The sequence below is a fragment of the Delphinapterus leucas genome, chromosome 14 (assembly GCF_059928025.1).
Source record: "Delphinapterus leucas isolate spDelLeu-1000000601 "Yukka" chromosome 14, BTC_Dleu_Yukka2, whole genome shotgun sequence".
Taxonomy (NCBI): Eukaryota; Metazoa; Chordata; class Mammalia; order Artiodactyla; family Monodontidae; genus Delphinapterus; species Delphinapterus leucas.
The window spans coordinates 46,208,452-46,280,540 of NC_143142.1; the positions used below are offsets into that span (position 1 = coordinate 46,208,452).

The 72,089-nt window shown below is 38.0% G+C and overlaps 1 long non-coding RNA gene across 1 annotated transcript; it reads left to right on the forward strand.

The window, feature by feature from the left end:
* The first annotated feature begins 25,851 nt into the window (after positions 1 to 25,851).
* Positions 25,852 to 47,640, forward strand: LOC149747617 (uncharacterized). Its single transcript, XR_016387612.1, has 3 exons — positions 25,852 to 27,109; positions 27,932 to 27,984; positions 28,907 to 47,640. It is a non-coding gene; the product is annotated as an uncharacterized LOC149747617 (long non-coding RNA).
* Positions 47,641 to 72,089: the final 24,449 nt, after the last annotated feature.

A 72,089-nucleotide genomic window follows, 5' to 3' on the forward strand; every position in this document is an offset into this window, starting at 1 on the left:
GGTCTGGGCAGGAAAAATTCAAGATGAGCAGAGATGTCAATGTCAGATATCAGATCTCAAGATGCTGAAGGTAAGGAAATGTTTAGAAAAGAAAATGGGATGGTGGCAAGTCAAAGCGGCATAGGAGCCAACCTGAAAGAGCTCCCAAAGGCCAACCTTAGAACAGCCCAAGCAACAAAATAATCACATTATTGGACGACAACCCAAAGAATAAAATAAATATTACAAGCCCATACTGATATAAATAACTGGACAAATATATAAATGGGGGTAAATAGACAATTCTTGTTTTACAGATGAACTCCTATTAATAAATGTGGAGGGAAAGAAGGAAATAGAAAATCACTTTTCAATTATTACAATAGTAACTGCCACAGGCAAGATCCACCCATGGATGCTAAAACGTGTGGATGAAAGTTTTTTTAAAAAAGAAAAATTATGACTTTATAATAAAGAATCCTAGCAGAGACCACCTTAATCACACAACAACCAAGATTAACATCATCAATAATATATATCCGCTCCATGTAGCTTCTTTTCTTAAAAAAATTTTATTTATTTATTTATGGCTGTGTTGGGTCTTCATTTCTGTGCGAGGGCTTTCTCTAGTTGCGGCAAGCGGGGGCCACTCTTCATCGCGGTGCACGGGCCTCTCACTATCGCGGCCTCTTTTGTTGCGGAGCACAGGCTCCAGACGCGCAGGCTCAGTAGTTGTAGCGCACGGGCTTAGTTACTCCGCGGCATGTGGGATATTCCCAGACCAGGCCTCAAACCCGTGTCCCCTGCATCGGCAGGCAGACTCTCAACTACAGCGTCACCAGGGAAGCCCCCATGTAGCTTCTTGATACAATATACTGAGAAAGGAATATCACCTCTGTGGCATCCTTCAAAAAATGCAGAACCTCAGTCTAATCATGAGAAAATAGCAGATAAACTTAAATTGAGGAACATTCTAAAATATAGTTGACAGGTATTCCTCAAAATGTTAAGGCAATGAAAGAGGAAGGAAGACTGAGGAACTGTTACAGATTGGAGGAATCAGGTGGTAAGACAACTAAATGAAACATTGTTTCTTAAATTGGATCCTGGAACAGAAAAGGGACACTAGTAAAGAAACTGGTGGAAACCACCCCCATGAATTCTGTAATCTAGTTAATATTATTGTACCAAGATAAAGTTCTTAGTTTTGATAATGGTTCTATAGTTTTGTTAGCTGTTACTGTAAGGGAAAGCTAGGTACAGGATATATGAGAACTCTCTGTATTATCTGCATAACACTTGTAAATACAAAGTGCATAACACTTTATAAATTTGTCTAACAATAAAAGATTTCAAAAATCAACCACCAAGCCAATAAATATAGACAAAAATGTCTTGCATTATTTGAATTGTTAGTACTCAAGTAAAATGGTCAAGACATTTTGATGTCTTTATCAAATATTCATAGATGATCTTAAAAAGTAAGTACATTTCACAGCAAACAGCATCCTGATACACGGTTGCAGTTTCTACTTTTGTTTTCATTTTTTTTACCTCTTCATTTATATGAGAGAGAACATTTTAATAAAAATCATTTGACTTTATTTTACTGAGGATATTAAATATTAAACTTTAGTTTCAGCTTACTGAAACTAAATAGAGTCAACAATATTAATAAATAGAGTCAAACAATATTCTTAGGATATTTATTTAATGTAATCATTCTAATAAAGTAGCTGCTGGATTTGTTGAGAGAATTTCCTTTAAAATGATGCCTCCTAAGCTAGAAGTCTGTTAAAAACAATATAACAATATGTTATAAATCCCCAATTACCCTCCATGCACAACATGGAGTTGTTCTTATTCAAGTTTTGCTTACAATTAATGCCAGTGTGTTTTAAATATTATAAAATTAAGATGACATTTTCTGAACAATAATTTATTCAGGACTTACTGTCACTCCAAACCTGTGTGATGACGATATGGAAGGGAAATGGCAAGAGGCTCTCTGTGTGTCTGTGTTAAGTCAACCAGGAACCATGCAGATCTGGGAGAGAAACAGATCTGGGTGAGGCTGAGAGATCTCAAGTGGAACATTAGATGTGTCCCATGCATTGCATTTATCTCTCCCAGTAGAATTTGGGCTCTCTAAGAGTAAGGAACCATTTGTATGTGTCTTTACATTTCTGGTACTTCATACCTCATAGTGAGGTGTCCAAAACGGTCCTTGAGTAGATTAGTTTTGAACTGAAATAATTTGACTAGAATTACTTTGTGTGACATGAGGAAAACAGAGAACTGTCTGAAACTGTTGAGCAGGGGACAAATAGATTTGCATTTAGAAAGGTACAAGTTTAGAACTGCTTGCACTTGTTCATTCTAATGAAGAGAGATCACAAATAAAGCAGTTAGCAACAGGAGAAGAGAACAGGAGGAAAGGGAAGAGTCAAAGATGATTGTTGCATTGTTTTGGCTTATGTATTACTTACTGAGAGAGTACAGGGACATGAGCTGATTCAGGTGTGGAAGATGTTATAGTCAGTCTATCCAGGTCATATCCTAAGTTGGAAGTCAAAAATTGCATTTGGAATTTAGGACTGAAGGCTTAAGTGGAAAGATAGATGTAGGAACCATTTACATTAAAACTGAAGTAGTTCGAAGACCCTGAAATGGATGAGCTCAATCAGAGGAAGTGTACTGACTGAATGAGAAAAAAAGAAAATACAAAAGGGAACAGAGAACATATAGAGTCAAAAATTTGGACAAAAAATCAAGGAAATGTGAATCTGAGGAGCATTCAGGTAGGAATAAAGGAAAGATGCCTTTCCCAGGGAAGAGAAAGTTTTAAGATTCAGCAGTGGTCACTAAGTTGTCAGGATTCCTGGCTCCAGACAAGAGGAATAAACATGAGTTAACATCACAGACAAGGAGTTTAATGAAGTGATAAGAGATACATCACAGAATCAACACAAAAGCTGATGAACCATGCTCAGAAAAGTGGGAGGCGCCAAGGAGACTTCACCATAAGAAAACACAGTGAAGGCCCTGTCACAGGACGCTTCTACCTAGGATGTCACCTGCAGTGACAGGATACGACATTGCTGCCCTTATAGGGTTAGCCCCTGATACAGCCAGGAATATCTTCTTAGCCTTTGCTTCCCTTGCTCAAATATCAAATCCCTGGGAGAGAGGATCTAATCTCCTAGCTCAGGATGCCAGAAGGCGGGGAGACGGGATCCCTCCCTTTTGCTTTGCCTCCCATTAACACTCTGAACAGATGTATCCGCTACATCAAGAAGAACAACAGCTATTTCCAATAAAACTCTTATAATGTTCTAGGTCCTGTTCTGAGCACTTTATAGACATCAGCTTATCCTCGCAACCACCAAATGTGATAAGTATTATTATTTTCCATTTTAACTGAGGTTAAGCTGAGACATCCAGGAGTCAAATGACTCCCCAGATGTTACACTACTAGAAAGTGGCAGAGCAAAGATCAAAAGCCAGGTAGTCAGTCGGTTACAGAGCTCTTTGGGGGCAGGGTCTCACGTGCTGACCTGCACGTCTAGGTAACAATAGGTTTGTTGATCAATGAAGCAAGGACAAATGTTGAATTCTTAGATTTAGATAATGATGCAGTGTCTTCTGAGATACAAGGAAAGGAGGAGAGAATGGATAAAGATGCCATAGAGAATGGTTTTGAGGTATTCCTTGTCTTGATTTATATTTCTGCTCAGAATAAGCAAAGACATCACTCCAAAAACAGTGAGATAGCAATGGAAGTCAGTGGCAAATGGTAAGCCTTTGTAATAACCACTGTGTAGAAAAATGGTAGAGTTACTCTAGCTAAAGCTTGGGAACATGAATAAGGTATGGGCCCTAATCTTCCTTTCTTGGTAATTATGCTTGAACAGTTCAACTGAGATGAAGAGACCATAAATTCAAGTTTGAAGTTTATTGGTCAGGACCAACAGAAACCCAAGGGTCAAAAGGAAAGAGAGTAAATGAAGTGATGAACTGTAGTACCTGAGCTGGCATCGTTATTATAATTACCATCATAGTCATAACAGCTATCATTTATTGACTGGTTTCTATGTATCAGACACTGTCAAATGCTCTATGTGCATTATCTCAAACCATGCTCATAACAACTATATAAAGTTGGTACTGTTATTATCCCATTTTATAGACAAGAAAACTGAGGCCTGGAGAGTTTAAGGTCAGAGAGCTAGCAAGTGGTGGAGATAGGATTTGAACCTACTTGAAACCAGTAGAGCACTGTGAATGGGACAAAATGTAAGAATCAAAGATTAGGAGTTGGAAAGCTGGTAAAATAAAAGAAAGTGAGAGGGTTGAATTCCAGAAGATTGGTTATGGTCAGAGAAAAGAATGTTTGAGTTTATTATTTTACCCCTCAAGTGGTTCTGAGTGACAAGCTTCAAGGTTCATTATGGGAGTACTAAATACACATGGCACCCCTGTATGCACAAAACGAAGCACAATCTTGAACAATGGGGGATGCAAACCAGTGGATAAGTAATTCTCCCTTTCATTCTCTGGCCAGAAAGTTCTGGGGGATGTTTCATAAGGCTTCTCAGATGTTGACATGGGACTGAGCGCAAGTCACCTACGGTGGTGACCAACTAAGTAATGTACCCGTGTATTGGCTCTTCCCTCCCCCATTTTTCTCTCCCCTGCCCTTTACTCTGTCTCCCTGGAGTTGCTCCCCAAATAAACAACATGCACTCAAGGCTCTATGTTACCTCAGGCTCTGCTTCTGGGACAACCCAAGCCAAGACAATTGGAAGTAGCCTTAGAAGACAAAACTTTAAGATGAATATTCCTTCCTGGGAACAAGCATTCTCTTTCAAAATCTACCCATTCTCTTCTCATTGCCTGCAGACCTATAATCAAAGTTGGGTCTGGTGTTAGAGTTCTTCAGAGAATCTGAACCAACAGAAAAAATATGTACCCAATAATGTGTGTGTGTGTCTGCAGATTGAAAGAGAAAAACAGATTTATTTTAAGGAATTGGCCCAGGTGATTGTGGAGTCTGCCAATTTTGAAATCTATAGGGCAGGCCAGCAAACTGCAAATTTAGGTAAGGGTTCATGTTGTCTTGAGTCCAAATTCTGCAGAAGAACAGTCTAGAAACAGGAGGGGTTTTTTATGTTGCAGTCTTGAGGAGAATTCCTTCCATTTCAGGGAAATTTTGTCTTTGCTCTTAAGGCCTTCAATTGACCAGATGAGGTTAACCCATATTGTGGAGGGTAATGTGCTTTGCTTAAAGTCTACTGACAATTTACAACTAAAATATACCTTCACAACAACATCTAGACTGTTGTTTGTCAGACTGACACCGTAGCCTAGCCAAGTTGACACGTAAGATTAAGTATCACAGGTCTCATGAAGCTTTATGGAGAAATACAATCTCTGCTCTGGAGAGAAATAGTTTATACACCAAAGGAACTGAAAGAGCTTGTCTGTTCGTACTGCCAGGAACTCTGAGAACACAGGTAGGATTTGGTGTTAGGCTTTAGAGGGTAGAATATAAAGCTGGTTAAGGAAGAATTACTTGATATGAGAACATTCTTTGTAACTAAGGATTTAATGTCAGCAAGAAAACTTGGAGCCATTCCTAATATGCTGCTGAAAATATTCCTTGGAATTTGGACATGTAAATGAAGTGGCAATGTTGAAGCTCGGGGGTTAGATGGTTTGGGAGGTGTGAATATTTTAATATTTTAATAAACGTATTATGTGAGATGGTAGAACCCATCTGATTATGTTCTTGAGAAGGCCTAGATGACATTACTTAAATAAGGAAATAAGGAATGCACTGGTGCAGGGATACTGGCATCTTTGAGACGGACAGTGGTTGTCCTCTATTGGCTGGAGTTTACTGTAAAAGATGCTGCCATGGGACCTTCAAGATAGCAGAGGAGTAGGAAGTGGAGATCACCTTCCTCCCCACAGATACATCTGCATGTGGGACTGCTCCTACAGAACACCTACTGAACGCTGGCTGAAGACCTCAGACCTCCCAAAAGGCAAGAAACTCCCCACGTACCTGGGTAGGGCAAAAGAAAAAAGAATAAACAGAGACGAAAGAATAGGGACGGGACCTGCACCAGTGGGAGGAGCCGTGAAGGAGGAAAGGTTTCCACACACTAGAAGCCCCTTCGCGGGTGGAGACTGCGGGTGGCAGAGGGGGGAAAGCTTCGGAGCCGTGGAGGAGAGCGCAGCAAGAGGGGTGGGGAGGGCAAAGCGGAGAGATTCCCGCACAGAGGATCGGTGCCGACCGGCACTCACCAGCCCGAGAGACTTGTCTGCTCACCTGCCGGGGTGGGCGGGGCTGGGAGCTGAGGCTTGGGCTTCAGAGGTCGGATCCCAGGGAGAGGACTGGGGTTGGCTGCGTGAACACAGCCTGCAGGGGGTTAGTGCGCAACGGCTAGCCGGGAGGGAGTCCGGGAAAAAGTCTGGAGCTGCCAAAGAGGCAAGAGACCATTGTTTTGGGGTGCGTGAGGAGAGGGGATTCTTTCCCTGTCTGCCCACAGAAGGCAGAGCACCGCCTAAACGAGTTCCTGAGACTGGCGCAAGTCACGGCTATCAGCTTGGACCCCAGAGATGGGCATGAAACTCTAACGCTGCTGTTGCAGCCACCAAGAATCCTGTGTGCAAGCACAGGTCTCTATCCACAACCCCGCCGGAGCCTGTGCAGCCTGCCACTGCCAGGGTCCCGTGATCCAGGGACAACTTCCCTGGGAGAACACACGGTGTGCCTTAGGCTGTTGCCATGTCATGCCAGACTCTGCCACTGAAGGCTTGCCGCACATTCCAGTTATAACTACCGTCTCCCTCCCTCCCCGCCACAGCACACCGCCCCCCCCCCCCCGCCCCAGCATGAGTGAGCCAGAGCGCCCTAATTGGCTGCTGCTTTAACCCCTTCCTCTCTGGGCAGCAACAGATGCCTGAGGGCAACCTACACGCAGAGGCGGGGCCAAAACCAAAGCTGAACCCCCGGAGCTGTGCGAACAAAGAAGAGAAAGGGAATTTCCTCTGTGCAGCCTCGGGAGAAGTGGGTTAAATCCCCACAATCAAGTTGAGGTATGCTGCATCTGTGGAATACCTGAATAGACAACGAATCAACCCAAAATTGAGGCTGTGGACTTTGGGAGCAATAGTGGACTCGGGGTTTGCTGTCTGAGATTGACTTGTTTCTGATTTTTATGTTTATCTTAGTATAGTTTTTAGCACTTGTTATCATTGGTGGATGTGTTTATTGGTTTGGTTGCTCTTTTTTTTATTATTACTTTTAAAAATTTTAAAAATTTTACTATTTATTTATTTTTTATGTTTCTTATTCGCTCCCTTTTCTTCTGACCTGTGTGGCTGCCAGGGTCTTGGTGCTCCAGCCTGGTGTCAGGCCTGAGCCTCTGAGGTGGGAGAGTCAAGTTCAGGACGTTGGACCACCGGACACATCGTGGCCTCATGTAATATCAATTGGCAAAAGCTCTCCCAGAGATCTCCATCTCAACACTAAGACCCAGCTGCACCCAACGGCCAGCAAGCTCCAGTGCTGGATGCCCCATGCCAAACAACTAGCAAGACAGGAACACACCCCCACCCATTAGCAGAGAAGCTATTTAAAATCATAATACGTTCACAGACACCCCAAAAACACACCACTGGATGCCCACCAGAAAGACAAGATGCAGCCTCATCCACCAGAACACAGGCACCAGTCCCCTCCACCAGGACGCCTACACAAACCACTGAACCAACCATACCCACTAGGGGCAGACACCAAAAACAATGGGAACTACGAACCTGCAGCCTGCGAAAAGGAGACCCAAGACACAGTAAGTTAAGCAAAATGAGAAGACAGAGAAATATGCAGTGGACGAAGGAGCAAGGTAACAACCCACCAGACCAAACAAATGATGAGGAAATAGGCAGTCTACCTGAAAAAGAATTCAGAGTTATGATAGTAAAGATGATCCAAAATCTTAGAAATGAATGGAGAAAATACAAGAAACATTTAACAAGGACCTAGAAGAACTAAAGAGCAAACAAACACTGATGAACAACACAATAAATGAAATTAAAAATTCTCTAGAAAGAATCAATAGCAGAGCACATATATACAATGAATATTACTCAGCCATAAAAAGAAACGAAATTTACTTATTTGTAGTGAGGTGGATGGATGGGCCTAGAGACTGTTAATACAGAGTGAAGTAAGTCAGAAAGAAAAAAATAAATACTGTATGCTAACACATATATATGGAATCCAAAAAAAAAAAAAAAGGTTCTGAAGAACCTAGGGGCAGGACAGGAATAAAGATGCAGACGTAGAGAATGAACTTGAGGACAGGGGGAGGGGGAAGGGTAAGCTGGGATGAAGTAAGAGAGTGGCATGGACATATATACACTACCAAATGTAAAATAGATAGCTATTGGGAAGCAGCCGCATAGCACAGGGAGATCAGCTCGGTGCTTTGTGACCACCTAGAGAGGTGGGATGGGGGTGGTGGGAGGGTGATGAAAGAGGGAGGAGATATGTGGATATATGTATATGTATAGCTGATTTACTTTGTTATAAAGCAGAAACTAACACACCATTGTAAAGTAATTATACTCTAATAAAGATTTAAAAAAAAGAATCAATAGCAGAATAACTGAGGCAGAAGATCAGGTAAGTGACCTGGAAGATAAATTAGTGGAAATTACTACCCCAGAGCAGAATAAAGAAAAGAGAATGAAGTGAATTGAGGACAGTCTCAGAGACCTCTAGGACAACATTAAATGCACCAACATTCACATTCTAGGGGTCCCAGAAGAAAAAGAAAGGGTCTGAGAAAATATTTGAAGAAATTATAGTTGAGAACTACCCTAACATGGGAAAGGAAATAGTCAATCAAGTCCAGGAAGCTCAGAGAGTCCCATACAGGATAAATCGAAGGAGAAACATACCAAGACACATATTAATCAAACTATCAAAAATTAAATACAACAAAAAAATATTAAAAGCAGCAAGGGAAAAGCAACAAATAACATACAAGGGGATCGCCATAAGGTTAACAGCTGACCTTTCAGCAGAAACTCTGCAAGCTGGAAGAGAGTGGCAGGACATATTAAATATGATGAAAGGGAAAATCCTACAACGAAGATTACTTTTCCCAGCAAGGATCTCATTCAGATTCGATGGAGAAATTAAAAACTTTACACACAAGCAAAAGCTAAGAGAATTCAGCACCATCAAACCACCTTCACAACAAATGCTAAAGGAACTTCTCTAGGCAGGAAACACAAGACAAGGAAAAGACCTACAAAAACAAACTCAAAAGAATTAAGAAAGTGGTAAGAGGAACATACATATCGATAATTACCTTAAGTGTAAATGGATAAAATGCTCCAATCAAAAGACATAGACTGGCTAAATGGATACAAAAACAAGTCCCATATATATGCTGTCTACAAGAGACCCACTTCAGGCCTATGGACACATACAGACTGAAAGTGAGGGGATTGAAAAAGATATTCCATGCAAATGGAAATCAAAAGAAAGCTGGAGTAGCAATTCTCATATCAGACAAAATAGACTTTAAAACAAAGACTATTACAAGAGACAAAGAAGGACACTACATAATGATAGAGGGATCAATCCAAGAAGAAGATATAACAATTGTAAATATTTATGCACCCAACACAGGAGCACCTCAGTATATACGGCAAATACTAACAGCCATAAAAGGGGAAATTGACAGTAACACAATCATAGTAGGGGACTTTAACACCCCACTTTCACCAATGGACAGATCATCCAAAATGAAAATAAATAAGGAAACACAAGCTTTAAATGACACATTAAAGAAGATGGACTTAACTGATATTTATAGGACATTCCACTCCAAAACAACAGAATACACATTCTTCTCAAGTGCTGATGGAACATTCTCCAGGATAGATCATATGTTGGATCACAAATCAAGCCTTGGTAAATTTAAGAAAATTGAAATCATATCAACTGATATGATAGCTATGAAACTAGTTATCAACTACAGGAAAAAAACTAAAAAATACAAACACATGGAGGCTAAACAATACACTACTAAATAACCAAGAGATCACTGAAGAGATCAAAGAGGAAATAAAAAATACCTAGAAACAAATGACAATGAAATCATAACAACCCAAAACCTATGGGATGTAGCAAAAGCAGTTCTAAGAGGGAAGTTTATAGCAATACAATCTTACCTCAAGAAACAAGAAATATCCCAAATAAACAACCTAACCTTACACCTAAAGCAATTAGAGAAAGAAGAACAAAAAACCCCCAAAGTTAGCAGAAGGAAAGAAATCGTAAAGATCAGATCAGAAATAAATGAAAAAGAAATGAAGGAACAATAACAAAGATCAATAAAACTAAAATATGGTTCTTTGAGAAGATAAACAAAATTGATAAACCATTAGCCAGACTCATCAAGAAAAAAAGGGAGAACACAAATCAACAGAATTAGAAATGAAAAAGGAGAAGTAACAAAGGACACTGTAGAAATACAAAGGATCATGAGAGATTACTACAAGCAACTACAGGCCAATAAAGTGGATAACCTGGAAGAAATGGACAAATTCTTAGAAAAACACAACTTTCCGAGACTGAACCAGGAAGAAATCGAATATATAAACAGACCAATCACAAGCACTGAAATTGAAACTGTGATTAAAAATCTTCCAACAAACAAAAGCCCAGGACCAGATGGCTTCACTGGCGAATTCTATCAACATTTAGAGAAGACATATCACCTATCTTTCTCAAACTCTTCTGAAATATAGTAGAGGGAGGAAAACTCCCAAACACATTCTGTGAGACCACCATCACCCTGCTATCAAAACCAGGCAAAGATGTCACAAAGAAAGAAAACTACAGGCCAATATCACTGATGAACATAGATGCAAAAATCCTCAGCAAAATACTAGCAAATAGAATCCTACAGCACATCAAACTACCAATGGCATTTTTCACAGAACTAGAACAAAAAATTTCACAATTTGTATGGAAACACAAAAAACTCCGAATAGCTAAAGAAATCTTGAGAAAGAAAAACGGAGTTGGAGGAATCAGGCTCCCTGTTTTCAGACCATACTACAAAGCTACAGCAATCAAGACAGTATGGTACTGGAACAAAAACAGAAATATAGATCAATGGAACAGGATAGAAACCTCAGAGATAAACGCACGTGCATATGGTTACCTTATCTTTGGTAAAGGAGGCAAGAATATACAATGGAGAAAAGACAGCCTCTTCAATAAGTGGTGCTGGGAAAACTAGACAGCTACATATAAAAGAATGAAATTAGAACACTCCCTAACACCATACACAAAAATAAACTCAAAATGGATTAAAGACCTAAATGTAAGGCCAGACACTATAATACTCTCAGAGGAAAACATAGGAAGAACACTCTTTGACATAAATCACAGCAAGATCCTTTTTGTTCCACATCCTAGAGAAATGGAAATAAAAACAAAAATAAACAAATAGGATGTAATGAAACTTAAAAGCTTTTGCACAACAAAGGAAACCATAAACAAGATGAAAGACAACCCTCAGAATGGGAGAAAATATTTGCAATCAAGCAACTGGCAAAGGACTAATCTCCAAAATCTCCAAAAAACAAGCAGGTCATGCAGGTCAGTATTAAGAAAATAAACAACCCAATCCAAAAATGTGCAGAAGATCTAATAGACATTTTTCCAAAGAAGATATACAGATTGCCAACAAAGGATGCTCAACATCACTAATCATTAGAGAAATGCAAATCAAAACTACAATGAGGTATCACCTCACTCTGGTCAGAATGACCATCATAAAAAAATCTACAAGCAGTAAATTCTGGACAGGTTGTGGAGAAAAGGGAACCCTCTTGCCTTGTGGGTGGGAATGTAAATTGATACAGCCACTATGGAGAACAGTATGGAGGTTCCTTAAAAACTAAAAATAGAACTACCTCCCTGAAATTGAGTTTCTGACAGGTCTGTTTGCTGTGATAATTTGCTTTTTAAGTGGAAATATCCTAAAAGAATATAATACTTAACCTCAAACACAGGATTATTACAAAGCCTATTTTTCATGTTTGCTGTGAGAAACTGAATTTACTACGTTTGTTATAGAAAACTGCATTTGTTAGAATGTTTGTTTTAAGAAACTGGGTCTATCATCCAGGTTATAATACTCATTACAGTGCCCGTGTGTATAAATTCACCATCTTTGACCTCATTAACTTCATTTTGTAACTCTATCACTTTATAAGTGGCATCAATTCACTTGCTTTTCAAAGCAACAAAACCCTTTGTCTTCACTTTCTCTTTACAGGCCTGTTTGAGAAAAATAAATTCCATGATTCTAAAACAAAACAAACAAACAAACAAAAGAAGTACCATATGATCTAGCAATGCCACTACTGGGCATATATCCTGAGAAAACCATAATTCAAAAAGAGTCATGTACCACAATATTCACTGTAGCACTATTTACAATAGCCAGGACATGGAAGCATCCTAAGTGTCCATCGACAGATGAATGGATAAAGAAGATGTGCTACATGTATACAATGGGATATTACTCAGCCATAAATAGAAATGAAATTGAGTTATTTGTAGTGAGGTGGATGGACCTAGAGTCTGTCATACAGAGTGAAGTAAGTCAGAAAGGGAAAAACAAATACCGTATCCTAATACATATATATGGAATCTAAAAAATAAAACCAAAAACCTAGGTGCAGGCAGTACATCAGGACATTCCTGATGAACCTAGGGTCAGGACAGGAATGAAGACGCAGACATAGAGAATGGACTTGAGGACACGGAGAGGGGGAAGGGTAAGGTGGGGTGAAGTGAGAGTGTGGCATGGACATATATACACTACCAAATGTAAAATAGATAGCTAGTGGGAAGCAGTTGCATAGCACAGGGAGATCAGCTTGGTGTTTTGTGACCACCTAGAAGGGTGGGATAGGGAGGGTGGGAGGGAGGGAGATGCAAGAGGGAAGAGATATGGGGACATATGTATATGTATAACCGATTCACTTTGTTATAAAGCAGAAACTGACATCATTGTAAAGCAATTATACTCTAATAAAGATGTTAAAAAAATAAAAATAGGGAAATGAATTAGCAAAAAAAAAAAAAAAAGTCTCCACCGAACAACCAGCAAACCAGCTTAGCAAATTTCCTGGGTGGATTCAACACCTCCTCTTGTAATCTTTGATCTGTGTGAGACTGCAGGATTCACAACAGAGGTGTTTGTTTCATGGTTCATCTAAATATTGACCAGGAAATGGAAATTCTTCCTTTGCTTTCATGCACCAGACTTAGGCAGCCTGGTGGTGATCTGAGCAATTACTCTGTGTGGTGGGGAGGGAATCCCTCACTCAGTCCCACCAGGCCTTAACATCTCACCCCCTACCTATCAGAAAATACTTCTTTCTGGTTTCTCAAACCCCACCTTCAAAAGCTCAGATTACATGACATTTATTTTGATACCATCAAAGTTTTGCTGACAACATGGAATTTTTGCCTGCCCTGTGTTAACAAGTATATTCTTCAGATAATTAGACAGACAAATTCAGGCCTTAGTTAAGGGCCTAGAAAAGAAAACTTAAGTCACAGTTCATTCCAGTCCCCCCTCTCACTGCTTCCTCAAGGTGGCCATTAGGAGAGCAATGAATTGTGTGACAAAAGATGGTACAGTGTCAGAACGTACAAGAAGTTCCATCCAATAATTCCATGCAAAGAGCCATAGACTAACCATGTGTCCATAGGGCCTGAAACAATATCTTACACGATAGACATGCAGGTAGATGAATTTGGTAAAAGGTATTTATACACTGTGCAATATAATTGACTTTTTACCAAAGTGTGTTGAGCCAGGTTGCTGTGTCACTGATGGATTTGCCAAAGATTCAGTGGTTTTATTCACATTGGAGGAGCAATCCGTTGAGGGAAGTAGTTTCAGTAGATATATTTTATTGTTCTTGCAAGATAATAAACTCCTTGAGGCAAGAACAGTGTTATTGCACTTTCTGTATAAGGTGCCTGACACAGTGACAACTAATACTCTTCGGCTGAATGTATTTGAGTAGGTGACCTTTTGAAAGTAACCAACACACAGAAAAGAGGAGATGTAAGAAGACCCAGGTTTTTATCCAGATTCATTCATTGCTAATTTTGAAAATTCTTAAATCACTTAAATGTACTGGGTCTCAGTGTTTTAATACATACAGAGTAGGGTGGATAAAGGTATTCTCTGAAGTTGTTTTTTATTCACTCAACAATGTTTATTTAGTGCAAAGTAAAACAATGTTTCTCTTCTCGTGGAATATATATGATGGGTGAATAGGTGGGAATAAACACGTAAAAAAATAGATGACTCCTAGCAGTAATAACTGCTATGTAGACAGGACCACAGGGGAAAGGAATAAAGAGTTAAATCCCCTAAGATGTCCTTGTTTGTTGGTTTTGTTTTTAATTTCTCCTTTTTCTCCAAATAGAAATCAACGGACTTTCTTGAAAGGAGGCCATGACTACCTGAATCAACTCTGGAGTGTTTTACAGATGCAGGTTTTTGGCAAACACGAAGGATATAGAACCACAGCCCTAAAACCTCTAGGGTCTTCATAAAGTCTCTGTAGACATGCTGGTGTCTGCTGGGGGCAGTGGACAATAAGGTACATATATATCATTTATATTTCAGCTGTCTCTAAGTGTGAGGCTCTGTAAGTAATGCATTTTGAAAAGCACTCAAAGTTTTCCTCACTGTGATTTTCTCACTGTCCTTAGCCAGTACGACTATGGACTGAGTTGACTTCTAAAATAACTGACTTGAATTCATTTGATAAACCCAAAGTATTAAAACTCATTGACTCAGATAACTCACTTCCAGTAGAATCTAGCAAATTGGAAACTAGGTTTGGTCTGTGATCTCAGAGGGGTATGAATACTACACGCTGGTCATTGTGGCTACCTAGGTAAGGCTTCCTTATTAAAACTTGGCACACAAAGCATGGACACGAACAGCAGATGGGATCATTTGTTGTCTTTAACACTGTACACCTGCCCAAGTACGGCAAGACAGGGGAAATCCCACAAAACAGAGCCAGTGCGGCAATTACCCAACCACGGGGTAGATATAGTTGAGATCACACTTTCCCTGAGTGGAGAGCTACAACAGCCATCCTGGCTTGTTCCTTGAGCTCTCTCCCCAAGACACTGGCCATGCAAAGTGGGTGTTTTCAGGGTATGAAAAACTCCTCCAAGAATGCTTCTGAAAGGTATGGTGAATGTATTTTCAACTTAAATTTGTTTTCATACTATTGGCACTCTAAATTTGCCACTTATCGGAAAAGCCCTTTTCCTCTCTTTCCTACATTTTTCTTGGCCTTAGAGGAATGTGGTAAGTAAAGATATGCTGGAAAATAAAGAAACAGAACAAAAAAAAGAACTCCACTTGCACTGGAATGGAATCTGGAGATAAAGGTTTGAGATGGCCATTTGCCAGCCCTGAATCTGGCTAAGTCCCAGTAACGTAGGGTTGTTATCCAACCCATAGAAGTTTTGTGAGGGTTAAACAAGAAATAATTTGGTTATGAAAATGTTCTGTAAGGTTCAAAGAACCGCACACTTAGAAGGCTTGAACAGCTACTGGCCTTTTCTTGCGTATGGCACGTGGGACGCTTATCAGAGGCTGAACACAAGGCTGGGCTAATAATAGTTTATTTGAAGTCAGCATCCAGGTTTCTGAGATATGAGCTTTAGAAAAGAACTGGAAATGAAGGTAGTCTAACCTCCCTGAGAGTGCCATTCTAGTAAAGAAATGCAGTGATATCCCAAGCCTCATGGTCTTGGCTAGCTTTTGGCTGGTCTCATGGCTGAAGCAATATGGCATGGCTGAGAGCAACAGGAAGTGGAAAAACAGACCCTGGAACCACATTTCTGAAGGCCAGCACTATAGGCAATTTGCCAAGGAACAGTATAATCTATAAAGGGCTGGGAGGCAATAATACATGAAGAAAAATGATAACAGGAAAGTGAAGCATTTAGAGTAATGGTCTATCTCACAGTAGAGTCTTTGGCAAGTGACAAAAATGGAGTCTCTCCATCAGGGTTTCTAATGTACATTTAATTTCTTATATAAATCTCTCATCTCTTTTGCACTCATGATTTGACTTGTCTTTTAGGACGCGGTTTCTTAATCTGGAAAGGAAACTGCTGAATCTCAAATTGCCCTTTGTCAAACAATGACAGTCTTCGTTGCCAACATCTAGGACACTCCCTTTAATTTATTCTACCTGATCAAGCACAGCATTTTCTACAGCCCTGCGTCTTTAAAAGAATGTTGAAACTGCAAACACAAAAAAAGAAATGTTTAGAATGAAATGAACTATAAGCTAATGGGTAAGGGATTGAATGAAGGCCAAAATAGGAACTCATCTAAAGCAAACTTTCAAAAAGAAATCTATGTTAAGAGAGTAAAAAACAAGCAAACAGAACAAACAAAAACTGCCTTCAGTCTTTTATGTTTATTGATAAAATCTCCTAAAAAGTTGCCAGAAAGCACTTAAAAAAATAAACATTATTTTATTTTACACTGAAAGCCTGAAGATCCCTTAGAAACTGGTCTAGTTAGGAAAGAGAAAACAGGAAGTAGGAATTAAGAGGGCAACCCCAGAGAAAAGATGGCTCAGATTGGGTATATTTGGCTGACAGCTCTGCCTCAGGGAAACACCAGATGAGTCAATCAAGTGCTACAATCTGACTAGAGAGCAGCGAGTAAAGAGATCTTGATCACAGTTGTCAGAGGCAAAGGCAGCAAGCATTACAAGAGAGGTGCTTGTTAGCCCAGGAGGTTGGCTAAGATTTTTCTCTAATACTCAACAAACACATTCAGGAAAGCTGGAAGGGTGCTCACTGGAATGAGTCTTGCCTGACAGCCCCGGGAAGAAATAAAGGATTATGTGAAAGAAATAAGCTTTGTAGACTATATTCTACAGAAATTATGAATCTTGCAATCATAATTACATATAAAATTGGCAGTTCATTCAGATTTTAATATGCCTGTGTGGACTTCTGCTTGCCCTGTATGCCTTAAGGAGAGGTGAGGCTGAGAATTCAGCCACTTGGAAATAGTCCATGAAATTAACTTCCTCTGAAAATGCATAGAATATGGAATAGAACGAGGTGCCATCACAGCACTGACAATACATGTCATCATTGCTGTCTTGGGAAAGAGATAGCTCTATTCTAAATTAATCATTAATTTAGCCACCTTTAAGATGAATCAGCTGAGGAACACTTCTTAGTTTTTCTCTCTTGCTCACGATAGAAAAAAGGTCTAAGAAATTAGCCTGTGTACCAAAAACGAGTTAAGTTTTGAGGGGCCCAGGCTTTTTCCCAAGCTAGGGCCAAGAGTCAGAGCTGCCAACTACCACTTAAGTATTAAAACCACCTCCCTCCCTCTGTGAAGCGTTAATGGACTCCATCCAGCTCCTGGCAGACATCTGTCTACATCACACATAAAATTAAATTAAATTGGCAGTGTCAGCAGAGAAAAGGAGATTTCATGGGTGTGGAGACAAACCAACCCTTCAGGTGAGAAGTGACTTCAGTCCTAGTTAGAGATAGTCTCCTCATGGTGAGTTCTGAGAAGCCAAACATTTTAAATGCCTTTCTCACTGTTTTCTGCCCCATAAAGAGTAGGTACAACAAATGATGCCCTCAGACCTCCTGTGATAAGAAACACATTAGATTCTACGAGTATGTGTAGCTACTGTGTAATAGCGGGGATTACACACTTATAGGTTTACTTCTACTTCTGTTTTACTCAGTTAAAACTCACTTATTCTTCTAAAGGCATGAGGTAAGTGGGAGTGTGTAGGTGTCAACTACTGTTATTATTTTTCCACTTTTTAAATAGAGATATCTGATACTCATCCTTGCTAAAGAAAACATGCAAAATCAAACTGGTAATCTGCTTAGCACTTTGATGTATTCTAAACATTCTCTTGCAATGTGACCAAGGCATTACAAATGAGCAGCAACTCCTTAAAAATGTCGACTGAAACCTCCAATGGCATGTAAGTTCCTACAGATGGTCTAAAAGGCTTTATTTCTCTTTCAAATCATGTCATCTAAGATAGAAGCACTATAGCTAATACTGATAGTAATAATAATAATAAATACCAGTGTGTCTTTTGTACATTATCCCATTTCAGCTTTCTCTGAGACATTATCACAGTGGTATAGGCTATGCAAATTACCTTTATGAATGATGACTAATAATTTTCTTAAACAAAACTAATGGATAATATGGTTTTTCATTTTTCACTCTAAGTATAAAATTAATGCAACTATTTGGGGTGGGTGTGTGCATGTGTGTGTATGCTATGGTGTTAGAAATTTATTCCTGTTTACTCAAAGTGTATAGCGGAAACTAAACCACTATACTATCGATATCATTAGGGTGATACCACTTCATCAGTGATGAGCCCAGGAATATTTTAAGATGTGTATCAATAACATTTTAGAAACCATCATTCATCACACTGAAAAATCTATTGGAGTAAAAGTTATTTCAACTTCCATTGGTTATACTATAGATGGTGTTTGATAAGATAAACCTGCTATTTAGTATAAGAAAGGATTTAGATGATGCCAGGAATTTTCGGTCACACGTGCTCTTTGAGTGACACGTACCATCATGGTGTTGAGTTTTGGAGTTGAAATGTGTGGGGTTGGGGCAGGGAAGTGGTTCCAGGAAGAGAGCAAGCAGAAAGATATGAGACAGGTTGCTTTATCTTGAGAACAGAGCAGAAGCCCCATTTTCCTACTTTAGCATAAGATAAACAGCAAAAATTACTTTAAAGCAATTTCTTCAATCTCCTTCAACTGAGGTCAGATATAGTTCTCATGATTGAAATAGCAATATTTATAGATAAGATTCAGGAAATTCAAAAATGATGGAACCAAGGCAGTGCCTAAAAAATGTTTTCAAAATCTTAGGAATCAGCTGATTAAAATTAAAATTCTGTATCAATACATATTCTACAATCTACAAATCTCAACTGAAAATGATTCCCTCGCTATCATCAACTGGAAGAAAATCTAAGAAGCTTGTCTTTGAATTCCTTCAAAAATAGAGAAAACCATAGTTATCTCTATTCCTAGCTATCTTCTCCACAAGTCACAGAGTTTTTTGAAGCCCAGGATAGCTGCTGTCTGCCCTGATCAGTTCAGTAAGTGGCATAAGGAAATTTGAGGAACTGTAGTTTTAGGAATGAAGGGACCGTATCAGTAAAATAAAACTAAGGTCACCAAAGTCACCGAATATCATTTTACCTTATCTTTCTTAAAGAGATTAAAATACCATTAAAAAGTGAACCATCAAAGAATCACCTTAGGAAAAAAAAATCTTTCTTTTTTTTACATCTTTATTGGAGTATAATTGCTTTACAATGGTGTGTTAGTTTCTGCTTTATAACAAAGTGAATCAGTTATACATATACATAAGTTCCCATATCTCTTCCCTCTTGCGTCTTTTTTTATCAATCAAGTTATCAATTCCATTCCTTAGACATTAATTAAAATCTCACATATATTATCAAAGAAATTACTTTTTTCACTAGAATTTTGAGATGGCATTTTTACCAACTTTCCCCAAATCTGTACTTTAGTATCTTTATTATTAGCTTTTCACTAACTTGTTATCTTTTCTAAACTGACTTATGCCTATCCATCCTATATGCCACTGGGCTCACTAAATACAGACATTAGCTGCATCTCATTAATTTCTACAAGGAATTTGGCTCTAAAGGTGTTGTTACGCTTATTATTGGTAATATAAAAAAATAGCAAGAAACAAGGAAAAAAGTCTTTGTTATAGTTTTGTTTTTCTGTCTATTGTGATGATATGAGGTGTTTTACCATTTATTGGAAAAAAAATCATTTCTGGAATAAAAGTCAAAGAAACTATACCACATTTCAGGGAACTTGTAATAATGTGGCTCTAAACCCTGGTTTTAAAAGCCTGGGAGGTTGGAGAGGAGGAGAGGAGGAAGGTTGTCCCAGTTTTCCACATGCAGAATGATGCAGCAGGGCTTCCCTGGTGGCGCAGTGGTTGAGAATCTGCCTGCTAATGCAGGGGACACGGGTTCGAGCCCTGGTCTGGGAGGATCCCACATGCCGCGGAGCGACTGGGCCCGTGAGCCACAACTACTGAGCCTGCGCGTCTGGAGCCTGTGCTCCGCAACAAGAGAGGCCGCGATAGTGAGAGGCCCGCGCACCGCGATGAAGAGTGGCCCCCGCTTGCCACAACTAGAGAAAGCCCTCACACAGAAACGAAGACCCAACACAGCAAAAATAAATAAATTAATTAATAAACTCCTACCCCCAACATCTTAAAAAAAAAAAAAAAAAAAAGAATGATGCAGCAAAACAGTGCTGTGAATAAGCCAACATGACTCCTGAACATATTCAAAAATGTCAATTAAAAGAAAAAAAGCCTTAAGGTAAATCTCTGCTATAATACGTCGGTTAGTTTCTTTAACATCCAGTTTGATTCACTGGACTTTAAAATGAATTGAAGAAATTATCAAACAGTTAAAGTTTAGGAAAATGATATCTAATGTAGAATTATAAAATGCGTCTTCATTATTTAACCTAGAAAAGGTTGACAAATGACAGGACCTGCTTGGAGTATATGAAGGAGTGTAAATGTCATAAATATATCATTAGAGGAAATTTTAGGCTTTTTCCAAATCCATATCCTGGCTAGCCATCACTCCCGCTTTGACAGTGAGAGGTGCTGAGTCCAGTGAGCTGAGGCTGCTTGTTCAAAACCAGAGATATTTCATGAGAGATCCAGAGATTAAAAACTCAAGCATCCTGTCCCCTTCTTATACTTTTTTTTTTTTTTTTTTGCTGTACGCGGGCCTCCCACTGCTGTGGCCTCCCCCACCGCGGAGCACAGGCTCCGGACGCGCAGGCTCAACAGCCATGGCTCACGGGCCCAGCCGCTCCACGGCACGTGGGATCCTCCCGGACCGGGGCACGAACCCGTGTCGCCTGCATCGGCAGGCGGACCCTCAACCACTGCGCCACCAGGGAAGCCCCCTGTCCCCTTCTTAAGGCATGAAAATGAGGTAATTTTATGGATTTTTCAACAAATATACCAGGATCTACTATTTAATGAATGTTTGCATCAAAGTAATTGCTTCAGAAAGCTGGAATAATGGCATCAAACTTTTTTTTTTTTTTGGCCGCACTGCACAGCATGGGATCCTAGTTCACCGACCAGGGATGGAATCCACGCCCCCCTGCAGAGGAAGCATGGAGTCCTAACCACTGGACAGCCAGGGAAGTACTGGCATAGAACATTTTTTAAAGTACTTCTTTTAAAACTATTTGTAGACTCAATTTACATATCACAAAAGAGACTTACTGCATAATTTTTATTCTAAAACATTTGCTTAGACCTAAAAATGCATCACTCAGCTTAAATTATAGAACTAATCCAGAAACTTGTTTCTGAATGATTTTTGGTCATGGTTAAAATTAAAATCCACCTTAAAGGACAGAAATTTGTCACCAGAAACTTTAGTGCAAGCTTTGAAATTAATTGCAAAGGAGTCTTAAAATACTGAGAGATGCGGCCAACAATGTATAACAATTGGGTAGTTTTCCAATATGAATACACTGAAGGAACATCACTAATTTTCTATGTATATTTGTGTATTAATCAAATTAGCCATATCAAGGAGAGGAAGAATATTGAGTAGTGAATATTTCTTCTTTTGAATATTTCCCTTAATTATGTTACACTATTAACATTAATTTTTAAATAAATCTTTTTTTGAAGACCATTCCACTTATTCATTTAAATGCTAAAATCCTTTGACAATCTGTAAGCTACACCAGTAGAAATGTGATAATCTTTTCACACTCTTTAACTTTGCAGCAGTATTATAGTCATAGAGAGTTAGACAATAATTAAGATGGCAATATAAGTATATGCTTTGAACACTGCCATCCATCACTGCCATGTTCCTAACACATATAAAGTATACTTTTTAAAAAGGAAAGTAAAAATACATGAATGTGCTAAAAAATTAGATAAATGTAATTGTGGACATAGAAATAAGGACATTGTCTAATGGATAGCTGAGGTGCAGTAGAGGTCTTCCCTTATTTTGGAAAAGAATAGAAGTACAAAATAATTCTAGACTTTCTTAGAAAAAAGATTTGTGTGTGTGTGTGTGTGTGTTAAAATTTGAAGATAAATACTAAAACTATAGATATGTAACTCTTGCTTCTAGAAGCCCCATATGAGGTAGAATATTGGAGTCTGGTTAACTGCCTAAGTTTGGATGCTGTAGTAGAAACACCCACCACCTTTAAAATGAGGCTTAAAATTTTCAAATTACTGCCTAGAATGAAGGCTTATATAAAGTCACTAGGGAAGTTGGGAGAACAGACACACTTTTGCAGTCAGTAATGGGCTGAGACATCTCCTAGCTTAGTAACTAGATCAGCATGTTGCTAGGAACAGCACAAAAGCCATAAACCATGAATATATGCCCTGATTTGGCCTGAAGCTCTCCAGGTCATCTCAAAACTGCAAAAAAAAAAAACCCATAAAGGGTCAATAGAGGAAAAGGGAGAGAATAAATAAGCATTTTAGTGAGTTCACAGATCAAAATTCCAAAACAAACACATGTTTAAGCAAACGTGGCAGTAAGAAAGACAATGAACAAAATCAACAGTCAGAAATGTAACTATTCTGGATAAAATAAAAAAGTAAGAGCAATCTGTAAATAACTTTAAAATAAATATGATTAGGATATTCAAAAAGATGAAAGAAGAAACTCCTGATTGAGTAAGAAATCATGAAGCCAAATATGGCAGAAATGAGATAAGAACAGAAGTATATGCAAGTGTAGATTTGAGAGTCCAAATATAAATAGGTATGACAATAAAATAAATAGAGCTTGTCTTGAAAAATCCTTATCAATTTGACTATAGTAGTCCCATTGAATCATAGAAAGTAAGTTTGTTTTCCTTGTCTTCTTTTACCAAACCTTAACTCATCCCTAAAAAAAGAAAAATTAGAGTCAACTATGTCAATTGATTATATGATGTTCTAATTGTAAAATATATTTACATCATATACGGAGGAGTAATACTTAGAATTTGTAGAATTATAGCACTGAATTATTCCTTTTCAAGTGTTTAAATTTTTATTCAACAAAATCCAATTCATGTTTTACATGGAATAACATGCATTACATTGTGAATATAAATGGTAGTTCTAAATAAAAAGTTTAATTATTGTTGAAAAATTAAGCATTAATATTTGTAAATGAATATAATACTTGCTAAATAATATAGTGTTGATTCCTAACTGATTCCTGTTGACTCCTGATTATATAAAATAATATCTCAGATATTATTTTATATAATAAATGTTATATAATTATACCATGGTCTTATTGTGGATAGTTGCATAAATCATATTAATTTTTCCTGCCCTTGAAGGAGTTGATTTCTTTTCATAACAATCTTGTACATTAATTGTTAAGAGCACAAGCTTTGGAGACGATTTGAATTTTAGGTTTAAATTGTATATTTGAAATGTGAATCCATCAGGATAAAGCCAGGAAACAGAAGCCACTTTAAGTCTCTCAAATAAAGGAAATTAAATAAGGAAGTTGGACAGAGCTGAGAAGTCAATCTACAAGGCTATTTAGAGACTAGCAGCAATAGCAAGCAGCACCCTCCCTGATGGCTGGAGAGACTGTGGGGAGGGCATGGTGCTTCCAAGGATTTAGAAGCCTAGTGGGAACTAGAACCATGGAAGCGATGCCAGGCAGAACTGAGACCTTGGAGAGAAGCCCATGTAGTGGTAGATACAACCAAGGAGGAGAAGCAGCTGTTTCTGGAGATGCCCCAGGAAGCAGAAAGAGAAGAGGAGAAATATACTAACTTCTCCCCTTCTCCCACCCTCCCACATTCCACAAGTACCTCCCATTGGCCACCTCTTGCAGAAGTCAGAGGACAGGAAGCCTGGGAAATGTAGTTCTCTGTCGTGCAGAGCAAGGAAAGGGCAGGAAATATAGATTTGAAGAAAAACAGTATACTTCACATCTTGAATATTTTCACCTTTTTCACTTGTGAAATGAGCATTGTAATCCAGTGTTGTTGTAAACGTATGCATTTAAAGCACTGAGCAAAGTGCCTGCCATATTGCAAGCTCTCAATAAATGCGAAGTATTTTAATGATAGACTAGAGTCCCTGTGATAGACTTAAGTCCCTGTGTTGTTTAAAATCTTAATCTAATCTTTATTGTGCTTTGGTTTCTGTTTATGCTCTTCTAAATTATAGCCTCATACTCCAGAAGTAGTCCTCCATCCTTCCTCTTTAGAGCAGATATGACCTCCTTCTCTTCAACTCCAAAATTCTTATCAAAGTAGTGTTGATGGTTTCATGGGTCAAATGATATTTAGAATTTCTATTTGGATTTGAGAAATAATTTAAAAATTATTTGAGAATAATTTTCTTGAGTGTCTATGGTATGTCATATTTGAGACTTTAAATACTGTATCTTATTTAATCCTTATCATATCTACTTCATATATGATGTAGGTATTATTATCACCATTTAAGAGATGAGAAAGCAAAAGATCGGGGTAAAATTACTTGCTTGGAATCATAATATAACCAGAGCTGCTGTTGAAATCCAGGTTTGCTCAACTTCAAGGCCCATACTTTGACCACTATGACACCTAGTGCCTTCCTACTACATTGGCCCATTTTTTCAATTTTCATATACCAAATTATCATGGGAATGCCGTTGCCACTTAAAATGTTTCATAATCCAATTCTTTTCATTCATTCCTTCAACAAATATTTCTTGAACACTATGTGACAGGCACTCTTCTGAATGCTGGAGTTTGCAGTCTAGCTGGGGAGAGACAAGAAACTGGTGTCTTCATTTTCCCTCGCTGTGTAACAAATTACCACTAACTTAGTGACTCAAGACAACACACATTTATTATCTCATAATTTCTGCGGATCAGAAGTCCCAACGTGGCTTAACTGAGTTCTCTGATTAAGGTCTCCCACAGCTGCAATCAAGGTATAGACCGGGCCTGGCTCAGGGCTTTTCCACGCTCATGTGGTTGTTGGCAGCATTTACTTCCTGCAGGTATGGAACTTCAGGGGTTATTGATCTGCTAGAAGCTGCCTGAAGTTCCTTGCTACATGGCTGTCTCCATGGGGGTCTCTCAAAACACGACAGCTTGCTTCTTCAAAGCCAGAAAAAATAAAGTCTCTCAAGCAAGTCTGCTAAAGAAATGGAATCTTTTATAATGTACCCTAAACCCAAGGACGACATTCCATCCCCTTTGCAATAAAAGGTGACCTCCCATCACTTTTGCCATATTCTATTGGTTGGAAGCAAGTCAGAGGTTTTGCCCATACCCAAGGGGAGGAGATTATACAAAGGCATAAATACCGGTAGACGGGGATGACGGGGGCTTCCTTGAAGTCTGTCTGCCACACCTGTAAATAAATATACGAGGATAACATCAGATGGAAATGAGTACTCTGCAGAGAATCAAAATACGGTGTTACGATTGCAACTTGGTGTCTCGTGATTGAAAGGGCAGATAAGGCCTCCTTGAGGAAGTGGCATCTGAACTGAGATCTGAATGCCTAGAGGAAGCCAGCTAGTCTGGCTGTGTTAACAGTGAGACCGGCTGGAGAGCAGTGGATGACAAGGAAAGTGGTATGAAATGAAGTCAGACAGGTAAGCAGTGGTTAGGCCATGTATGGATTTACAAATGGACATATTTCTTCTCTATGCTACTATTAGAAGGTTTGAAGTAGTGTGAAGGTGTGATCTAGTTATATATATTTTTTGAAAGGTCACTTCAATTGCTGTAATGAAAATACATCCTAGGGATTTAAGAGTAGAAGTAAGAAGGGCAGCAGAAAGCCATCATGTAGTCTGGGGGTTAAGCAATGAGAGGTTGGACCGGGGTGATAGTGGTGGAGATGGGTCTGAGAAATGGACCTGCTGATATACCAGATGTGGGATATGAGCAACAGAGAAGTCCAAGGAAAACTCCTTGTTCTTTATTCTTACTACCTTGATAAAGATAATCTTGTGCAATCCGGCTTTACTTCAAGAATAAATTTCAGTTTATGTCCAGATAATCACCTCCTTGTGTTAATTGTTGTTGCATATAGTTCTTTCATCCATTTATTGGGAAGTTGTTTTATCAAGGAGCAACCTCAGATCTCACTGGTCCACATCCAGTCTGACTGCTTTAGGCAACTCTCAGATAAGTACAGATGTTACCCTCAGTCACATCTGGTGAAACTTTCTGATATGCTTTGCTTATAAAGTTAGAAAATGTGTGAAATACAAATTTCAAATGACACTATCCAGTGTGGGAGAGTGAATAAATTTTCTTAAGGATGATTTCTTGTTAAACTAATTATTTTGGGTCATTGCCTTAAGATGAGTCAAGAACCACATACAGAAAATGAAGTAACAGAGCTTTTTTGTTTGGGTTATGGTTTAATAAAAATACAACTTTAATTTTTAGTCTCCCAGCATCCTTTTAAAATATAATCATTGGCTATAATCTTACCCTAACTCTAGATGAAATTGGGGCAGTTCCCATGAGCCTTTTGTTTATTCTTGGATGAACAGATCCTTAAGTCACAACATCATCACAAAATACAGCCCCGGGCTTCTCTGGTGGCGCAGTGGTTGAGGGTCTGCCTGCCAATGCAGGGGACACGGGTTCTTGCCCGGTCCAGGAGGATCCCACATGCCATGGAGCGGCTGGGCCCTTGAGCCATGGCCGCTGAGCCTGCACATCTGGAGCATGTGTTCCACAACGGGAGAGGCCACAACAGTGAGAGGCCCGCGTACCGCAGAAAAAAAACAACAACAACAACAACAACAAAAAAACCCACTCCCAATTTAGAAACCAAAATGTCACAGAAAAAAGTATATATAAAACAAATAGGAGAATCAATTCTTCAATATTCACTCAAAGGTAAGTCCTCTCCCCTTTCCCAGCTGAGGCCTCTATAGTTGGCCACCTCTGTGCACAGGGGGTGCTTTGGCTTCTGCTCTGATATCCTTCGTCCATCCCTCATTCTCTAGGGGGTGTTTGAACCCCCATCAGGGTAGAAGCAGAGGAAGGGAGGAGAGATGAGAATTCGGACTTGGCTCAGTGGACTCACCCTCTTGGCCTGGCAGTGCTTCTCTTATAAGTGCTTTCAAGAACCATACGGGGGTTCCCTGCAGGTGCCTGGGTGTTGGCTCAGGACACAGGCAAAGGCCCAACTTCACTGGTGGCCCCTCCAACCCAGGCACACATTGCTGGCGTCCTTCCCTCTCCCAGGAGCTCCAGCCAAGCTCCCTCTCCACATGGGCCACACATTGTCCACAGGAAACACATGGGTACCTGCTGGCATGACATAACCTGAGCTATTCCAGCTCAGCCAGCCTGACTATCCCACTGAGGAGTCAGCCTTCCCTGCCCTCCCTGTGTCCTGGGCTAAAGTCAGCCCAGGCGTGGCCTCGAGTAGCGAAACAAAGATATCACTCAAGAAGTCTAAATCACTCTTGTTATTAATGTGTACCAAAACTTTGTCAATACTATTAGTAATCCAGAATGGTAAATATTTTGATGTAAATAGGATCTATGTATCTAAATTAGATTAGTTTAGAATATTCAAATTATCTTTCTCTCTCTCTCTTCATATATACATATGTGTATGTGTGTGTGTGTGTGTGTGTGTGTGTAAAACTCTTAAATAAACCCAGATTGGAATTTTTTTTTATTTCTGAGCTCATTCTCTCTCATCCACAGCTTATTTGAATCAGAGAGTTGGATTATATCATTAAGGTTCCCAGAGACAACAGGTAGGATCTTGCCTTCAGCCTACGGGGCAACTACATTCCTTGTTTTGCCAGCACTGCTGATTGAAAGCAGGGCCCCTGGATTAAAGGCAGAACACACCCTCGGCTCTTAAAAAACATCAAAATGAGCAATGCAGCACTCTTTCAGTCAGTGTTTTCTTAGATCTCAATGAATTTGGATTCTCTTTATGATTTCTGAAAAAAATATTATATAAACATTTTTATCAAGAAGGTCAATGAAAAAATGTTTAGCCAATAGAAATAGAAAACTAACTTAATATGAGACATTTATAGACAGAGAAGTAAGAATGCCGCCACCCCTGGCCTCACGTTCACTATTTCACAACTGTTTGTAGTCCCACAGCTTGTCTGTACTTGCTTGTTACACTTTCAGGGGATCGTCCACTTCTTAAAGTATTTACTCTTGTTCATATTGCCTTAAGAAAAATCAGTATAATTCTAGTTATAGTATTTATAGATAATGTACAATATTATTTCCTCCCTTTGCCAACTTTGTATAAACCATGAATATCTACAAATACAGAGAAGAGAGAGAAGAGGCAGAGTACTGGCCATGGACAGAACTCCAAAGGGACTGCAAACTGACATTGACCCTGGCGTGTACTTATCACTTTTTAACCATTTAGTAATCATGCTAATTTGGATTTGCTCACTATCTCAGGAGTGAGTGAACATACCACACACACACTGTCAGAGCCTGCTGCTCAGATTCTGAGATCCCCCATGGGAGGATCTCAGGAGGAAAGAAGGTATTTAATCAGTCATTCTGAGTTCTACTGCACAGATGACTCTTCTTTAATTGTGTGAAGCCTCCAAAGGTTACAAAACAATATTTTAATTAAAAATTTTAAGAGAACACTCACTTTTGCTTTCATTCATTCACGCATTCATTCATTCAACACAGGTTCCTGGAATGCCTAGATCTATAAACACTTGGTGAGGAGTGGAAGATACGATGATGAACAAGACGTTCTCTGCTACCATGGAGCTGACTATCCACTGGTTCACTCATACCACAGCCTTTATTGAGCACCTATCACATGCCAGACAATGTTCTAAGTGCTGGGACACAACAGAGAACAGACAGAAAATAAACAATTTTTTTAAATGTTGTAATTTTAGGAATTGATATGTCCTATGAAGAAAATGAAGTAGAGGAGGTGATGGCAGGTGCTATTTTTAGATTGATCACAGAAGTGATGTTGAAAAGACCTCCATGATTAAAACAGTGAGTCAACCAATTTTCCTGTGGAAGAGCATCCTGGGCAGAGAGAATACAAAACATAAGATCTAAGTAAAGGGACAATGGACCATTTCTTCTGAAGCTTGACTACGTTTTGAAGGTCATATGAACAATTTCCAACTTCACTATGTTCAAATTTAAACCAAGTCGCCATTAGGTCCACCACACACAGTCAACACTAACACATGTTTTGTACACTGAGCTTAAAGTTTGTGCAGCTTGATACCTCATGCTTTTCTCTGCTTGTTCGTTTGTTTGTTTGCTGAGATTTGTATGTACCTATCATGCCTGAAATCTCTAGGACAAATGCAAATCAGTCAAATGTATCACTAGTCTATAATTTTTTCTTGGAGACAAGTCCACTAGAGTACTCTGTCCTCCTCTGACCTGAATGGTTTGCCCTCCAGGCTGGACACTCACTTATCGTACTGGGTCTTCCTTTCACCAGTATCCTGAGCATTTTCTTCTCTCCTGTGTTGGATCTCCTGATTTCTGGTCCCACGTCATCCTCTTTCTTAGATTAGTTCTCATTGTAATGAATAATATCCTCTACTAGCTTACTATGAAAGGACACATAAGAGCAAAAAAATGAGATGTTGGATATCTGAAGAATTCTCTATTCTACCCTTATACTAAACTAACAGTCTAGCCAGGAATAGGATTCCAAGTTAGTAGTCATTTCCCCTAAGAATTTCAAGGGCACATCTCCACTGTTTTCTAGCTCTCAAGGTTGCTGAGAAGTTTGATGCCATTCATTCATATTTAAGAACAAGGCAATGAAAAGCTGAATAGAAGTTCAGTGTGTGTGGATAGAATTTATCAAATTACAGACATTGTTAGAGAGTATCCATCTAGGAAATTAAATTCAAGTACTCCCGAATCTCAATGACTCTAAATCTTTGGTGGGGAGATAGAGCCCGTAAATTTTTTCCAGGGAAGAATCTTCTCCCATTTTCCTACCTTGGAGAAATATTGCTGGCAGTCAACATCTCTGAGGTAATGAAGGAAAAGGGTTAGGATGTAACCATTCAGAATGTAGATGTTTACTTAACACCCATTTTCAGCATGGAGGTGACTGCAAGTCCAAAGTCTCTCTAGTTGAACCTCTCCAGAGAGTAAAGGCTAATCTTCTTCTGGGGTAAAGGAGGGTTATCCATCACCTCTGAAGGATTTCGAAGATGCAGTATTAACTACTCGAAATATTGACCCTTACCCTTGTTTTCTCTCCATTTGCATCTTTCTCCAATCCTTGAGGCCTTGGGGTTTTGAGGAATGAATTCATCTACTTCTGGTTTCAACTCTCAAAGATCTGCTGATTCAAATACCCCTTGTTCATCTGATGTTTTCATTCTAAAATATAGCTGAAATTGTTTGCTTACTCTCTATTTTATCCTTGTACACTGACAGTTGTTTTAATCCCATTAGGTTGTTTAAATCATTTGAGTTTGATTTGGGGTGTATTTAACCTGCAGTATCTAACTAGAAACTCCCTCGAAATGTTTTCCCCACAATTCAATTCCTTTCCACAAAGAATTTCTTATAAATAGAATTTTATTCATCTCATTTCATCTCATTTCATCATTGTGCAAAATTAAGTGGAAGTTATAAAAAGAAAAGGCTAATGTGAGAGATAAGAAGCCTACATTTTATAAACTTCATATGTTTGAGACAGAGATGGAGATTGCTAGGTCTACCAGAAGCTATATCTCTTTACTTTCAATCTGATGCTTATTGGATTTAAGCCAGCTGAATATACGAACAGTTATAAGGTACAAGAATAAACTTAAAGGATATGGTTTAAAGGCTGAAAATGCTAAAAATGGTGTTTCACAGACAAGGTGTAATTAAGGATTTTACAATGGAACTCTTTCTGTAATATATGTCTATTATTAGCCTTTAAAGAATTTGAGTTGTAGAAAGTTCCAGTAACATAGGAACAAAATTATAGAACTGCCCAAACAATTTTTAGGCCTCCATCTTAAATTTAAGAGCCATAAAGAAATAAATAGCTACTCAATTAGAAAGGTTATAAAGTATTCAGTAACACCAAAGTTCTTCTGATATTTTCTGAAACTCTCTTGATCTACTTACTTTCTTTTTCAACTGTATTATAACTCTTCTCTATCAAAACTTGTTTTCATTTTTTAAAAATTATTATTCATGTTACACCTTACTGAAAGTACAAATCAATGTTTTACCTCTTGCCCTTAAAAAAAAAAATCAGGCATGCTTAAACAGTTAGAAAATATTTGAGAGAACAATGTGGTGTAATAAAGAGGATTAAATATTGCTGACTGAAAACAAATATGTATTCTCTTTGCCAAAATCCCACTAAATAAAATTTTGAACAGCAATCCTGGAAACCAGAAGATAATGGAGCAATATATTTGAAATTCTAAGGAAAATTAAGTTCTAACTTAGAATTCTATATCTAGTCATACAATCAATTAAGTGTGAGAGTAAAATAAAGACATTTTCACAATGTCAAGTCTCAAAATGATTATTTCCAATGCGCCTTTTCTCAGAAGCTGCTCTCTTCAAGGAATAAATCAAGAAGTAGAAATCATGAGACCTGGGGAACAAGAGATCCAACAAAGGAGAAGAAGCAGAAAACGCTAAGAGTAAGAAGGAAGTGGAGTCCTAAAACTAATCTGATAAGAACAGCCAGATCAAACTGGAGCTGAGAGAGAATACCCCAGGAGGGAAACTAAAAAGACAAAGTCAAACAAATGAACAAATAAACAAAGAAAAAAACCTGAGTGAATGATTATCGAAGTTTTCAGAGTTCTGTGAAAATGCTGGGAATTAACGAAAAGTACATAGAAATCGAAGCAGTGTGACAATTGCTAACGAACTCCAAGGGAAATGGAAAATTGCACACGAAAAAGGAAACGTGACCATAGTATGCTATGTGGTTTAGCTGTGAACAATACAAACATAGTCAGAATAATGGAAGCACTGAAATTTCTTCTTACCCCAAATTATGGGATAGCTGCATTGGGAGGTTGCGTTGAGAGAAGAATGTATTGAAACAGGGTTGTTGTTGGGTTTTTTTTTTTCCATTTGTTGGTTTTAAAGAGAGCTAAATGATCATGTCATCTTCCATAAAAGGAATTTAATGGATTAGGTCTCAATTTTTTAACTGAAGAGTACATTTAAAATTGGAAAGAAATCCCAGAAGCAGTAGAACTGCAAATGGGTTGCTTTTGGTAGGCAGGTCAGGAATGGGTAGGGATTGGGCATGAGATTGCTAATATTTCTCATGAACACTTTGTCATTTTTTTTGACATGTTAAAGAATATTGGTGATTTTTTTTTTTAATGAGTAGGGACCACCTAGATTTAAATCTTTGCCCTGGTCTTGTTATTCAGTAGCCTAAACAAGTTTACTGAGTCCTCTGAACTTCACCCCCATAATTAGAGGGTAGTTTTTAAAACAAAATAAGGAGTCTCCAAATACTTCTTTCCTTGGCACTCAGGCATGTTTTAAGCATATTTTCTAAACCCAGAAGCTCCAAATTCTTGACAAGTCACAGCATGACCATATCTTCTTCCCATACCAAGGGTTCTAAAGATTCGTGCTCAATTAGACTTCCACCCCCCCCGCCACCGCCCCCAGCCCCCTGTTCAATGGATTCTGCAGAGCCTGAGGAATAGGAAAGCCCCAAGTGAACCCATAACTCTTAAGAGATTTCCCAGACAAGAAGGGGAATTTCCAGGCATCTTGGATTTCCTAGGATTTTAGAGATTCTCAAGTCTCAAGTTTCAATATGAGTCCTTGCAACAATTCTGAATGAGCAGTAGAAGGGATGGCTGTACATGCCCAGGGCTGGGAGGATGGCAGATTAGCTCACTTATGGCACCGTGTGTCTATTGGGGAAAGAAGAGTGTGATTTCTTCTTAACTCAAATTTATATCTATGTATCTAACAGATGTTTTTACAAGAATGTTTAAACCTTTTATTTCACATTTTAAAAGATTGAATATATTTTCTGATTTAATAATTCTTAAACTAGTACTTTTGGAAATTTGTATATGAATAAAGTAGAAATAGAAGATTGTTTGAAGCGAATGGTGTTTTAGCACTCATAGCTGTTTTTCTGTCTCATTTGCTATTTACAAAGCAAACTGCACCTCCTTAACAGTTCTCACTCTGAAAACAGATCCACATTCTTCTCTTATCAGGGGCTGGTCCCTTACACTCAGCTTAATGTTCAACTAAAGTAACTCACACTTGTTTTACTTATTTCACACGCTTTACTTTCTCTGGGAAAGAGAATGCACATTGAGCTGTGCTGAGTATTCATTTTATTCGACTGTGTTTAGATGTTTTATACTTATAAACACACACAATTATAGACTGTTTCCAACCTATTTAAGTTAACACTTATGAATGGATGTAGCAACTCTCTGCTTACCACCTTATGGTTTTAAAGTAAGTAATCTCCCATTAAAACAAATTAAACAAAAGAAGTAATTATACATATATCAATTTATATTTGTGTATAATGAGTCCTAAATTTTAAAAGTATTAATTGACTCTTTTATTCTCATTAGCACCTTGATTTTGGGCAAAATTTCAAATTAAGAGGGTTCAACCCCTATTACTCTAGTAGAGACGATCATTTCTCCTTCTACCGCTGGTTAGTGGGTTTTTAATTGTCTAAAATTTTAATGTAAATCTTGAACTATAGCAGTCTCCAGGGAGTGTCACGGTTTAGATTTGGGGTTGCTATTTCCAGTCAGTCAAGAACAGAGTCCTGAGCCAACATGAACCGTGTGGAGAGCTCTGACTTTATCTTTACTATTGCATTATATTCCCTCACCAAAATCAAACAAACAAAAATGTGGTTTTGTTTTTACTGTGATTTACATAGAGGAGAATGCATAAATCTTAATTGCATAGTTCAGTGAATTTTGACATATGTATGTACCCAAGTAACCAACATCCAGATCAAGATATAGAGAAACATGTTTATCGTTCTAGAAAACTTCTCCACACCACTTTCCAACCAATAGCCCTCCCTTTCTCCAGGAGTAACTGCTTTTCTGATTTCTATCACCAAAAATTAGTTTTGCATATTCTTTGCATGAACTTGATACGAATAAAATTATAAAGTCTATACTCTATGGTGTCTGGCTTCTTTTGATCAATACTTTTTTTTTTTTTTTTTTTTTTTTTACGTGGGCCTCTCCGTGTTGTGGCCTCTCCCGTTGTGGAGCACAGGCTCCGGACGCGCAGCCTCAGCGGCCATGGCTCACGGGCCCAGCCGCTCCGCGGCATGTGGGATCTTCCCAGACCGGGGCACGAACCCGTGTGCCCTGCATCGGCAGGCGGACTCTCAACCACTGCGCCACCAGGGAAGCCCGATCAATACTTTTTGAGATAAATACAAGGCCTGAAGTTTGTAAAAAGAGAAGTAAAACTGGCTTTTCTTCACAGATGGCATAATTATGTGTGTAAAAATCTTAAGGCATCAGGAAAAAAAGCCTATAAATACTAAGAAAGTTAGTCAAGAGCTACAAAGTCACCATATAAAAATCACTGTATCTCACTACGCCTTCTGAATATCTTTATGGTTGATTAAGAAATTATTTGCTGGAATAGAAGTATTCTTTAACAAATAGACACCCAGGGACACACACAAACATAACTCCAAAATAAACATGATTAACAAGGTGAAAAAAGACCTAAACTATCCCTAAAACCTAGTAAGCAATCAAGATTTTTAAAAAGAAAGTGCCAGGCAATGCATAGAAGAAAGCATTTAACTCTTGTATCCATTCGTTTGTCCTTCTTGAGGAACCTTTCACTTATATATACGTATCCTTATTTCTCTGTGAATACAATTTTTAAAAATCAAGTTGCAAAGTATTTGACAGAGAAAGATCAACTGGAAATGGGACCTTGTGCTTCTTTCCTTTGTTTATAAACCCGAAGATTCTCTTATGAGTAAAGAATTAAATGAAAACATTTAAATTGTCTTAAAAACTGAACTACCTCTGCACACTTGGTGTGTGTGTGCACATACACACACGTTCTGTCTTTAGAAGGTATTAACCCTCACAAAGGATAACTGGTCAAATGAAACAAGTGCAATACTTAAATAGATGTAATCCAGTTAAGTAAAGTTTAAAGGTTAGTCGTAGACTATGTACAAAACAAGGCTACCAGATAATTTGCTTTTCTACAGCTAACTGAATACAATGTAGAGGATGACTATAGACATATTTATTTTGAAATTTCCAGAGCTAGACACTCTGCTAAGGACTTCACATTCCTTACCTCATTTAATCTTCACCAAAACAGAAGCAGGTAATTTTTTCCCCATTTTATAGACGAGAAATCAAGGTTTAGGGAATTTAGGTAACTTCCCCAAGGTTTCACAATAATTAAGTAAAGAAACCAAAATTCAAGTCAAGAGCTTCCTCCCACGCCCTGACCCCCTTTGCTGTCTTCCTCTATGTAAGTCGATATTCTCCATTTCCATTTTGAACATCTCGTAAATGAAGGTAAATTTGTTATGTACAAGTAAATTTCCTAAGTGTCTTAATTGAAATGAAATAAATACTTAACCCACATAAGAGCAATGTGATATAGAGACTAAATTCTAATAAAGGAGATCATAATAACTGGAATAAAAATCTGGTATAGTCTAATTAAATAGTTTCGTTTTTCCATGTTGAGCAAATAGTGATTCCCTACATGTGATTTTCATGTAAATATCACAGCAACTGCATGGGAAAGATATTTCTACAATTTCACAAAGCAGCACACTTGGGCTCAGAGGTGAAATGATTGTCACTCAAAATCACAACAGCTGACTATAACCGGACGGTTACAGAGCTCATTCAATTGAGGATATGAACAGAGTTCACAGAAAGAAAAATGCAAATGGCCAATAAAACTTTAAACCTCAACTTCATCAAAATCAGAGAGATTAACATTTAAGCTACATATGATAAAAACTTTTCAACTATCAAACTGACAAACATAAATAATTCAAACCTTCTAATGATGAAAAGGATGTGCAGGTAATGGAATTCTCCCTCATTCCTGGTAAGTATGTGAATTGCTACAACTTTTTAGAAAGTCATCTAATTAATATCTAGTAAATTTTTAAATTTCTTACATTTTGATTAGGAAATTTCACTTTAGAACCAATCCATCACAAATACAAACTTTGGATATATGTACCAGGGTTTTTATTACAGCCTCCCTTGCAATAATATATGAGTACATACATACTTAAATATGCAAATTAAAACTAGATCCACAACAGTGCAAAAGTCATTCATTGGAAAAAAGGTTAGTCTTTTCAACAAATAGTGCTGGAACAATGGGACGGCTATAGGTAAGAAAATGAACTTCAACCTACATGTTATACATTATGCCAAAATTAACTGGCAAAGGATCATAGACTTAGATTTAAATCATAAAACATTTAGAAAAAATTTTTTTAAATCTTTGTGACCTGGGGTTAGGTAAAGTGTTCCTAGAAGTGACACAAAAAACACAATCCAGGGCTTCCCTGGTGGCTCAGTGGTTAAGAATCCGCCTGCCAATGCAGGGGACACGGGTTCGAGCCCTGGTCCGGGAAGATCCCACATGCCGCGGAGCAGCTAAGCCCGTGCGTCACAACTGCTGAGCCTGAGCTCTGGAGCCCGTGAGTCACAACTACTGAGCCCGCGTGCCTGGAGCCTGTGCTCTGCAACAGGAGAAGCCACCTCAGTGAGAAGCCCATGCACCATAACGAAGACCCAACACAGCCAAAAATAAATAAATTAAAACAAACAAACAAACAAAAAAACACAATCCATTCAAGAAAAAAATGATGAACTGAACTTCATCCAAATTAAAAATGTTTGCTTTGTTCAAGACACTGCTAAGAAATCAAAAGGCAAGCTACAAACTGGAGAAAATGTTTGCAAATCACATGCAATAAATGACCTGTAACAAGACTGTATGACTAACCCTCAAAAATCAACAGTAAGAAAACATAAAAACCTATATAAAGGTGTGCAAAAGAACAGACACTTCACCAAAGAGGATCTAGAGATAGCAAACAAGCACTTGAAAAGATATCCAATATCACTAGCCATTAGGTAAACGCAAATTCAAACCAAGGTAAAATACAAAACCATTAGAACAACTAAAATGAAAAGTACTGACAACATCAAGTGCTGGTGAGGATGTGGAGCAACTGGAACACTCATACATTGCTCCTGGGAATACAGAATGGTACAGCCACGCTGGAAAAGTTGGGCAATTTCTTCAAAATTAGTAATTTACTGGAGAGAAATAAAAATTATCTTCACACTGAAAGATCTGTACCTGAATGTTTATAGTATCTTTATTCATAATAATCAAAAATTCCATCAACCCCAAACTCCATCAATTTCTAATGGATAAATAAACTTTGGTAAATTTGTATCAAAGGAACAAACTATTGATAAACCCTACAGCTTGGATGAATCTCAAAGACATTGTGCTGAGTGAAAGAAATCATCACACTTTAGCTTTTGTAGTCTCAAAAGCTACATATTATATGGCTCTATGTATATAACATTTTCCAAAAAACTAAGCTATCAGTTTGAGAACAGTTCAGTGGTTTCAAAGAGTTACAGATGCAGGAAGCATGTGACTATAAAAGGATAGCATGAGAGTTTTTGAAGGTGATGAAATTGTTCTATAACCTGATATAACCTGTAAATTTTAGATTTACACAAATCTAAAATTCAAAAACTGTACACCCCGAATATCAATTTTACTGTATGATAATTTAAAAATTAAAAAACAGGTTGGAATTATTGAATAAAGAATGATTCTTCGATGTGTATGAAATATTGTACAGTTGTTAATATGAATGAATTAACCTATCAATACCTAATAATCTGAGTGGGTATCTCCGATATGTTGTTAAGTGATAAAATCAATTCCAAATGACCCCATTTTTGCAAAATTAAAACGAAAATAAAACTTATAAAACTTATATGTGTATGTATATATATGTGTGTGTGCATGAATGTATGTGTATGTGTGTGTATCTGTGTGTATATACTATGTTTCTATAATTCATTGTATCATTGTACAGAAAGATGGTATCGGAAGGATGGTATCAAGGATACCATGGGATCATGGTATCATTCATGGTATCACTGTACAGAAAGATACTTAATTAAAAAGTAGAGGTAGAGTGGGGTTTAGAGGTGGAGTGGAAAAAACGGTTAATTTTGTAATTACTGTATAATTTCAGTGATTAAATTTTTGTTGAAAAAGAATAAGATAATACCTCTTATATAGGCATGAGTGTTTTGAAAGAATGTTACTTCTACAAAAACACAAATATGTGTCCCTATACATAGAAAGATGTTTAAAGAAATGCCTTTTAATTATTATTCATCAGTGATTTTAGTCTTCAGGACATGGTGAGAATTGAGGAAATTTGAGGAGTTTATTGGCAATTGCAAAATCCTATAAATCCTTAGATTTAGGTAAATTTACATTTTCAGTGAGCTGTGACCACGAACAAATTTCAAAATAATTAGCAATATTTCAATCCAATATCAAATGAAAGATGATTTTTTAAATAACAGCACAATTTTCTTCAGCACATGTTATGGAATTAACGAAGCATAACTATATTAATAGCTACATGATTAAAGCCATAAGAAATTACAAGTAAATTGTTTTATCATTTAATCCCTTTAAAGCAGGAATATTATTTAGTTATTTATAAATTGTACTGTACTGATGTATGTATTTTGCTAAGTCAGGGATAATATTTTAAACTATATAAAATTCACATCATATCTTTATTCATAAAAATGGTATCCTTTTTCTTAATGGAATAACACAGGCCATTTCAGATGCTTTCCAAAATAGAATTTTTTGATAGCAACAGTACTATTCAACACTCGGTTATCGGGTAAAGGAAAATCATAATTTGAAAACAGAGAATTTTTAACGCTCCTTAAACAGGAATATGTTCCCCAATATCACAGACACAGGTTATCATAAGGTAAAATTTCCTGAAGGTGGCAACATCCTAAGCAAAATCTGTCCTCAACCTTTGCAGCAAAAGCTCTTCTTATTTATGAAGTATTATTACAGTTGCTGGTTAAAATGGCTGGTGATATTACAAACCATTAGTAATTATGAAAACAACATCACTGTAATCGTCATACTGATGGGATTTCTAAAGGACCCCTAGTTATAGTCTATACTTACAAGTATATTCTTACATATTTATAAGCATATGCTATATATATAATATATAAATATGTATAAGACTAAATATATGTGTTACTCAAATAAAAATATATTTGTCAAGGATTTTATATCTATAAAAATTTCTGTTCCCTGATTCATTACATTAATTTTCATGCTAATGTTAGTAAAGTGACAAGGTGGCAAACATACATTTCAATATTCCAATTTCCAACTTTGAATCATTTTCTTATCAGAAGAAAATAATTTTAATGCCAATTCTTTCTTTACATTTCTTGAAATATGAGAAAAATAATCATGATGAATATTATGACAATGATTCTTAAAACCAGGAATGGCCCCATAAATCAGGAGATAAATTCTAATTTAAACATTGGGTTTTAAAGTAGTTATTCAATTCAATTCACAGTTTTAAATGAAAACCCACAAAGTTTCATGCCTGCCAATAAAATATTATTTGATGATATATTTTTTTTTATGTGGACAATTTTTAAAGTCTTTATTGAATTTGTTACAATATTGCTTCTGTTTTATGTTTTGGTTTTTTGGCCTCAAGGCATGTGGAATCTTAGCTCCCCCACCAGGGCTCGAACCTGCACCCCCTGCATTGGAAGGCGAAGTCTTAACCACTGGATTGCCAGAGAAGTCCCGATGATATAATTTTGAAGCTATAATTCTCTATATAGATGGTTGTGGCTGTTATCATTAATATCAAAAGGCAAGTTTCCCGACCATACTTTGCCATTAGGGACTCTTATAGGAAGAAAGAGTTCATTAGTATGGCCAAGATAATCACTGCCATCCCTGATTAAATACTCTGTCAGAGGGCTTCCCTGGTGGCGCAGTGGTTGAGAGTCCGCCTGCCGAGGCAGGGGACACGGGCTCGTGCCCCAGTCTGGGAGGATCCCGCATGCCGCGGAGCGGCTGGGCCCGTGAGCCATGGCAGCTGAGCCTGCGCGTCCGGAGCCTCTGCTCCGCAGCGGGAGAGGCCAAAACAGTGAGAGGCCCGCGTACCGAAAAACATAACAAAACAAAACAAAACAAAACTCTGTCAGAGATCACAGTCACCTCAAGGGAAATGTTAGCCTGTAGGAACAATTGAAACATAGGATTCAATAGTAAGAATCTTATTATCCCCAAATCTTTCCATTCATCCCCAACTGGGTTGCACCTAACTTCTCCCACACTCCACACTCATACAACTCCTGAAAAGAGAACCGGCATTTTCTCAGTAATAGCAGCCATTAATCCTTTGCCATGTCATTCATCAATGGAGTTCCCCTGGTCTAGGTATTTTTTCACAGAAAATGAGATGTGTTTCTCCATTCATAATAATTGGTTGGTTGATTTCCAGTCATTTGTTACTCCATGTCTAAATTCTACTGTGTTTGTCAGCAATCTCCTATCTAAATTTTAAGACCTATTCATCACATATAAATTAGACTGTCATATAATCAAATGTTTCTTAGGAAAAGAATGAAGTCTTTTGTGCCACGGGTACAAAGACATGATGCATCTTTGCAGATGGTAACAGGCAAGCCAGCTAACCCATATATGACCATGTGGTTTAGCAAAGAAAAAGCAGTACTGGAAGGCAGTAAATGCAATCTCAGCAATTTTTTTTTTCCTTTAGATTTTCCCCACCCAGAGCTTTCCTCTCTATCCCTATTGCATTTTCATTTTTCCTTCTTTCCACTTCTTCCTCTACTCTTCTTCATATCATTATTCTTCCTTCCATTTGTTTCATTTTTTTCCCCTTTTTTCACCTCTGTCCCTTTTCTCTGCAGTTTCTGACTCTGTGAGTATAGTGGAATTAGGGATTTTCCCGGGGTATTTTCCAAAGGTTTGGGAAAAGCACCAGGCCTGGGACTTGAGGTCACAGAGGCAATAATAGCACCGACTCTGGGTGGTGATGGACAATGGTTAGAGTGATGACTTATCCAGATATCACTGAGTAGAGGAAAAATGGAAAATGGGTAAAAGGAAAGTTCTATGCAGTTTACCTATAAACTGAAAACCAAAAATTTCCAACATAACTCGTCCAATAAATCTGATTTTTTACATAGTTGGGACTAGCAAGTTAAAAATTCTTACAATATTTGGCTTAAACTCCTCAGCTAATACTATAGAGTATACCCGGCAAGCATATTATAGATACAAATGAAGAAGTGGGCTCCTTTTTCTATACTTTGCTAAACAGAGCTTAATGAAGAAAAGATTTAAGAAAAGAAATGAGAAGGTTATTTTAAACCAAATGAGATCACTTAAGCATGAGTGATATAATAGAAGACAAGGCATGATTTTCATGGCATGAAAATAGGCATGATTCTAGTATGGGGAACTTTAAAGAGATAAGAGAGAAATGAAAGTTGAAATACAAGAAGCAAAGCATTCATATATGTAATTAACAATTGCCTTGGAGGAAATTAGAGGACACAGGCAAGAAAAAAAGAAGACAATCAATATTATAATGCTTGGGAATGACAGAGAGAGAGAGAGAGAGAAAGAAAAAGAGAAATGATCTAGAGGCCAGATAAAAAATTCTTGTTGATTGCAGTAATAAGGAGGAAATAAATTAGGAAGATAACATGGAGAAGAAGCAGTAAGATTTTGCCAGGAGTGGAAGGAAGGGCTGGTTAGATCATCTGCCAGGTGGAGAAGATGTAAACATCTGAGCCACACAGAAGAAATATGTGACTGCTGTACAAGAAGTCAGTTTTGCCCTAAACCAAGTAGAGTGAAAACACTGGTTCTGCCAACAAGCTGATTTTTCCATCAAGCATGGGACAGCAACAAATACATAATTTAATTACCATTGAAAGCAGAGATGACACTAATTGTATCTTAAGCTCTTCATAATCTCATGGAATGTGATAGTAAGTGAATTGTGGACAGCATCAAGCTCATTTCCGGTGCTCAACTAAAGGCACACAATAAAAAACTAAGTTAGCGAGAAGGAATTTGTGTTATTATTCTGTATTAGCTACCTGGAAAATCTTAGGTACTTTGCATTTGAGACACATTTTCTTGTTGCCTGATCCTTCTTGCAAAATGAAGGTATACAGGCAGTTCTTTGCCAAAGTGAACACAGAAAGGAGAGGCAAGGCAGAGTCACCCTAAGCATATACCTCCCTCCTCTTCTGCCCACCAGTAGAACAAGCCAGTCACATCAGAGGTGAGGCATCCATAGCCTCCACCCATTTTCAAATTTCTCACTGGAATACTGACTCTCCTCTGTGGACCTCCAGTAAGGAAATGAGAACACAAGAATAGAACATAAACTCTTAGTTTCCGCAACTGGGAGATAACAGTAGGTATTAGTTATTCCTTATGCAGCCCAGGACGCTTGACCTCTTTGGATACGCCTGTGGTGTCAAAGGAATTCCATTTACAAAAAGGTCCCAAGTCTTTAGATGGGTGGGTAAACACTGGAGCTTATTGCCAGATTTTCCTGTGACTGAGTTAGGACACTAAAAGTTAGGGAAAAGGCTATTTTTTTTCTTCAAACTCTAGGAAGGTAGCCTTAGAGTTGCACTTCCAGTCAAAGAAGCATAAATGTAGATGCCTCTGGACCATGAAAGCAAGAAGTCCTGGGCTTAGGAAAGGGACTACACAATGTATTTTGCTGCCTGCTTTAAAGGGATTCAAATAGTTCTTAACAAAAACAAGTTTATAAAAAGCTCTATCCAGATTCATAGGGAAGATTTAATTACTTTTTAAATTAACATATAATATAAATATGGTGCCTCTGAAAACTGCACCTATCACGAGCATATGGCTCAGTGAATTTTTATCAGATAAGTATTACCTCTCATGTAACTAGCTCTCTGATCATGATCTAGGCATTAACAGAAGGCCTTCCATCACCAACTTCTAATGTAACTACTAGCCTGAATTCTAACAGCATAGTTTTGCCTGTTCTTTGTTTTTAAGCTTTTGTTTATTTACCTTGAATAAATAAAATAATGCTGTATGTTCTCTTCTTGTATCTGGCTTCCATCCAACATTATGTCTGTATGATTCATTCATATATTTGGGGGTAGTTATGGATTGGATTGGTTATTCTCATTGCTGTACAGTATTTCATTATATGAACATACTGTAATATATTATCCATTCTACTATTGATGAACATTTGAGCAGTTTTAGTTTGGGGATGTTATGAATAGTACTGTGATAAACATTCTCATATATGTGTCTTTCAGTGCATATATTCATTCATTTGTGATAGGTATATATCAAGGAAGTGGAATTGCTAAGCCATAGGGTAGGCACTTGTTCATTTGTTTTAATAGATAGGACCAAACAATTTTCCAAAGTGTTTCTACCAATTTACATTGCAACTATAATGTGTGAGAGTTCCAACTGCTCTACATTTTTGACAATATTTTCCATCTTTTTATTTTAACCTTTCTGATGGGTGACCAGAGGGATTTAGATATGTACTCTTAACGGTGGTTGAGGAGTCTTGCACCCAGATCTTGATAATTCCAGCTGTAAATGATGTATTTGGGTCTCAGATTCCACTTTGATATGTAACACCTTTTTGGTAAATGGAAATAAATTGATTTTTCAGAAATCTACCCAGCAAGCCAAATTTACCCATCAACAAAGACTTTGAAAAACAGTTGAGGGATCTATTCTTCAATTCAGTCACATCGAATGAAGCTGCAGTTTCAAGGATATATAGTTTTTTAAGTATTGGGTTGGCCCAAAAGTTCGTTCGGGTTTATCATACCATCTTATGGAAAAACCTAAATGAACTTTTTGGCCAACCCCGTAATTTCATTTTTCTTCCTAATACTTTAACTTTTAATCAGTCTGATTATCTGTTCCTTTACAGATATATCCAGAATGCTTTGGTGCTTTCCAAAGCAGATTAAGGACCCCTTAGAAAACTTGTTCTAGATTAAAATGTTATTTATCTAGTTATTACTGCCTGATTTTTACTGTGATAATTATCAGAGATTCAAAGAGCAATAAAATAGAACCCCCTTTTCTAGCAACTCACAAACTAAGGAGAAAGATAACAGCTAACATTCTTTGAGTCTTTCGTGTATGCACTTCACACACATTATCTCACTTAATCCTCATTAACAACACAGGAGTATGTTCTATTATTGTCCCCTACTGCAGATGAGGAGACGAAGGCACAGAGACATGAAGAAACTTGCCCAAGGTAACAGTGATGTAGAAATGGCATTCAAAGCCAGGAAGTCTAATCGCAGACTACGCTTTTAACCATTATACCATCTTATGACTATAACAAAAACCAGAATACGACATGTGCTTTAAAATAGAGCTGAAAACAAAGTTATCTGAGAGATACAACAGGAAGAGATGAATTCTGACTGAGAAAGTTGGGAACTTTATGGAAATGGCATAGAATGAGCTGGGTCTTTAAAATTAGGTAGTACGTTGAAGGAAAAAATGAGAAGGAATGGAACCTCATGTAGAGAAAACAATACAGATTCAAAATTCCTTGGGGGAAGGAAGTGTAACCTGAGAGACTACAAAAAGGTCTGTAAGTTAACAAATGTTGAATGGACACAGAAATTTAGGGCATGTCAAGTATTTTATGCATCATGTAGCCCTGTACTGCAGTTCAAGTGGCTGACGGATGAGAGAGTGAATAAATGGGTTAAAGCACACATTCAGGAAAGCAGTTCTTTGGGGTGAGCATAACTGAAGTAGAACCTCGGCCTAAGGTTTAAAATTTCTCATTCTGTAAAATTTATTTTGTACTATAATGTTGGGATCTTCAATGAAGTAACTCCTTTCAAAATTGTGGGAGTGGCTTTGCTAAAGGATCACTAAATTTAATTGTATAGAAACTAGGCCAAATTTCAAGTCACTTTCAATAGTGTTGTTATCTTCACATAATCACTTTAAAATTTTACTCTAAGGAGCTTCCCTGGTGGCGCAGTGGTTGAGAGTCCGCCTGCCGATGCAGGGGACGCGGGCTTGTGCCCCGGTCCCGGAAGATCCCACATGCCGCGGAGCGGCTGGACCCGTGAGCCATGGCCGCTGAGCCTGCGCGTCCGAAGCCTGTGCTCCGCAAGGGAGAGGCCACAGCTGTGAGAGGCCCGCGTACCGCAAAAAAAAAAAAAATTTTACTTTAAAATGATTAAAGAAATCACTGATCCAAAATATTACTTTAGCATTAAAGAGAAGAAATAGATATAAAATACGCTTCAAATAACAAATGTTGAGGCAATGTTAAATAAGATGAATAAATAAACAAATAATGGCTAAGTAAAGGTATTTTAAAATTAGTACCCTCAAAGTACTTGGAAAATATTTATCCTTGCTTATAATCAAAGAGACATAAATTGTAACAACCTGGAGATGATATACTACACCTATAAGAATGCCAAAGATATGTTCAATGATACTGATGGCTATGTTGTGGTGAAATTGACCCAAGAAAACACTGTTAGTAGCTTTATAAATTATACAATGCTTTTGGGAACAATGTATTCAAGAATCATGAAGAAAATCCATATCATAATTATTCCATTTCTGGAAGTTCATTTATTTATTCAATAGATGTTTATCAAGCACCTATGGTAGGGGCCTAGAATATAAATATCATCAACATGTATTCCCTTCCTTCAAGAAACTAATATACTAATTGAGGGCGGACTTGAAAACTAAAATAAAATACTACCTCTCAGTTTAACAGCTTTATAAGGTATGGTATGCATGGGGGGAAGAGAAAACTAAGAATAAGTTATCTTAAGGAAACCATTTGAGACAGCAAAAAGAAATTCATGAGGATGTTAATGGGGTATCTGCAACAGTAAAAACAAAATCAAGGAGAAAAAAAGTCAAAACCCCAAAATATATTGACTTAATGAAACAGTTTAAAGCATTCTGATAAGACAAGATAGAGTATGGTAATACCTTTAAAAAAGAAAAACCATATTCAATAAAAATATTATCATGTAAAATTGTTTACACAATATAAGTATGGCATGTAGAAATATGCAGACATGAGGTAATGAATAAAAATTGATCAGCTCGACTAAAAGATCATTTTAATCAAAAATGGCATTTAAGGTTATTTTTTCTTTCCAATAAAAGGTAAACTTTACTCATTTAATAATTCCTGGAAAATTAAAGGGAAAACATTCAGGTTGTAAAATTATAGAGATTATACCTAAATATTAAGGTAAAAACTCTGCTATATTAAGTCGCAGAATGTTGACAACCTAATGTTTTTATATTTGCACCGTATATTTCCAGTTCAAAATCTTTCTCAACTATTATCATTATGAACACAATATTCCTGTTAAAGAAGTGGGTGTTGATTGGTGGCTATCTCCATATTTTTCAAGTGACAAAAAGAGAGCTGAGATTATTTCAGTGACGTGTCATTTGCTTGGTTACAAGAGCAGAAGCCTCTATCTCAAGTCAACAATGATTTCTAATGGGCTCAGTAGCCTGTAATCAGAACATTTTAAAGTAACTTTTTCTTTATCTGCCAAACTTTGAATACAGAAACCTGTGATTTTTCCAACAGAGATTATTTTATAGCACTATAAAGTCATTCTGGAAGTCTAACTATGACTATGTTTTTATAAAGTAGAGAGATACAAAATTCTGAAAATACATTTGAGCCGGTAGAATTTTTCTCAAGAAGAAAAAATCCTGTGAGATTTTGTTTTCAATATATGCGCACACAGCATATTTTCATGATCGAAGCAAGTAATCGTTATTACAAGAAAAGAAGCACTCAGAATTATACTATAATCAGGTCAACTTTTCAGCATTAACCTCTGTTATTATTAGTTGGAATAATACACTAAGACTTTAAAGAATTATGGGTGAAACCTTTGTAACTATAAAGAATTATGGGTGAAACCCTTGTAACTAATTGCACTTGTGAATTAACTAACAATGCTTGGGTTGTGCCTTTTTTCCCTCCAAAGCTATTTGTAGTTGTACCAACAAGCCTGATGGGTAGAATTTGACCTCTTACTCATAACATTGAAAACAAGTATCCCATGCACATTTTAGGCAACTATCTATAACAATTTATGTTGATCCCAACTTTCAAGCAAATATTGTATAAAATAGTTATTACATACTCTAATATTCCCATTAAAATTCTTTAACTGTAAAAGTTGAAAAAGAAAGTTATATTCTCTAATAAATTATTTTTAATCTCTTGAAGAAAACTACCTCATATGCTTATTAACTTGACTTTGCACAGTATAAATAGAAAAGTGAAATAAGTTTCTTTCCTTAGGAAAAAAAGAATTATCTATTCTAAGTATTGAGAATATCTAACTTTCTAGAATTTTATCTATCTATACTTTAACAAAGCCAAATTTGTGAGACAGAAACTATAATGCTAATATTTTTCTCATTCTTTTAAAATAATGATCAATAAGAAAAGTAATAAAGGCTCTAACTAATTATATTTCTTATGAATGTTCATTTTGATCTATCTATCCTAATGATCTCAAAACACTTAAACATTTAGTTGTCCCTGATTTAGTCTTTTTTCTTGTTCACTTGCTTACCCACTCCCAAGTCTATATTTTAAGTAATTTGGATCAGGGCAGATTTAAAAATCCCAGCTTGTTCATGGGAACCGACTGATTCAGGATGAATCTTTCCGAATTATTTTGTGTTCACATGGGTGTTCACATGGGCTCCTCCCTAAGCTTCCACCCAAGAAGGAAAATTACCTTTCCACACCCAACTAAAAACAAAGTCAAAGGATAATTCCTTTGGTGAGCAGCATCACTGAATAAGCAGTTTTCACTTGGTGTGTGTGTAGTTTTTAATGAAGATCTGTTTGTAGGTTAAGTCAACAAAGTAGTTTTCACATAGAAGAATATGCAATTCTGTTGTTGCTTTTTCTTTAGAAATTAAATTCTGAAATTTACAACCTTTATTGCCAAGTTTTTAAAATCCCAAATGACACATGTTGTATCCTGTACAAAACAGTTTTCTCAAAGAGCAAATTATAATTCTTTTCTTAGTCTTTTTTTAAGTCTTTCATCTCTACCCTTCCAAAATAACATCTTCTTTTGATATTATCAAATTTTATGCTGTTCTAAATGAGTATGTCTTTGAGTTAGCTCCTTTTTAGAAGGTAAGTATATTCGTGCCATGGTTTTAAAAACAAAACAAAAAAACCCTGACAGTATTAGGGCACAGAACAGTTTCTTACCCTCTGAATATAAAAGTCCAGGATTAATTACTGTCTGGTTTGACCTGGGAAAAGTATCCAAGCCCTCCAGAGAGGCCTGGTCCAAGCTTCCTCTATCGGGTATTGCTTTGCTTTAGGAGAACAGCATAGATTGTGTGCTCAGAAAAAAGAAAAGAGAAAAATCCCCACGAGCTGAATTGATATTCCAGAGAAAGATGGAGGGGTTTTCACAGAACAATGAGGGCATACTGGTGAGGTTTTAGAGCCTCCAGTTCGTCTCTAAACCCACCTTCATTAGGACCCCTGCCCTTCCCCGCCCCGGCCCCCCCGCGGCCCACCCCTCCCCCCGCTCCGTTTCCAAGGTGATGAATCAGACAGTCCGCTCACCTCGGGAGTGGTTTCTGCCCTGGTAACTGGCAAAGTGCTCCACTTGAGGGTTGATAAACACTTTTTGAAAATGGTGGTGATGACAGATTTGGGTGGGCTTTTGCCATGTAGCTGATGAGGGTAGAATTTTAGAGGCAGGATTTGGGATGAAGGCCACTGCAAGTGAAAAGAGCTACAGAGAATCAGTAATGTGTGTGGACGTAGGAATAAAAGCAGAAGTTTGAAAACATTTCTATCTTCCACATGGTCATAGCCTTTACTTTTTTTTTTTAAGTTTTGTTTTTTTTTTTTTGTGGTACGCGGGCCTCTCACTGTTGTGGCCTCCCCGTTGCGGAGCACAGGCTCCGGACACGCAGGCTCAGCGGCCATGGCTCACGGGCTCAGCCGCTCGGCGGCATGTGGGATCTTCCCGGACCGGGACACGAACCCGTGTCCCCTGTGTCCCCTGCATCAGCAGGCGGACTCTCAACCACTGCCCGACTCTCAATCAGGCAACAGAGATCCCTGTGGTGTTTATTATTCACCAACTAACCTCTGGTTTGGAAAACTTGTCTGACCCCTTATTTTCTGAAAATTCCCCCCATTTCATAACTTTAGCCAGCTAAGAAAACTAGTTTTCTTTAATCTTCTTTAAGCTATGCCAAGATCTCAATCAAACGAGGTAGGTTCCCGTTTTATTTTTCACAGAATACAATAAGTGCAAACTTGCATACTGCCAGGTGTCACAATCCACATCCTGTCTATAATGAATCTCAGGGAGCATTTTAAAAACAGTAGAGTAGATCTTTCCATTTTCCTTAACCATATTCCCTTTTCTTCCCTTATTTAATGTCCTTTTATAGTAAATTCTTTATTAAAAAGAGAGATATATTAACATTCTATTCTGATACCCCCAATTCAAGGTTGTATAAATGGTGCTACCTAATTGCATTTTTCGACTCAATAAACTCTGTGCCCAAATATCTTTCTTCCTTCCTTTCTTTCTTTCTTTCTTTTTTTTTTCATACTGTTATCCTCTATTCGGGAAACAATCCACAAGAATTTACCAAGCACTTTCCATGTATTTATTCTCCAATATTAATTTCTTCCTTCTCTGAACACTTACTAAATTATAATATAAAAGGCTCTGTGAGACACAAGCCCTAACCTTTTTCTTCTAAGCTTACATTTGAATGTGTGTGTATGCTTGTGTGTGTGTGTGTGTGTGTGTGTGTGCGTGTAAAAGAGAGGGGTGAGTATATGAGGGGAAAATATGTAAACAATCAATTGCAATTCAAGTCAGAATGAAAACAGCGGTAGAAGTATTTTAGATGTGTTCCTTCTGGTTGTAAGACATATCCAAAAAGTCAATGGAAGGAGGCAGCCTCTGTGTCTAGAGGTGGAAGCCGGATGATTACGTGATGGGCAGAGAATGAGGCAGAGGAATTCTCTGCTAAGGCAGCAGCGTAGGGAGAGTGAGGATGACGTGAGCCCTGCGCGGGGAAGCTGAGGTGCCTCTGTACGTAATTTAGTGCATTCTCATTTGCCTTTGTCTCTAAGGAACTATAGGTCTCCAAGGGATGACTTTGATGACCACACACAATGTCAAGTTAATCCATGTTCACATTAGTCCTGAACGGGTTGGATTTCATCTCTATCAGAAAGTAGCCTCTCATTCAAGCACTATTTTCTTTTGTAGTTGGAAGTTTCCCATTTAGTTTAGACCTTGGGATGATAATGTTTTGGACTGGGTTTGAGCCTTTAATTTTATGTGCTTTTAAATCTTCATTTTTTTAAAAAAGGAAACTTAAAAGCTAACAATATCCAACATGAATCTAGAAAACTTAAAGTGATTTCCCAAGATTACTTTTCTGGGGGAGACCTGAAGGAGACTTCCTTGAACCTCTTTGTGGATTCTCAACACCACTTTCCCTACATCATCCTCCTTACTCTCTGATCACTTTTTTCTTAAACAATTAAAAATTGTTATTTTACTGATTTACTCAGCTTGTATGATTATATAGTATTTCAAGTACCGTGTGAGAACTTGAGGAATTTAAAGGACTTTTTGTTGTTATTGGTTTTGTCTTGTTTTGTTTTTCAGGGAAAACTAAAAACTAAATAAAGAGGGATAAATGCTCTGTCAGGGGAGTCCACAGCACTCTGGGCCTTGTTGTTGGAAGAGTTTTTACTGCCTGTCTAGAGAGTGAGGAAAGATTCCACAGCTCAGCCTAAGCTGATTCTGAATAATCACGCAGAGGGAACAGAAAATACAAGCACATAAAGGTGAGAGAGAACGTTTAAAATTGAGAGAATCTGAGGCTGTAACCAAAGGGCTGAGCAAAAAATGAAGTTGGAGTGGCTGGCGATGCCATGGAAATAAGGGCATGATGACCAGTTTAGAGTTAAATGTGTTGAGTTCATCGTGCCTGGGGCCATCCCCACCTACCTTTCTTCTCCTCCCTGGAGTAACCCCCCCCCTTAGAACTCTGTAATAGCACCGTGTATACAGGGCCAAGTCCAAACTCTGTAGAAGACATTCAAGGTCCTGCAACTGTTTCTCCAGTGTTAACTTTCCACCCTAATCTTACAACACCCCTGATCTCTCTATTCTCAAATACATCAGGAACTCTCAAATTCTGAGTCTTTCCTTCACAAGTCTGTATTTAGCTTTACTTTACCTGGTAAAGTCTGACTCATTCTGCAAGGTCCATTTAAATGTGCCTTGTAGCTAAAGCATTCTGGGACCCTTCCTGACCTCTAAGTCAAAATGAACAACTGTCTCTTCTATGCCACAATGATACTCTAATCTTACCTCCATTAGATGAGCCCATATAACATTTGACTAATAATAGCTAATCCGACTAATAAATAGCTATATACACCACTTGCTATGTTTAAAGCATTTCTTTTTTTTTTTTTTTCTTTTGCTGTACGTGGGCCTCTCACTGTTGTGGCCTCTCCCGTTGCAGAGCACAGGCTCCGGACATGCAGGCTCAGCGGCCATGGCTCATGGACCCAGCCGCTCCGCGGTATGCGGCATCTTCCCGGACCGGGGCACGAACCCGTGTGCCCTGCATCGGCAGGCGGACTCTCAACCACTGCTCCACCAGGGAAGCCCTAAGGCATTTCTTTAACTATATTTAATTCTCATAACCGACATATAAGGTACATACTATTATTACTCCATTTTACAAATGTGCAAACTTCAGCAAAGAGAGTTTAAGTGACCCGTCCAAGTCCACACAACTAATAAGTGGTAGAGCCAGGATTCAACCCAACCAGCTCCAGGGTCCATACTCTTAGCCACTGTCCTATAATAAATTACTGAAAACTAAAGACAGGGGTTTACTCATCCTGTCTCCCCAGGATCTCTAGTGCTGGGAATACTTCATGACCATCTATTATGTTACTATTTATGTTAATATTTTTAAATGTAAGAGGATAAATTTTAATAAATTCCTGTGATACTATGTTCTGATCATGAAGTTCTTCCTAATATTCACCTTAAATATCCTTTAATATAGTGAAATGCATGCTCTTTGGTTCAGTCCTCAATGGATACAAAAAAGCCCTCTGGCCTTTCATTTTTCTTTTCTACCAGATCATTCCAATCACCATACAAATGTATCTCCACTTCTCCCATCAAAAAAAAATTTTAAACAAACATAAAAAAAAATCTCTTGATCCCACTTCTCCTTGAGCTACCTCATTTCCCTTTTCATCGTTTATAACACAACTCTTGGCAAGAGGTCCATACTCAATTTTGCCATTTCATCTACTCCTATTCTCTTTTTTTTTTTTTTTTTTTTTTTGCGGTACACGGGCCCCTCACTGTTGTGGCCTCTCCCACTGTGGAGCACAGGCTCCGGACGCGCAGGCCCAGCAGCCATGGCTCACGGGTCCAGCCGCTCCGCGGCATGCAGGATCCTCCCGGACCGGGGCACGAACCCGTGTCCCCTGCATCGGCAGGCGGACTCCCAAACACTGCGCCACCAGCGAAGCCCCTCCTATTCTCTCTTAAACCCATTTTAATCAGGCTTCCACTCCCATTATTTCTCAGAAATTGGATCCAACTGATGGTCAGTTTCTCATCATTCATATACTGTGACCTATCAGCCTCATTCAATACAGTTTTATCTTTTCTTTGGTATATCTTCCTCACTTGAGTTCCAGTATACCACACTCTCTTTTCTTCTCCTCTTACTATTCACCACTTCACAGATTTCTTTTATTGGCTCTGCTTCTTCTCCTTCAGCTCTCATTGTTGGAATTCCACAAGACTCAGTCCTTGGTTCTCTTCTCTTTTCTTGCTACACTCCATTGATTACATCTTCTTGTCTCATGGCCTTAAAAACCATGCAGATGCCAATGACTACCAAATTTATATCTACAGCCCAAACCTCTTTCCTGAACTCCAAATGTATTTCTCCAAATGCTTATTCAACAGCTCTTCTTAATATCCAGCAGACATCTCAAACTTAACGTCTTCAAACTGATTCCCTCTTTGGCCCCTTCACTCTGCCCCAGACCTACTATAGCCATAGTTTATCCCCATCTCAGTAAATTGCAACTCCACACTTCAAGTCATTTGGACCAAAAATTTTGATATCTTTTACTCCTCTCTTTCTTTCATACCCCATATCCAACCTGTCTACAAATCCCTACTCTACTTTCAAAATTTATCCAGGACAACTTCCTTCCACCTCCACTGCTACAATACTAATACTGGCAACCAAGATCTTTTACCTGGGTTACTGTAATAGCCTTCTAGCTGGTATGACTGTTTCTCTTCTCCCTCTCTGAAGTCTATTTTCCACATTACAATGAGAGGAGTCCTTTGAAAATGGAAGTCAGATCACATCAGTGCTCTCTTTAAAACCTTGCAGTATACAATATTATTAACTACAGTCACCAAGCTGTACATTACATCCCCAGGACTTTAATAACTGGAAGTTTGTACTTTTTGACCCCCTTCACTCATTTCAGAGCTACTATTTTTTACTTTGTATACGTTTTATTGTTTGAATTTTTGTAATAAAAACTAAAAAAGATATTTACAATAAAAACCAACCAACCCTGCAGTACTTTTTCATATAACAGAGTAAAAGTTAAATTCCTTATGATGCTTTTAAGATGGCCCTACATCATCGGTTCCACTCATTATCTCCTCCCCTTCAACTCTATGTAAGGTATTTCTGCTTTAAGATATTTGCCTTGCATATTTCCTCCACCTGAGTTGTTCATCCTCCAGAAATCTGCATGGAGAACTCCCTTTCCACCTTGAATTATGTGCTCAAAAATCATGTGCTCAGTAGGCTTATCCTGATCACCTGTGTAACAGTGGCAAATCCCCACTCTTAAATTTCTCTTCCCCTGGTCTAATTTTTCCACAGCACTTAACACTTTCTTACGTGCCACATAATTTACTTATTATTTTGTTATACTTATCTTCTCCACCCACAAGACTGGAAGCTCCGATAACTCAGGGATTTTTTGGGACTATTTATTTATTTACTCCTGTATCCCAAATGCCTAAAATAGTGCCTAGCAGATGGTAGGAAATGACAACTCTTTGCTGAATGAATAGACATGAAAATAACTACCCTTCCTCAAGCTCTAGCTTTCTAGACTGAATAAATACAGTTCATTACATTAAGCCTACTTTCCAACATGAATAATTTTTTATGATTCTCCTCCATATTTTCTCCATATTCTTAGAAGCTTACATGTTATGTATCCAAATGAAACTCAGCACTACAATAAAGTCTGTATCGTCTGAGAGTAGAAGAATAATCGCAATGAAATTCTCCAAGTACTCTTCCATATTTATCATGGAATTGCTACTTGATTTCTGATATTATTCTAAGAACTAGAAACAAATATTTTCTAGAAGAAGAAACAATAAACCTGAGCTCTTTATTCAATGACAACTATACCTGGCCTCTGATAACCATATGATTTTAATGGTAGATTATTTGTTCACTAGTATAATCTCTCCCTGACCTCCCTATAGATTATTTCTACTGCACTATGAGACCCTATGGCTCTATATACAATAAAACCTAGAGTAGTTATCTACAGCTTCATATACCATTCCACAGTAGTGCCATTTGTGCTTCAGAAGGACACGTGACCCTTTCCTGTGGGCTTTTCTTGTCATCAACAAGAAACATCTAGATTATTCTGGAAGATATACAAGGATCTTATTTGAGTGTAACTATGATCCAGCTGTGTCAAAGAACTGAATATGTCCAAGTTTCAGAGCTAATAAGAGCTAAGAAAATGCAGCCTTGAATCTAGCATGATTTTTACCTTGATGCCACATTAATATCATTATCTATCAAAGTGGCAGGGTGGTAGAGTTTTTTGTTTTGATATTTTTGGTCTATTCATGTGTTGTAGAGTATGATGTCTTGGCAGCAGGATTTGATGATAAATTTCTGTTTACTTGGCCAAAGGTATATACTAGTTTTCCCTGTTAAGATTTTACAAGAGGTCTTCCCAGAGACAGCAGCTGGAGCCCAACTTCTTTTGCCCCATAGTCAGTTAACTCTCTTCACGCTAGAGCCTGGGAGTCAATAGGGCATCCTGGAATGAACAAGGGCTTTATAGCCGCTTGGAATTTGGCTTGAATACCAGATGTGTCACTTCAGCAAACATTTACTGAGTATCCATTTTATGCCAATTCTGGTTTGGATGCTGCGTATAAAATAGTTCAAAAAGAACACAAGTTTCCTGTTCTCATGGAGCTTAAATCCTGCAATTTAAATCTCTTTGGTTAAACCTAGTGGTGTTACTCAGAATTCAACTGAGATAACTTACCAAAATAACTTATGTCAAGTGCTTGGATGATATATGTCACCTTCTGGGGAGAATGGTATCCTCATACCTTACATAGTGATGTCTAATGACTGTTCAAAGCATTGCCAGTCTAGTGTTCACTCTTTGCGAATGTTATGAAAGGCCATGTGGACAGAATAAAGTATTGACCTTTATGACATCAGCTTCAAAGATTAGGGGCTTACAGACAGAGGTGGTTTGCCTGAAAAAGGAAAAACCTCATTATTAAATTGTTATTAATGAATTTGTTTAAACAATTTTTTAACAAGTTAAGTGTCTAGCACACATCATCTCCTGGGGTTAACTTTCTTCTGAATCGTTCTTTTGTGTAATGTATAGAGCACTTGAAAGAGAGGAAGCCTGGTATTCTCTCAAATTTTAGGGAGAAAATGAGTCAGTTATTTCACTTCTCTGGCTCTGCTTCTTCTAGAAGATGAGAGAGTAGGACTTGATCTAATGACGTCAAAGTTCCTTACAGTTGCAAGATTTCCTGGCTCTAGTTTAATTGTCCAAAATTTATGCTTTTTATTTTATTTTTTAACATATTTATTGGAGTATATTGCTTTACAATGGTGCGTTAGCTTCTGCTGTATAACAAAGTGAATCAGCTATACATATACATATATCCCCATATCCCCTCCCTCTTGCGTCTGCCTCCCACCCTCCCTTCTAGGTGGTCACAGAGCACTGAGCTGATCTCCCTGTGCTTTGCAGCTGCTTCCCACTAGCTATCTATTTTATATTTGGTAGTGTATATATGTCAACGCTACTCTCTCACTTCATCCCAGCTTACACGTCCCCCTCCCAGTGTCCTCAAGTCCATTCTCTATGTCTGCATCTTTATTCCTGTCCTGCCCCTAGGTTCTTCAGAACCATTTCTTTTTTTTTTTTTTTAGATTCCATATATATGTGTTAGTATACGATATTTGTTTTTCTCTTTCTGACTTACTTCACTCTGTATGACAGACTCTAGGTCCATCCACCTCACTACAAATAACTCAATTTCGTTTCTTTTTATGGCTGAGTAATATTCCATTGTACATATGTGCCATGTCTTCTTTATCCATTCATCTGTTGATGGACACTTAGGTTGCTTCCATGTCCTGACGATTGTAAATAGAGCTGCAGTGAACATTGTGGTACATGACTCTTTGAATTATGGCAAAACTTATGCTTTTTAAGCTGCAAAAGATAGTCTATATTTGAAATGCTATGTTCTTCATAAGAAATGTTCATCCACATATTTTATAATCTTCCAGATTGAGATTATGTTTTTAAACTTTACCACTTCTAAATAAGTAAACAAAATTTTAAAGGGTTCCTAGTTTCCTCTTGTCTTAATTTCTTCCATCCCGTGTATCTATGTACATACGTGTGAGTGTGTATATATGTGTATGGCAGCAAGTGTAGGGTCAGCTGGAGCATTTTAAGGGAAATTTGTATGGCAAAAGCACAAGTCCTGAAAGCAAACTTTCTTCCTGTTCAAGCTGTGATCCCAAGGAAAATTTCTGTCTCCTCGTTACTGGCTGCCAATCTACAATCTATCAGATTCCTGACTGTAATCTCCACCTTGAATTCCTAAACCTAATAGGTAGGAAACCTTTGGTTATGATACTCAAATTAGCTTAATGCAAATTTCTTGGCTCATATAATACTAAAAAATCTAGGGGTTGATTTTACTTGGATCCAGGGACTCCAGTGACACCATCAATACTTGGTCAACCCCTTCTCTTCAGACCCTGCTCTTGTGAGTTGACAGTCTAGTACGGAAGCAGACAGATTAACAGGAAATTACATAGCAGAATGTGATAGGTACAGGCATGTCTCATTTTATTGCACTTCACTATTATACTTCGCAGATACTGCATTTTCTACACAGTTGCGGTTTTTGGCAACCCCGAGTCAAACAAGCATATGGGCGCCATTTTTCCAACAGCATTTTCTCACTCCATGTCTCTGTGTCACATTTGGTCATTTTCACAATATTTCAAGCTTTTTCATTACTATTATTTTATTTGTTACTGTGATCTGTGTTGAGTGATCTTTGATGTTACTATCGTAATTGTTTTAGGGCACCATGAACCACGCCCATATAAGATGACAAACTTAATTGATAAAAGTTGTGTGTGGTTTGACTGCTCTACCAACTGCCGTTTTCTCTTTCTGTCCCTCTCCTTAGGCCTCCCTATTCCCCAAGACACAACAATATTGAAATTAGACCAGTTAATAACCCTACAATGGCCTCTAACTCTTCAAGTTAAAGGAAGAGTCTCATGTCTCTCACTTTAAGTCAAAAGCTAGAAATAAGCTTAGTGAGGAAGGCGTGTCAAATCAAAAGCTGAGATAGGCCAAAAGCTAAGGCTTCTTGCCCCAGTTAGCCAAGCTGTGAATGCAAAGGAAAAGTTCTTGAAGGAAATTAAAAGTGCCAGTCCAGTGAACACACAAATGATAAGAAAGTGAAAAAGGCTTGTTGCTAATACAAAGAAAATTTAAGTGGCCTGGCTAGAAGATCAAACCAGTCATAACATTCCCTTAAGTCAAAGCCTGATCCAGAGCAAAGCCCTAACTCTCCTCAGTTCTATGAAGGCTGAGAAAGGTAAGGAAGCTGCAGAAGAAAAATATGAAGCTAACAGAAGTTGGTTCTTGAAGTTTAAGGAAAGTTTACTTGAAGTTTAAGGAAAGTAACCTTCTCCATAACATCAAAGTACAAGGTGAAGAAGCAAGTGCTGATGTAGAACCTGCAGCAAGTTATCCAGAAGATCTAGCTAAGATAATGAATGAAGGTGGCTACACTAAACAACAGATTTTTAATGTAGATGAAACAGACTTATATTGGAAGAAGATGCCATTTAGGACTTTCAGAGCTAGAGAGGAGATGTCAATGCCTGGCTTCCAAGCTTCAAAGGGCAGAGTGACTGTCTTGTTAGGAGCTAAAGCAGTTGGTGACTTGAAGTTGAAGCCAATGCTCATTTACCATTCTGAAAATCTTAGGGCCTTTAAAAATTATGCTAAATTCTCTCTGCCTGTGCTCTATAATGCAACAACAAAGCCTGAATGACAGCACATCTGTTTACAACACTTTACTGAATATGATAAGCCCACTGTTGAGAACTACTGCTCAGAAAAAAGGATTCCTCTCAACATATTACTGCTCACTGACGATGCACCTGATCACTTAAGAGCTCAGATGGAGATGTGACATGAGATTAAGTTGTTCTCATGCCTACTAAAACAACATTCATTCTGCAGCCCATGGATAAAGGAGTAATTTCGACTTTCAAGTCCTATTATTGAAGAAATACATTTCATAAGGCTGTCATAGATAGTGGTTCCTCTAATGGATCTGGACAAAGTCAATGGAAAACATTCTGAAAAGGATTCATTATTCTAGATGTCATTAAGAACATTCATGATTCATGGGAAGAGGTCAAAACATCAGCATTAACAGGAGATTGGAAGAAGTTGATTCCAACTCTCATGAATGACTTTGAGAGGTTCAAGACTTCATTGCAGGAAGTAATTGCAGATGTTGTGAGAATTAGAAGTGGAGTCTGGGCTTCCCTGGTGGCGCAGTGGTTGAGAGTCCGCCTGCCGATGCAGGGGACACAGGTTTGTGCCCTGGTCCGGGAGGATCCCACATGCCGCGGAGCGGCTGGGCCCGTGAGCCGTGGCCGCTGAGCCTGCGCGTCCGGAGCCTGTGCTCCGCAACGGGAGAGGCCACGGCAGTGAGAGGCCCGCGTACCGCAAAAAAAAAAAAAAAAAAAATAGAAATGGAGCCTGAAGGTGTGGCTGAATTGCTGTAATCTCATGACAAAACTTTAATGGATGAAAAGTTGCTTTTTATGGATGAGCAAAGAAATTGGTACCCTGAAATGGAATCTACTCTTTGTGAAGATTGCTGAAATGCCAACAAAGGATTTAGAATATTCCATACACTTAGTTGTTAAAGCAGTGGCAGGGTTTGAAAAGACTGACTGCAATTTTGAAAGAAGTTCTACTGTAGGTAAAATGCCTTCAAATAGCATTGCATGCTACAGAGAAATCGTTCGTGAAAGGAAGAGTCAGTCGATGAGGCAAACTTCATTTGTTGTCTTATTTTAAGAAGTTGCCACGGCCACCCCAACCTTCAGCAACTACCACCCTGAGCAATCACCCTGAGCATCAACACTGAGGCAAGACCCTCCACCAGAAAAAAGATTATGACTCAATGAAGGCCCAGATGACAGTTAGTAAATTTTAGTATTTTTTTATTAAGGTAGGTACATTGCTTTTTTAGACATAATGCTATTGCACACTTTAATAGACTACAGTATCACTATAGTGATAACTCTTTTATGCACCAAGAAACAAAAAAATTCCTTGAATTGCTTTATTGTATTTGCTTTATTGCCGTAGTCTGTAACCGAACCCCGAGATACACCTGTATTATAATAGAAATGACATTAGAACACACTAGTTCTTCCTAGGGAGTCAGGGAAGGTTGCAAAGAGGAGAAGCCATTTGAGATGCATTTAAAAAAATAAGAAATAATTTGCCAGACTGAGAAATGAGGCGAGGGCTGGGGGAAAGACATCCCAACAGGATGAAACTACATGAGCACTGTCATAAAGGAATGAAAGGGCTTAGCATTTGGAGAAAGTATATGTAGTTCAGTGGAGAACATGCTGGAAGCTGGAAGTGATGAGGGAAGAGAGGAAGATTTGGGTCAGATATGAAGACTTGAGATACCAAGTAAAGAATAATACTCTTCTAGCCAGTGGCCTGCCCTGCTCACTGGTTTATAGAAATGCAACCTCGTGGAAGCACACGTACAGGGGCTGTCTAGGCAGCTCATTGGGTATTATACTAATGGTTAAGATTCCCAGTTGTCACTCCACTCTCAACTCATTTTCCTCAGGATGGGACTGCGGACAACTCAGAAGAATTTTGGTGCAGTTTCCAGCACTAGCTCTGTTACATCGGGACCCTATGACTGTTTGCATAAAGAGCTGTCTTTCTCAGACAACCTATGTATTCTTCCTTATAAGAGATGTATGTGTTGGTATTTATTGACCTACAGAAGCTATCTGAACCCCTTTCAACTAACTTACCCCTTTAAATGACTGATCTAACAGGCTAAAGGACCTGAATACCCGTACAGAATGTACCTTTGCTGCACCTGTTTTGTTGGTTCTTGTTTCCAGCTGTTACGAGAGGACCTCCTTTCCCTACAAAATCTATCCTGCACCCCAGCTATGTCTAGAACACCCAGAATTCCCAAGATGTCTCATACATGTTCATGAACGTGTCCACCCGAACATTCCATATGACATCTACCATTTTCTTCCTCTCCTCGCTGGCCTCTTCCAATGACGTTTGCTCCAGGGGGCTACAGCGCTCAGAGATAAGCCACTTTTACATTATTATCATCACCTTCTGTGATATATCATTGTCTCCTCCTGGAATCCTCAAAATGTAGAAGCTACAATGGGTTCTGCAAAGAAGAGTTATTAGACTTTTCTTTCCTATTGGGAGCCATGTTTTAGTGTTGCCAGTAATTAGTGTTTATAGGTTTTACTGAAGATATCATTTCAGTTTTACATTCAAACCCTCCTTTTCCAATGGAATCAGGTATGCACTGAGGTCAAGAGGCAGACTGATACATGAACAACATGGTGTATTTATGATTGTTTCTACTTCTCAGACAACCAATGCTTTGTTTCCTAGACCAAACTTGTCTTCCTGACTCTTCACAGGTGAGCGTCTCTCCCAGGTAGCTCATCAGTCCCTCATGCATGCCTAAATTTCTGATGAGCCCGTCCACACATAATGAACCCAGAGGCACACAACTGGGTGGCAGGAAGGGAGCTTTCCTTGTACTTCAGTCCATGTCTCCCCCATGTCAGCAGCCCTTGCCTTTGAGGAAGAGCCACAAAAGGGGAGAACACAGTTAATGTAGTTATATATTTATTCACTGAAATTACCAAATTCTAAAAGAGCTTTCTATGAAAAAATGCTTTAAAAGCTCTAACATGAAAAAATATATATCATTTTACTTATCTCCCTTTAGCATCCTTTGAAACGTTTAAAAAATAATCAAGTGGAGTCATTTACAAAAGATACAGTGATAATCAACATGAAGTCAGGAGGAGAGACAGAGACTTCATGTACTGGAAGCAGACAAGCATAGCGTGGCCCAGGAGCAAAGCCTTGTCCTGGGAGAGTGAAGCACACTTGAGAACAGGACAGTGTGTGTCACTCAGAGTTCTTCCTGCCCTGCCCATGCCTGAGATTTAAGGAGACAGTGGTACAGAAACTTTCACCTTTGAAAGATGCTACAACGCATCATTAATTTGACGTCCTTCCATAATAAAAGAAGGTGACATTCTCTTTTCCTCTCCCCAGACCACTGCATCATGGGATCCAATTCTTTTTAGCGGGAGAGGAGGCACTGTCTGGGCAAGGGCAGTGGTGCACTTGGCATCACCAGATGTGCTCATGAACGCTTTGATGAAATCCTCCAAGAAATCTCGGAAATGCTTGGGGGTTCGGAGGGGAGTCTATTTGCGATCGAGGGGCAAGTATTAGTAGATAGGGACCCTGTCTGACAAAAGATCAATTACAATGAAAAGAACCAGAACTACTTATCCACCCCTTTTTCCCACAGTCTGTTCTTTATTGCCTCTCTATCATTCGTTTATCAGTTTTAGTATAACTATAACCTTTGGCATGTTTCCTGGGTGGTTCACTATCTCCTCAGAAAAGTCCCTGAACAGATTGTACCGAAAAGCACATCATTGCCCTTTGTGCTTCTTCAATTCATTACGAACATGACAACCGGACAAAGTTCCTCGTCAGCTACAGAAACCCAGTTTTGGACTTTATGAATGCAGCAACAGCTTATTGTTATATACTGCCTCCAGCGCAATTTAGTTCAATTAGCTCTTAATTGGCTTACAAGCAGTGCCTAAAACACATCTAGCGACAGGATTCTTAACTCAACTGACTCCAACCTTTCCTTATCTCTTCCCTCAACTCCTTTCACCACTTCACCCCTCTCACAACTATCCCTCTATCATCTCCCAGAGAGTGTGCAAGAGTGCCAGCCTCTCAGAAGCACATCTCACGCCATGCAAGCGTTAGCTTACTTAAAAGTTTTTTTTCTCCCTTCTCTCAACCTGCCTCCTTTCAAGAACCGAACATGTTTAATCTCAGCAGAGCCTCTCCACCCTTCCTACAGCCCAACCCAGAGTCTGAGCACAAGTTGCTGCACGCTCTGGGCTTCCCCTCCTCCACCCAGTTGTACCTCTCCACCCGCCGCCTCTGTCCGCCCAGTCTACACCTGGATGCGATCCCTGCTCTCCCAAGCTACTTACACCATTATCTTCACCACTCCACATCCCAAGAGCCAATCTTACTGCTCGTTGTTCACTAGATGGGAAAAAAACCTTAGACAGCACCCAAGTAACTTTTAGCAGTTGAGGAGGAATTCAGATGCTCTAGACAGCCACTTTCAATCCTTCAAGCATAACCCATCACAAAAAATATTTTATATACTGATCCAGTACATACACATATATACTGAAGAATATATAAATTAATACAATACACCAGAGGAAATAACAGGGTATACCAAGTCTATCATCATGCACAGAATTAACTTACATCAATTCAATCACACCTTTTAAAAAACTGGAAACTTACATGGCAGGTGTGTACTCTTTATTATATTCTGTACATTTCTGTGTTATAATGATGATAACTGGCACTTATTCAGTACTTACTCTGTGCTTGGCACGTATATTAAATCATGAAATTCTTCTAACGCTATGAGGTAGACCCTGGTATTAGCCCTACTTTACCAATAAGGAAACTGAGACACAGAGAAGTGAACTAACTTTCCCAGGGTCACAGGGATTGGAAATGACCAGACTAGGATTTGAAACCAGCCTGCCATACTCTGGGACAAGTGCCCTGCCCTCCTACATTAGACATGTGTAACTTTAAGTCACTACATAGGGTTATGCTCACAAAACAAAGTATATTGTTGTTGATGGATAATTTAAAGGTTTTTAAAGGTTAACATCAATGTGATTCTGGTTCCATCCACTTACTTTACAATAATCTTACTCCCTGCAGGGTGAAATTCATAATGCAATAAATTGATGTTAATAATTAATATAATGTTTCTAGTTAAATATAAAGCACTTTTAATAAATTCCATTTCTAGACCTTGGGACTGATTGATATTATGAATAGAATGCAAAAGACTTTAAACAGTAATTTACTAGTGCATCTTTCTATTCTTTTAAACAAAAAGGGGAAAACACTTACGTTAATGCCATCATTGTCAATTGAAAAACAACTAAAAAACCCCACCTCTACAAAGCCATAACTATGTGCTAGTGTCCAGGCAATCTTAAAATTATAAGCCTTGGAAAACTTAACAAAGACCAGCTTCTTTCACTCAACAGAAAAAAAACAATAACAAAGTTTTATTGTTATTTTATCAATAACAATTTTATCAATTATTAGCTAAAATTTTCATTCTTTTTATAATTGTGAAGATAATATAACTCTTTTGGTTCCTTTAATTCTAGGAATGCCTGAGTAGTATCTTTATCCATCATCCTGACTGTCAGGATAGGTTGTAATAGTTTCAATCTTATATCTCAGTGGTATTTTTTTCTGTCTTAATAAAAATGGTTAAATTTATGAAATCTTACATTGAGAGTCTACGCCAGTGTAGAAAGAAAAGCACTAAAGGCGTCAAAGACATGAGCTGACCTTGGACAAGTCTGTTTTGCCATCTCAGGCCCTCGCGTGTTTTTTGTGAAATGAAGTGGTAGACCAGGCAATAATTATGGTTGTTTGCAAAAATTTGATTATTCCAAAAATATATTGAGTTCAAAAATATATATATATATTGAGTTCATATTGTATGCTAAGCACTCGGGTATAAAAAAGTAATAATTTATAATCACATAAGATAGAAAAGTTTACCACACAAAAAATCATCAGAATTATGCATTATGATGAGAATTAACCTTGCAGCTTCACCTAATGCAATTCTAAAGTTCCCTTTCTCTTAAATTTACAAGAAAATGTAATTATAAACATATTTATTTCCTAGAATCACAAACTGTTAGAACTAGAAGGAGCCTCATTTTGTTTAATGTAACATAACATTTCCACTTCGTGGAAAAGAACTCTGCCACCCAGAAATATGTCACCCTTGCTCAAGGTATGACTTACTTAAAAATGAGTGGTAGGAGGGCTTAAAAAATAACCACAATTTTCCTCAAATATTGCCAAGGAAAACTCATGTTTAATATCACAAAATTTTAAATAGGGCTTTTAAAATTCAGTTTGTCTTCTGTATGTTTCCATGCCTTTGAAGTATTTGAAATACTTTGTCTTCAAAACTAAGTTCTATGTGAGTAATTTAAGTTGGTACCGAGAATAACGAGTATGTCTGTGAAGTTATACTAGTTGGTCACACCCACCAGAAAAAAAAGTTTAACATGTTCTTGCTGAGAACATAAATTTATTAGACTTATTAATTTATCAAAGTAATAATATTAATACAAAGCACCTGTGGCAGACGGTAAGCTAAAAGACAGCAATAGACATGGGATAATGGTAAAATCCACAAGTGTGATTCAAGTTCAACATGTGCATCTACACGGGCTGAGTGTGAGATCACATTTACGGTTATGGTCAGAGCTGGGAGGTATCTCTGAAGGGCCAAAATGGAGTTAGGCAGTAAAAGAAAGTCCATTCAGGTTCTAGTAGTGTCTCTAATTTCAAAATCATTTTGAAATCAAAGTACAATTTAAATCAAATATTCACCCCAACTTAGAGAATTCTATGACCATACATCACCACTTTGTCCCGATACTACTTTCAGGTGGGGTTCTGGGAAACTCTAGTGTGTATCAACCTCACAATTTATCAACTGTCAAAGTACAGGAAGGTCATTACCTGGCTAGATCCTGCAAATACCGTCCTGATGTATTAATAGCCCCTAGTAAGCAACAGGCTCTTAACTCAGTATCTACACAGTTAGGTTGAAAAGACGGATAAACTCTCACAATCTACTCATTTGTTCATTGCTATCAGGTATTGGCTGGTTGTAGACATAATCCAGACTACTGAAGCATCCACTTATCTTTCAGCAAGTTTTGATAATCTTTAATTTTAAGTGCCACAACATCCTGAAATTCAAAGACAATTAAATAAACTAAAAAAAATCCCCCAAAACAAAAAAAACTTGTATACAACTATTCATAGAAGCATTATTCATAATAGTCAAAAAAGTTGAAGCAACCCACTGTTCATCAACTGATGAATAGATAAACACAATGTGGTATACCATATAATGGAATATTATTCAGCAATAAAAATGAATGAGGGACGTTAACTAAACTTACTGTGGTGATCACTTCTTGATATATACAAATATTGAATCATGTTGTACACCTGAAACTAACATAATATTATGTGTCAATTATACCTCAATAAAAAATAGATAAATAAAGGAATGAAGTATAAATAAATAAAATAAAGCACAAAGACAGTTAAACTATATATAAGATCCCTAAAAAGAAAGATGTCTTAAAAGATGGTGAATGATTCATTTCATAATGCGTGCAAAAGTAGTGAATGTTTCATTTAAAATACACTTTAAATTTAGGAGTTAAGGAGGTTTTCAACTACTTTCATTAACTTTGAAAGTCTTTTGGTCTGCTACCTCTATTGCAGTAAAATGCATATGGCAGATAATCACACTACCAGAATTTGTTTTATATTCAGTTTTTATTTTCAGTGCTTATATTCTATTACTAATTGTAAATATAAAACAATATATTTTTTTTCTCTTGGCTGCATTGGGTCTTCGTTGCTGCGCACAGGCTTTCTCTGGTTGTGGTGAGCGGGGCTACTCTTCCTTGCAGTGCGTGGCCTTCTCATTGCTGTGGCTTCTCTTGCTGCAGATCATGGGCTCTAGGCACACAGGCTCAGTAGTTGTGGCTCATAGGCTCAGTAGTTGTGGTGCGTGGGCTTAGTTGCTCCTCAGCATGTGGGATCTTCCTGGACCAGGGCTTGAACCCGTGTCCCCTGCATTGGCAGGAGGATTCTTAACCACTGCACCACCAGAGAAGTCCTAAAACAATATTACTAGTGATTATTTCAATACATTTAATAATTTTTGAACTTTGGAAAATTTAAAACTATTTAACATTTTTGCATCAAACATGTGGTTTAAGAGGGTAATTCAAGTATCAGGTCAAAGAGCAACTTCGAGGAAATCTAAGCATCTTTCCAGTTTTGCAATAAAGAAAAAATTTTTGCTGCATCCATTTTTTCCTGCATTCATACTTGAAGACCATATTATTTATCAGGGTCAATAACATTTTATTTGAAACATTAACAACTTTATGTAAATTAATGAGAAAAGTAAACTCATTGCAAAAAAGTAACTTATCAGTATATCTTCCTAAATGGTTAGTCGCCCCAATATTTGTCAGGGTTTTATGCAATATTCTGTGCTAGATACAATATTGAATACCTGGTTGTAGGCACTCAATAAATACTAGTGGAATAAATGAAAGAATAATATTAAATTCTCAAAGGCTCTTGGAAAATTCCTTGCAGGTGAAAAAAAGAATATTAAGGAATTACTCATTATTTGTTTTAAAATAAACATGGCTTAGGCTCATGTTAACAGTTTAGTGGTCAGTGGTTCTTAGCAGTTTCTGTTTTTAAGGTATACAGCTCTCCTTTTAAATATTTGTATAGTTTGCATTTATATAAAAGCTTTTTACTGGATAGTAATACCATTAATTAAATCTGTCAAGAAAATACTCAATTACTATAGTTATAGTTAATTAATTTTATTTGTATTTTACTAATTTTACAAATAGGATTCTTTTCATAAACATATGAACTATTTGATAAATATCTGAAAATTCAAACTAATTTTTGGAATTATCACTGTTTAAATAATAAATGGATAATATATAAATTTGGATCTATTTAGTCTACAGACAATGATGGGAAAACTGTAAGATATCAGAGGCTCCTTGCAATAATTTCAGCCTGCCAAGTTCCTGGCTTACAGATTGGGCTACACTGACCTAAGGAAAACAGATAATATAAATATATTAATAAAGCAATACTGTCATTTTCTCCACAAGGGCATAATGCTCTTTGAACTGTGACCTTCTTATGGATATGTTGGATCTCCAACACCTAGCATAGCATCTGATACATAATCAAAACACAATCCCAGTTTATTGCATGAATAAATTATCGAATTTCATTAATTGGTGTCTATAAATTCATTATCCATCACTTTCCCAAAATATTCCACTGACAGAAATTTTTTTTTGTTTTAATAGTTGATGGGTGTTTTTTTTGTTGTTGTTGTTGTTTTTGCGGTACGCGGCCTCTCACTGTTGTGGCCTCTCCCGTTGCGGAGCACAGGCTCCGGACGCGCAGGCTCAGCGGCCATGGCTCACGGGCCCAGCCGCTCCGCGGAATGTGGGATCTTCCTGGACCGGGGCACGAACCCGTGTCCCCTGCCTCGGCAGGCGGACTCTCAACCACTGCGCCAACAGGGAAGCCCGATGGGTGTTCATATACCAAGTATGAGTTAGGACCTGAGCATAGGTGGAAGAGGGGCATTTTGAGGAGCAGGTGGAATGCCTGCTGGCTCATGGACCACACCACGCTGGGGATGTGGTCCTATTTGTACCCTCTGCCTCACAAACAAGAAGGCCTCTGAGAAATGCTCTCTTTAAAGAAGAACTAACTGCTGAAGTCAAACTGCTTTTTATGAAACATCCTGTCATGGAGGAACCCCGGCCCTAGCAGGCTTTATAAGTAAGGTCATATTCAGTGCCCAAAAGCCCCTGTTTCTAGAATTAGGAAGAAAAGCCTGTGGAGATTTCACAATGGAATATCTAGCCCCATGAGACTTTTTCTAAATCTAAAAGTCTTGACAATAAACAAAAGACAATGAGAGAAGGAGAATCTTTAGTATAGTGTGAGGAGTTTACAGCAAAGACATACACACCAACACACACGTACACACACACACAGAGGCTGAGATCATCCATCCTCCAGAAGGAAGATACAAAACAGATAAACAACAGTAATAAATTGTTAAACAAACATTTGAAGAGGAATATCCAGCATTTAAGAGAGTTGTTTTAGATTCTGGTTGTATAAATAAAATGGGCATGAAACTTTCCCATCCAGAGTCTCATCCTCAACTTGTGTTGAGGAGAAGCAACTTATCACAGGGCAACTTAAGACGCTTCACAGATTAGTGACTTAAACCAACTGTTGAACAAACACCAGAAAAGTAGTGCTTGGCCTTCAGAAAAATAATTCTGATGCGGGCTGATGTGAACAAGTGAGTGATGGTTGCAAAGACACCTGCCATGGTGTGTCCCGATGAGGCAATGGTTGAGGGAAGGCCACGCCTGTGGGGACCTTTGCAACCCACTCTATAGCAGAAACAGGAAGTTCACCCTTGTTTCCACTTCGAGTAAAACAAAGCACAGCCAGTTACAGTAGAGCTAACCCAAAGACCAAAGACCAATTACTTGCCAAATTCTGTCTCTTTCAACTCTCCAGGCTTTGGCTCACTGTGACTTTAGCACAATCTACTCCCTGTAGGATGCTGCACTTCCCCCAACCCCACATGCCATCCCTCTCCATCTACAGACATCCTCCACATCCCATCAGGATCCATCTCAAATGCTGACTCCTTTATTAAGACCCTTCTCACTCTTTAAAGCAGATCAGTGTTTGCTCTTTACTCTTCTCCTAGAGAATCTTGTACAAACCTCTATTATAGAAGTTGTCATGTGACATTGTAATTCATTTTTACCTGCATATATTCTCCCATTAGACCGTGTTAGTTAACAGCACAGACCTCACTTATCTTCATATCCTCAGATCCTTGCCCAGTGTGTGCTCAGTGAATACTGGTTGATGCTTCGGTGCCAGTGAGTATGACTCTCCCTGATCCCTGGCAGCCTCCACTGAGACTGCTCAGGTTATCACCAGCAACCCCTCCTGCTGGCGGCAAGGTTAGCACTACCTCTTTTCCCTCCTGTGTTCTCAAGGATTCTTGAAGCCGTGTCCTTATCACCTTCTTCAGAATTTTTAGATAGTTGAGGTTTGGGTGAAATGGGGCCGAGATTATTCAAGGAGAGGGAAGAACTACCTGGGTATCATTAACAAAATAAAGACCAGGAAGCAACGTTCTGGAATTTGGAAAACTATCCATCGTCAGGCTCAGATGACTTCTTACAAGACCATTCATCACCTGGCTTCTGCTTATATTTCTGGTTTTATCCCTCACCAAGTCCCTTCACAGATTTTGTTTCACCTCTGTGGAACTGCCTAATTCACCATGATTTCTCATGCCCTCATTTAATTCCCATAAACTCTTGCCTATTATACAGACATCATTATCTCCATTTTTCAAATGAGAAAACTGAGACTCTTGGAAAGTGATTGATTTGGCCAAAGTCACACAGTGGAAGATCCAGGATTTGATCTCAACTTGTCTGACTCCAAAGTTTGTCTTCTTTGCCTCTATGTCAAGCAATTTCCCCTTATTAACAGAAACACTCAGATTGTTCTCCATTGCTGAAAATGTCAGAAACTGGCAATAACAACTTAAATCATAGAATACCCCCAGGATCATTGTGTCTGTACTCATTTGTGTAACAGTTGTGATATATGCACCAAGACAGTTTAGGAATAAAATCTTGTTAGCTAAGCTTCTATGTCAGAGGTTCTTGAACTTTAAGGTACATCCAGTCCACTTTGGACACTAACTAAAAATATAATTGTCTGGCTCCCACTCTCTAGAAATATGGATTTAGTAAATATAAAATAAGGCCTGAGAATCAACATTTTAAGAACATTTTGAGACACAGTTTTCTATATACTCTTTATTTAATTTGCAAGGAATCAAACTTAACACCTCTGAATGGAAGTAAATATGTTTGATGGTAAAAACTTTCATAAGATCTTGTAGTTACTCCTTGATGTGATTAGTCCAAGAAAAGAGTTGGTGATATAATATTGACACACGATTTCTGATAGAACTGGGCATTTCTCTTATTCTTAGTTCACAATCAATGCAGATTTTTCTAGGTGTTTTTCTCACTGACTCTAAGTCCACAGTTCTGTGACTCATACTAGTTTGACTGCTTGGATGTGCAGTTCCAGGGGTTGGTCATCAGCATTTCATACTAACTAGTGGATTATATAATGGAATTTTGATGATGTTTGCAGTTGCTTGAGTTGAAAAACCCTCCCAAGAACCAGACACATGTTTTAAAAACCTGTTCCCATGTTTCTTGTTGTTAATTTTGTCATAATTGCCTAAAAATATGCACTGCTCACTGACTGCAACAGCAAATTTATTCTGGAACTCCCCAATGGCATGAAAATGAAAAAAAAAATCACTGCTTGAGATCAAGTGATGAGAAAATGGATACAACATATACTAATTTGTTTTCAAGATGTTGTGATGGAAGTAACTGTGGGATGAGTTTAGAAAAATGCTGTAAGAACTAGGGTGGCAGAATTTCTTTAAAATAGGGCTTTAATTCAATTTAACTTAAAATGTTTATTGAGTATTTATGGGACCCACTAAGGAGGCAGAGGGAAGAAGATATGCTCCCCAACTTTAAGGAGATTTTAATTTCTTAAGAAACATGTACATAGTATCTAGAATACAATTCATATCACCATAAACACCAGTTCTTATGCATACCACACGCTAAGCCTTGTGAAATTGTTCCACTTCTAACATTTAAATTCTAGGAAAGTTTTAGGACCACAACTTATTATTCTTCCATAAATCTCATTCATTTCCTCCTAATACATATGTCTTTGATCTCATGAGACCTCCATACCCATATACCCTGCATTTCTCCAAAATTAATCACTCATGTGATCTGTTCCTCATTCCCTTCTTCCCTTTCCAGAACATACTCCACAGTCTTTTTGGATTCTCTTGTCAATACCTGCCTTCACCTCTGGAATTCACCAATAATCATCTATTTTCAAATTTGCTGGCTGCTTCTTAGAATTTACCATTATCCTCATAGATCTTTCAACAAAGTTTGAAACACACATTCTTTCTTCTTGAAAGTACCTTTTGCTTTCATTCATGTATTTATTAATTCAAAAATATTTGAGGGGCTTCCCTGGTGGCGCAGTGGTTGA